Raw genomic sequence first — 72,089 nt, 5'->3', positions numbered from 1 at the left:
TTTTTTGGACTGGGGTGAATGTAAGACATTGTTCTGCATTCTGTCCATCAACTCTTTTTTGCAATTCGCGCCCTTCATCTGGGAGCATTTCTGTAATATGAAACACCATAGCAAAAATTATAGTCTACAAAACCACCATATAAGCTGTACAATATTATGAATCTTATTATCTGGTCATGCTAACAACTGTAATAAGTGATAAATGAGTGTACATGCTTCCCAGGTAAACTCTCTGTGTGAAAGTGACTCGTGAATGTATCATGCTGTGTGAAAGTGCAACGCTGAGTGAAAAATAAAACAATAAGGTACAGCTTACATCGAACTCTTTCCGACGATAGGCATGAAATCTGAAACAGAACGGGATAAACAAGGCAATGATACGTTATGGATGAATTCTAAGCATAGCAGTCGCCGCGCGAGTTCGGCATATGATAACGGGCATAAGTCTCACTTACTGGTATACCGGAGTAAAGTGGACCGGCAATCTTGTTTCATGATTCACCCGTCCGACGTGCATCGGCACTTCCTTATGGGCATGGTTGCTGATTGGATGGAACTGCGTCACGTGCTGAGGGCTTCTCGGATGTGAGCAATGAAGATGAAAAACAGACTATGGAAGCGACCTGGGAACCGGTTGCTAGGCAATCGGACTCAACCGGAGATGTCAATCCATGAACAATACATAAACAATATCTATCGAGTAACCGTAAGAGCTCACAACTCGATTAAATGAGTGGACTAGCGGTCACAAAGAATAAAGAATAAAATAAAACTAAAAAGTGAATAAAGACCGAATGTGAAGTGTGGGGAACAAAAAGGTGAAATCATGAATGCACTAAAATATGTCGAAATCACTTGATGTGTTATATACGTGTGTGGTGTAGATGCTCATACCAACAATCAAATACAAGATACAGAACAATGTGCCACAGTGGCAGAGCATGTTAATACAAGGATGATCAAAGGTAACATGCAATATCAATGCAATTATTTAACCCGTATGGTTTCGCTGCTTTTCAGCTGAGTTTCAGCTTGCTGTTCCAAATTTCTCGACGTAACAGGAATTTATTGTTGTCTCTTCGTTCCTTCTTTTCTACGACCTCTAAGATCATGAATTTAAGTTGGGAAATGTTGTGATTATGTTCCAAAAAGTGTGTGTCAACTGAGGACTTTATGTTGCGAGTCCTTATGTTAGATTTGTGTTCATTTAAACGCACTTTAATCTTGCGTTCAATCTTCCCCACGTAAACTTTGTTGCAGGGGCATTTAAGAAGGTAAATCACATTAGAATTGTCACATGTTGCTGACACTCTAAGTTTCATGTTGTAGCCCTTCATGGGGTGCTTTACACTTTTGCCCGGTATGATGTTATTGCAATTGTTGCAGTTGTTACATGGTCTAGTGCCTTTTGCTTCCACGTTCTGTGCTCTGGATGACTTGAGAATTTCTCCGATGTTTTTGCTTCTAGTAAAAGTGAATAGTGGTGCATGAGCAAATATTGCGTTAAAATCAGGTTCCATGCCCAAGATTGGCCAATGTTTGTTGATTATCTTCTTGTACTCTGCACTGAGGTTTGAAAATTTAAAAAACGACTACTCTTCTTTTATTTGATGGTTTGGTGGTCGTTTGCAGTAACGTTGTTCTGTGCAAGGAGTGTGTTCTTTTTTTCGCTTCTGCAATGATGTGGTTTGGGTAGTCTCTTTCCAAAAATCTGGATCCCGTCTCTTCAATTCTGGTTATGGCTTTGTTAGGGTCTGATGTTATTCTTTTTGCCCTGATCATCTGGGAGACTGGAAGATGATGCTTTAACGGCATCTGCTGAAAGCTGGTAAAGTGTAACGTGTTGTTCCGGTCTGTTGGTTTTCTGTAAACGTCTGTTAATAATTGCCTAGAGTCGAGTCTGATTTCCACGTCTAAGACAGTGTTTTTTTCAGTATTGATTTCCCGCGTGAACTGTATGCGTTGATCGATTTGATTTAGAGTTAGAAGCGCTTCTTGTAATTTTTCTCTGGTGTTCTTCTTGATAATTCTCCCGCCTCGGTGCCCACTCTGATCAGCGATCACACTCGGCAACTCTGGGCATTAGCTTGCCTCATCTTCACTAACGGCCCCACCAGACCGCTGGGGATGCCTGGTCTCACCCTGGAGATACCCATTAAGGGACCATCTCTCAGGGAAGCCAGGAAGGGTTTCGCAGCGGTCGAAGCGCCTTGGGACCCTACGGGTAAGTAGTGCGCTATATAAATGCCAATACATTTACATACATTTACATTTAATAGTGTTTCATAAATAGGTTTGCATATACAGGCGCAGCGCAATTTCCCATAGAGGTACCTACTAGTTGGAGATACCTATTGTTTTTGTATTTGAAGTAACTTTGGTAAAGGGTGAAATATACCAGTTCCATAAGGAATAGTTGCATTGGATGGTCAATGTCTAGGTTTAAAATGGCTTATTCCATGGCTTTGATTCCTTGTTGATGTGGAATATAGGTGTAAAGAGCTTTGACATCTGCTGTACACAGTAGTAGAGTCTCATCCTCCTTGATCTGCACTTGCTGAAGTTTAAGTAAAATATCAGTGGTATCTTTCATGTAAGTTCTCATTTTTTGAACTGCTGGTTGAAGATATTTGTCTGAAAATTGGCCTACGGGTTCATGGAGGCTTCCACATGTGAACACTATGGGTCTTGGTGGTGGATCCGTGGGATTTTATGGATCTTCGTAACAATGTAAATTGATGGACTTCTTGGGTTCTGTTTGATTAAGAAGTTCTTTGTTCTTTCTTTGATGGTTCCAGTTAGGTGAGCTTTCTCCACTATGTTTTTTAGAATGTTAGCAAATTGTTTGGTGGGGTTGCCATCCAATTTCATATAAGTGGTGCTGGCAGCGATGTGTTCATTCAATTTTTGATCATACATGACAGTGTTCATGATAACGATTGCTCCTTCTTTGTCCGCCTTTACAAATGTGATCGATTTTTTATTCGCTATAGTTTTTAGAGCATCATGATCTTTCGGTGTAATATTCTTTTGTATGGTTTTGTTGAAATTTTATTTTGATATGTCTTGTTTGATCACATTTTCAAATAGGTCTAAAGTCTTGCGACTAATAGGTGCCTGATAAGTGCCAGTGGTTTTGAGGCCAATAAGTTGGTCTGGTTCATGTATGTCCTATTCTGGTAGGACATTCTCAAAGAAATGCCTTAGTCTTAGTTTCCTCATTAATTTGAAGGTGCAAACCTCTAGTTCCAGTTGATCAGTTTTGGTGGTTGGTACGAAAGAGGTACCTTTTTGTAATAGTTTAATCTCATTGGGTTTGAGTGTATAATCTGAGATATTAAATACTAGCTGTCTTTTGGGGGTTGTCTTCTTTTTGTCCTTCTTTGATTGTGTCGTACTCCTGGTACTGGGATGATCTTTTTCTTTTGCCCCTCCGAGGTATTCTTTTTCGTGGCCTTGATCTAAAAAAGGAACCGCAGTGGTTTGTGCAGAAGTAGTTGGTTGAATCTCACTTGATGTTGTATCTTGTGTTCTTACTGGAATTTGGGGACCATGACTGTGTGATCTACTTGTGGTATCACTGCCAGACGAAGAAGTGTCAGTGTGTTGGTTGTATAGACGGTTCCTTCTTCTTTGGGCATATCCTTCGGCCCAGGTATATACCTCTCCTAATTTGTAGTCTAGTGTGTCCCTTCAGAACTTCCTGATTTTCCTCTCATTGATGTCCTGTGAATGTTTGGCCAGTTGTTCATTGATATCTTCCAATGTTTTGGACCAGTCTTCTGCTGACATCATGTTTGTTAACTCATTAGTGACTTCCACAATTTCTTTTGTTAGATAATTCAATATGCTGGATAACTCTTCGGTGATGAGCAAGATGAGGTCTAAGCTGCACTTATTGAGAATGGCATACCATCGTTCCTGGAATCGTTTTGAACTCTTGCATAATTATGGTTTTAGAGCTATGCATAGGCCTCTGGGTATGCGTTGTGATCTGTTGTATTGTACCAACGTATTGGCATTAAGTTTTTGGTTAATCTCTCGCTTTGACAAGTACAATAATTGTCTGATGTTCTGCTCCTTCGTAAGGAGTGTGCCTATCACTGAAGTAAGAGTGACAGTCTTGCTGTAACAAATGCTGAAAATGATAGGATAAGTGTGACTGTCACTGGGAAATTCTGAAGATGTGACAGGCATTAATAGCTCAGGATAATGGATTTTTATAGAGGATGCCTCCGCAAGAAATGCAACAGGAAGAGTTGGAAAGTCAGGGGTGGGCCTATCACCATTGTTTCAAAGAATTGCAGGAAAAGAAATGAAGGAGATTGACTGGGAAAATTACTTTAGTTAGGATAAAGTATATTTGAAAAAAAATGGAGAACGTTTTTCTTTCTTCTCAGTTTGTAAGCGTTGGTAAGAAAATGAACTGAAAGAGCTGATTCTCAGATGAGGAGTTGAAGAGAAGGATAAGTGTGTGAGCTGTGCGTACCTCCTCCTCACTATGAAGTTGTGTCTCCACTAACACAGCAAAGGCTGCTGAGCTGAAGACGAGTCAGAGGCGGGATGTCGCTACGACTGAAGGCGTGACAGCAGGCATGACTGTGGGAGAAACTCCGGACACGGAAACGCACTACAACCTCTGGTTCTCAATCATCGTGAATGAATCGAAGACTTGATACAAAAGTAAGCACCAAATTGTTTCCTCAAAAAAAATTCTCTTCATAAATGTCACCTGCGCACTTGACGAAAGTTAGCCACTGCAGGGCAGAGCAGGAAAAGTCTAGCTGCTTGAAGCTGCGCCACGAATGCTGCTGTCAGATGGTGTAACAGTAAGCTCCAGGAATGCCAATCTCTAAAAATACGTCACCAATCTGATGTTTAGTAAATCCGTGAAAAACTGAAGAATCCAACTAACTTGATGGGCCATGGAGGACTTGCAGACTCTGTCGCCAGTGTTACAAGGATGAAGACGCCAGGTACAGGTAAGTTACGTCTTTACTTCTACCTCCACAATTCCACATCCAGCAGCTGCTGGGCCATGAACAAGTCCTGTCACCAACATTCTAAGGTAGCCTCACACAGTAGGGTTGTACCAACCATGGAAAAAGAAGGAAAGGGGAGAGAGAGAGAGGGAAGGAAGGAAGGAAAAAGGGAGGTACCAATGCAGGAGATAAAGCAATATTGAAAGGGGAAAATAATAGAAGGATATAAAATACAGCACATACCCTCCTTACTTTCTCTGAAGCACAATCTCTTTATAAACTACCAACATCATTCTCTTCTAAATTTAAGATATTGACTCAAAGTCAATCTTTTTCCTTATCTTCAATACCTTCTGTACTACTTTCCTTATGATCTTACTGTAATATACTCCCCATTTTAAGTGGCCAATCTAGTGCCTCATCTATATATACATTTCTCAACACAATTGCCAAACACAGAACTAAAACTAACATAGAACTCCAATGGGAACTTGATTTGCACACATTATAGTCCACTGCTTTTTGGGATAAAGTATGGTCAAAACATCTTTAAGATTTCAAGATTGGCAAGTACAACTCAAACACTTTTCTTTATCTACAATTGACTTATGTTTACTCCACTTTCCTTACATAAATTAAATTCCACATTTTCCCCAAATTGCTGGCCATGTAACACCCCTCATGCAGGTTTAAACCACATGCTTTTTTTTGTCCCACTTCTTCAGGACCTAAATAATGACCTGAGGGGTATGCACACGCTAAGGTGTACGCGTCTGTGAGTCAAATGTGAAACATGCCTTATACTAACGATATGATTGCCTTTCAGCCTTTTGTGAAAGGTAAAGAGAACATGAGACTAAATTACCTCATGCCCCATGGAAACTGTGGGGGGATGTCAGGTATAGTCAAACAGTCATGAAACCGTACAGCGCGTCTTCCTATCTAGGGAATTGCCACACGGAGACCCGAGGACAGGTATCACACTTTGTTTTTAACCTCGTCTTATTGTTTGATATTAAAATTTGGAGAACAATAAAGACGATTTTAATTCACTATTCCACTCTCTAGTCACCTGCACTACTGTCATCTAAAAACCTGCTCCACTGTAATCAGGCGTTGAAGCACACCCGAGTGGCATTGGGCTGCTCGGGTGGGACCCCAATGATGAAGCATGTCACCAACTAGGTTGGCGAGTGAGGGGTCTTTTTAAGAAAGGATTGATTTCCCTCTTTTCTCCCTCTTTTAAGCGTCTCAGTACTTTCTTTGAGTTTGGTTTGGGGTAAACTTCCTCATTTGTTTACTGGGACAGGAACAGACTAATTTGCATACAGCCAGGTTCTGAAACTGGGATGGTGCAGTGAGCTAAAAAACGGTGTTGGATCTAGCCCTGATCTCTTGACTGGGTGAGAGCTTTCTGCTTAATTCAGAAACTCTGTCCCTCACCACCCCTTGTTGTAAATATAACAGGAAGTAAAGGCTTTCTGCGGTGTTCCACATGTAAGGCCTGCAAGAATGGTGTCAGTAAATCAGAATACCTGTCTCCTCTCTTTCCTACGCCATTTAAGATCAAAGAAAAATTGAACTGTCGGTCAGAGTACGCAGTATATGTATTGGAATGCCCGTGCGGTCTGCGGTACGTGGGCAGTACCAGACCGCCGGTACACAAAAGAATTCTACAGCATTTAAGGGCCATCACTAATGCTGATCCTGCGTACCCGGTCGCTAGACATTTCAATCAGGTACACACGAAAAATGCCTCTCTATTAACTTATTTTGTAATAGACTGTGTATCCCCCACAACGGAGAGGTGGCGATAGGGAGGCTCTATTGAGAAAATTGGAGACCAGACATATAATTTTACTAGACATAAAGATGCCAAATGGGCTAAATACAAGTGATGATTGTTATACGTATCTATAGGTTTCCATTCTCCAAGAACTGTGATCGTTACTGTATGAGATGGTTATATACCTAGTTGATATATATAAAAACTGTATACAAATGAGTTAATTAACTTTAGGTTGTTTGTGCCCCTCTGTATAAGTCCTCCACACACCTATTATTTCATGAATTTTAACATCGATTACATGGTTTTTAAAATTCACTGTTAGCACTTTTAAGATTTACATAATGAAGGCATACCACTTGTCAATTTATAATTGCTTATTTTGCACTAAAGGGTTTTGCCCACAGGGGCGGTATTGTCTGTTGTTGTGTATTTTACACCAATATGTACGATTGACCCTATACAGAATAAGTATGGCTTAGCCCACTTGGGCTTTATTTCTGTCCATTTTGAAAATCATTTCCTATGAGTTGTTTTTCGAAACAAGACATTGCATTATGGCTTATATATATTGTTGCAGCTAAATCCTGCATACAGTATAGCTAAATGCACTTCAAACAGTTTTTGGGTGATAAAAGTAAATATTTATTGTTTTAAAGATATAATATTTAAAATGATGGTTTTTATCTCTGTATCCCCATTACTGGCTATTTTGTGATTCTGGACTCATATTAATCCAAAGTACAATATTATCTGGTTATTGACTGTACATACAATAATTACTACTAATTGTTGTTTATACTGAAAAATTGCGCAAATCGTATTTAAACAGCATTATGTTGCTAATGTCAAAGTATGTCTTCACTTTTCATTATGCAAATGAGCACTGTGCACTTTAAATAAGGGTCATCAGCCACCTGTATGTGTCATGTGATCAAAGCTTGTAAAAGCCGAAACGCGTCATGTCGGACTGGTGTTGGGTCGCACAATAAATTGAAAAACCTGCACTATCTATGGGTCCTGCCTCGTCATTCAAGACATCGATTTGTTTTTGACGTTTGTGCTTACCGAATATATAAATATATATATATATATATATATATATAAGAAGATATTTACAACAGATATACACTTATTACAAACTTACATACAGACATTTTTTTTAAACGTTTAAAAACTTAATACATTACATTAATACACAGAAAGACAGACGAACAGTTATGGCTTTTCAAAGTGTTTGAGACTGTTACATTTTTTAATTTGATAGAATTTGGGCCCAGATTATGGTTTAACGAGTCCAGAGGGTCAATTATCCAAGGTATTATAAGATGGCAAAGTATAATAATGGTGGTATCCCACTAATGACTATTGTTATTCATTAATTCAGTTTTGTATCCATGTATATTCAACCTTGTTATTTCTTATAGCCAGTGACTCCAAAAGTTGTAACTACAGAAAAAAAAAGAAAAAGGAAGAAGAAGATAGGAAGAGAAGGGGCGGGAAATGACCAGTAAGAAGGAGATGAGCTAAGAGGCACATGCATCAATATTGCATTTTGTGATTCCTTAATTGGGAAAAATAAGGAATCGTAATTAAGGAATTGCAAACTGCAATGCATCAAGAAATCGCTATAAAAATAGCGATTTCCTAAAATTCCTTAATTGCGATTCTCTAATACCTCGCCCTCCATTCCTATGGGCCTAGAGGCCAAGAGGCCTAGAGGCCCATAGGAATGAATGGAAAGACATTCTTAATTTGCAATTCACCATTAGAAATTCGCAAATTAAGAATGCAATTTCAAGGGTGCCGGGTGTGTTCAAAGGACACCCTGTTGCACCCCTGAAATCTGCTTAGAAGTACATTTTGCACACTCATGTGTAAAATGGAACTTGAAATATACACTTTAGTGCATTTTTCAAAGTTTTCGCAAATTACCATGAAGGTCAACTTCATGGTAATTTGCTCCCCTTATTTGGGAATTTGCTAATTTTTAGAGTTTGATGCATTGCATTTAAGGAATCTCAATTTGAGATTCCTTAAATACAATCGCAATTTAAGAAATCGCAATTTTGCAATTTCTTAAATTGCGAAAATTACAAAAATGTTAATGCATCCCAAAAATGGGAATTGCATTCGCAAACGGCCGAATTTTGAGATTCGCACCATTTGCGAATGCAATTTCCTTTGATGCATGTGCCCCTAAATTTTTAAGAAAACCCAATCTTTCAGTCAGATTGAAGAGTCCAAAGCGGAAAAGAGGGCCAAAAAAGAAGAACCACACAATCCCATTCACGCCAAATTCTATTTCATATCTTTTGCCATATTCTACCAACCTCTGTTGATCCCTTTTTCAAAGTTGTACCTACCAATGATTACAGTATCTATAGAGTATCCACAGGAAAAGATGATCAATCAAAGTGCTATATCTCCTCCAACGTGAGCTAGGAGACAGATAACAACAGATGCATTCAATTATCCTCCCACGTTCATCAAAAATAAAGGGCGTATGGGGTGAGACATGCAAGACCTCATATCTCCCGCTTACTTATATATGAGTGGCGATTTAAAAATCTGTCCACATGTGAGGCACAACTGTTCAGAGACGGTTAGAAGCTCAAAGATAGTGGTCCGGAAACACCGTCGTCTAGGTATTGATTGTAGTTAGAAACTAATCTGTAAACACGATTGTAAACCATTATCTATGCCCCAACAAAGTATGTCAGACAGCCCACAATATTAACTATTCCAATATATCTTAAACTGCCACAACTCAGATCTCAGGCAATATAGTCACCCTTGTAGTAGAGCCCATCAGATTGCATCAAATTACCTGCCATACATCTAGTCAGTTATTGATATGGTACTACAGTAAAATACGGTATTCTGTAAACTAAATACAAATACATGGTATTCCATACCTTCAAAAGGATCATTGGCAAGTGTCAGCCTTGGAGTAGTCATCAATTTGATAAAGCGATCCTATTTGAACTGAATACAAATGCTGTATCTAAAGAGAGAGTAAGATTTAACACCTTAATCTATTCAAACACAGTGCCTCACTATGCATATTGAGCGAGTTTAAAAATACACATGACACTACTAATCTAGCGGTCTCCAAGCTCCCTCAACTTTCTATATGTGCTGTATTCTTACCTCCATCCTTATTAAGAGGAGGGTGCATTAGAACAGCAGGCAGCTTTGCCATAAGTAGCCCAATAGGGTATAGGGGACAGGGTCTAAAAGAGAAAAATATGTGTGTCTAAATCATGCTGCATCCCCAGTAAAATGCTATAAAGACCCTTTCTCTCCCATCAAAAGCTTCAACAATATAACCCCACGTCCCTCCCAGATGGTAAATGGGATAGAGATTGACACCTCAGGCCAGCCAAAAAAAAGGGGGGATAAGCAGAGAACATGCAGCCGGCGAAACTCCTTATACAAGATTAAATTAAAAGAAGAAAGTGGAAGATAGAAGGGGGCTATTATAAAACTTCTACATCGGTAGTTTGATTTAAAAAAAATATATAAACTATCCCCTTCTTGAGACATGGTAATTCAAGAATATACCACACGATAGACCTAATATATGCAAAACTGTACTGGGGGTCCTGTGCTAGTCTTCCCCCCCTTGATTGCTTAAAGAATACACCACACAGTAGGTCAAGTCCGTAGCTAGTATAAACACCGGGTAATAGACTAAGACAAATGGGCCACCTATGAAGCGCCCGACCCGAATCCATACTTTAAGAATGTGAACCTCATAACCCGCTTACCCCAATGTGACAAAAATATACCACACAATAGGTCTAATATGTGCAAAAGTGTGATGAGGGTCTTGTACTAGTCTCCCCCTCTCCCCATGGTTACTCAGAGTATACACCACACAACAGGTCAAGTCCGAAGAGTAGGAACATAGAGTAACAGACTAAGACAGGTGGGCCACCTGTAAAGCACCCCACCCGAGACCATACTTCAAGAGCTTGATCCTCATATCCCAATACCTCAATCTAATAAAAGCGATCCAATAAAGCCTCCCGAAGCGTCGCATCAACGGGCTCCCTCCAACAAAAGATGACCTCTGTTTCCATTCCCCGTTTTAAATTCCGCGGGGCGGCTGGGGGAATCAGAAACACCTGTGAACTGCAAGCACTAGGCATTCCAGCCGGTTCTGGTGGCCAGTGGACTAATGCATCCATTGCAGGGGGCCTGTGTTCGACCTCATGGTCACAGGTTCAAATCCCAGCTGGTCCACTCAGCCTTTCATCCATCTGAGGTCGATAAAATGAGTACCATTGAGTTGGGTAACAATAAACATATGTTATTCAGTGCCAAGACACCTATGGGTAATCGTGCGCTTTACAAATACACCAGTTATGTTATGTTTTGAAATCATGTGACTATCAACGAAAAACCGGCGGCCATCTTAAAGTGTGAAACATGCCATTTATATCTAACGAAAAGAAGGCATATAACCCCGCCAAAAAGCAGGGTCTTCCTGTATAAAAGTTATTGATAAGGGCTATGTTTTGATAGAAAAACATAGACAACATTTTCTATATTGGTAACTTGCAAGAAAATAAATACATAACAAGTCAAAAAAGGTCCAAATGAGAGCCCCATAAAATATACGAAGGCCCCCTTGCACTACTGGACCACTATAACCTCCTTTGAATGAACGATGATTATAAGCAATTCCTTTTGAGTTAACCCCACATACCGGCGATATTGCGACGACCATATTGACCTGGTCTGGATATGATACTGATATCCCAAGAGGTAACTAAAAAAAATATCGAAAAAAAGATATAGAATGGACAAAATATCGAATGCAAAAAATAGAATAGACATAATATCGAATGGACATAATATAGTGGTTAATAATATCGAAATTCAGGTAAGTAATATTGATTGTTAAAATATCGAAGTACATATTATAGACATTAAAATATATCGAATTTTTAATAATACAATTTTTTTAAGTGTTTTGTATGTTAGTATATGTGTTAGAAGTGTATGTAATTTTTGTTATCTATGTCTACTTTTTTTTAAGTAATTCATTTTATGTTGTTTAATTTTTGTGTAATTTAATTCAGTAGCGTGTTGTGGGTTTATAGGGAAATAGGCCGGGAAGTAATTTAATTATAGTAAATTAAATATACATTTTTAGGAATTATTAATTATTTTTAACTTAATTTTGCGTTTTAGTTCTGTAGCGTGTTGTTGGGAATAGGGTGGGAAGTAAGTTAGTTGTAATTAAGTAAATATTGAAACTATTTTTGCGTATTGATAATTAATTTATTGTTAATTAATTATTAATTGGTAATTAATTTTTATTAATTGGTAATTCATTTTTATTAATTGAGTAATTGATAATTATGTTAATTGTATTAATTTATTATTCAGAGCGTGTTGTGGGTTTATAGGGGAATAGGGTGGGAAGTAATTTAATTGCAATTAAGTAATTATTGAAACTAATTTTGTGTATTGATAATTAATTTATTGTTAATTATTCACTGGTAATTTTTGTATTACTTTTAACATTTTTGGTATTGAATATTAATTGGTTGTTAATTAATTATTAATAGGTAATTATTTTTAATACATAATACTTATTGGTATTTATAATTAATTATTTTTTACATATTTTGTAATTGGTAATTATTTTTAATGGACTTTTTTTATTGGTATTGATAATTAATTTATTTTTAATCTTATATTAAATCATTACTTTCCCTACTGTTTCACTCACTGGAGTGGGAATAGTATTTTTTACCCCTACGCTATCTAACGCTTTCCCTACTATTGCACTCTCTGGAGTAAGAATAGTACTTTTTACCTCTACGCTATCCAACGCTTTCCCTACTGTTGCACTCTCTGGAGTGTGAATAGTAAATGTATACCCTCCCGCTATCCTACGCTTTCCCTACTGTTGCACTCTCTGGAGTGGGAATAGTAACTTTTACCCCTATGATATCCAACTCTTTCCTTACTGTTGCACTCTCTGGAGTGGGAACAGTAATTTTTACCCTCCCGCTATACAATGTTTTCCCTACTGTTGCACTCACTGGAGTGGGAATAGTAATTTTTACCCCTACGCTATCCAACGCTTTCCCTAATGTTGCACTCTCTGGCGTGGGAATAGAAATTTTTACCCTTCCAGTATGCAACGCTTTCCCTACTGTTGCACTCTCTGGAGTGGGAATAAAAATGTTTACCCTTCCAGTATGCAACGCTTTCCCTACTGTTGCACTCTCTGGTGTGGGAATTGTCATTTTTACCCCTACGCTATCCAACCCTTTCCCTACTGTTGCACTCTCTGGAGTGGGAATAGTAATTTTTACCCCTACGCTATCTAACGCTTTCCCTACTGTTGCACTCTCTGGAGTGGGAAAAGTAATTTTTACCCCTACGCTATCCAATGCTTTCCCTACTTTTGCACTCACTGGAGTGGGAATAGTAATTTTTAGCCCTACACTATCCAACAATTTCCCTACTGTTGCACTCTCTGGAGTGGGAAAAGTAATTTTTACCCCTACGCTATCCAACGCTTTCCCTATTTTTGCACTCACTGGAGTGGGAATATTAATTTTTAGCCCTACGCTATCCAACAATTTCCCTACAGTTGCACTCTCTGGAGTGGGAAAAGTAATTTTTACCCCTACGCTATCCAACGCTTTCCCTACTTTTGCACTCACTGGAGTGGGAATAGTAATTTTTAGCCCTACGCTATCCAACAATTTCCCTACTGTTGCACTCTCTGGAGTGAGAATAGTAATTGTTACCCCTATGCTATCCAACACTTTCCCTACTGTTGCACTCACTCGAGTGGGAATATACATTTTTACCCCTACACTATCCAATAATTTCCCTACTGTTGCCCTCTCTGGAGTGGGAATAGTAATTGTTACCCTTATGCTATCCAACGCTTTCCCTACTGTTGCACTCACTGGAGTGGGAACAGTAATTTTTACCATCCCGCTATGAAACACTTTCTCTACTGATGCACTCACTGGAGTGGGAATAGTAAATTTGACCCTCCCGCTATCCTACACAAAAATATTCATTTTTTTAAACAAATATTAAGTTAATATATATGTATAAAAAAATGAAAATGCATGTTTTTTAACTTACATTAATTATTTATTAATTTCAAGATTTTCTGAAGTATTGTTAAGTATGTTTTAGTTAATTATATTTATTATTTTATTAATTTTACAGTACTTTTAAGACATTTAAACAAATCAAAATGTTAACAAACTATAATATTCACAACAATATTGTGGATTCAATATTTTTGTACTGACCTGTTTCTAGATATGAATTTGATATTTTGACATTCTATATTTTGTCCACAATATTTTGGCAGGTCGATATTTTGGCATTTTATATTCTGTCAGTGATCCGTCATTACTCAGAAATCTAAAGCATTTGGGCTTCTTAGTGCTAAACGGCCACTTCTGCCCAGATAAACCACCTAATTATACTTTTCATTCTGGGATAGGTGCCTCGCTGAGACATTATACCTTGGTGAGATTTCCTCTAATGCAACATGTACACTCATTCAAGGTAAGAGACAGATCAGACAGAGACCACTTGCCCCAGGAGGTAGAACTGTTGGTTTGGTCTAGTGATCATGATATCTCCATTGAACATGCAATCTCAATGTACACCATTGATAACAAATGGATAAAGTGCTCACTTGCTACTTGCAAGTCTTATCCGACAATGCCCAGAAAATAGCCAAGGAGAGTGAAAAAGAGGGTCAAAATCCCACAATTAAATAATTCAGTACATTTTTTAATGCAGGCCACCGCCAGCACCAGATTCCATCAGGCAAATGGGAATGAAAACAAATGAACTATGAAACATAAAAGTAAATAAATAAACTTCGGAGGGCACTGAGGAGAGCTTCAAGTGATTGAACTATATTTGCAGAACTCAGAAAAGCAAAGAATGCCTTACAAAAACAGAAGTGGAAACTGGCAAGAAATCGAAATGACACCTTCCAGGCAAAGTTGCAATGGGTCCTCAACAGAAAGAACTCAACTGTTTTTTGAAGGACAGTCAACAACATCAATTACACCATGCCCAGAGGAATACATTGAAACATCCTGGAAACCATATGGATACAATATCTATCGGGACACTTCAACTTGGGGATTATTCACAGCATCAGGAAAATTAACCCCTATTTTATACAGACAATCAGGGGAATGTAGAAGTGAAAAATCCATTCTGAGGATTGCCTAAGTAAACTTGTTAAAGAAATGGACCCCCTTACAGTAAACCAGCTTAAAGAGAGCAAATCAGACAGCTTCTGCTAAAAAACATCCCCCAGCCCGGAAGACTCCAGTAATAGGAAGATGACCTTTAACTCGGGGTTCATTCAAAGGCAAATATCCAAGGGAGGGGTGAGAAGGGGCGCTGGGAAGAAATGTGGTTCAATCTGAAATCTTCAAGGAAGATCCTGCTTTCTGGGTGGAAAAAATATCTCCCCTCTTTAATTACATCTTAGGTAGTATCAGAACACCAACTTCATGGAATGGGTCTAAAATCTCACCAATATCTGAAGGGAAAATAAAAGCAAACCTACAAATTACCAACTGATAGCTATAATAGACAATGACGGCAAATATTTCTCCAGACCCCGGAAGACAATACCATAATCCCACTAAACCAAATGGGCTTTACTAAGAACATGGGAATAATAACCTACATCACGGTCCTCTCCCTGCTGTCCAACTACACAGTGACACCCAAGCAAGTCGTTCATCTATGCTTCATAAATTATAAAACACACAAGGTGATGGACAGAATGTTTCACATTGGCAAAACATGCGCCCCCAGTCACAGATCTGGGTTTAATCCATCGTTATTTTGCTCACCATGCCACCCCAGTTCAGACATGGCCATATGCAAATCAGTCTTGACCCTGTGCCTCATGGGAACAGTCCACACCGAACTGCCAATCCATGTCTTCCCTGGAACGGAATCAAGCATCCAAGGACCAGTTTCTGGCTATCAGCCGTCTTCAGACAGGATAGCTTGACTCCAGTGGCGTAGTGAGCACAGGACCCACGTCTGGGCATACCCTTCCCACATAGGGTGAACAGCAAAACACACAAGGTGATGGCCCGAATGTTGCACATTGGCAAAACATTCACCCCCAGTCACAGATATGAGTTTAATCCATCGTTATTTTGCTCCCCACGCCACCCAAGTTCAGACAGGGCCATATGCAAATCAGTCTTGACCCTGTGCCTCCTGGGAACCCATGTCTGCCCTGAACGGAATCAAGCATCATAAATTATAAATTATAAAGCCACATTCAACAGGGTGGATCGTAGGAAATTATGTAATAAACTAGCAATATAGGATATCCCACCCGGCTTGCCAAAGGAAATACATATACTTTATTCCTACACGTGGATCCGGGTCAAGTTGGGGGATGGCTCACATATGTTGAGAGAAATAGAAACAATGCAAGGTCTGTAGCAGGGGTGTGTTGCTGCTCAAACCCTTTCTGATCTTCCAATTAGAAGATTAACAGTCATGCCCCAAAACTAGGAGAGATCCAACTCACAAATGTACTGTATGCGTACGACCTATCATTAGTCAGCAGGACGAAGGTGGTCTTATAATGTCTTCTGGACTCAACTTTAGCCTATTCTGAGTCAAATGGATTGACAATAAATGTGAAAAAGACCGGATCCCAAACCATTGCCATAAAAGGGCTGAAAGACCATACTTGGCACCAGGGGAGAGAAAAGCTAGAATCTGCCAATGTCGACAAGTACCTAGGATTGCTCTTCAACACCAATGGAAGGTTCAACAATCAATTGTAGGATGTCAAAAGCAGGAGCAATGTCCTTGTAGTAGATTTGGTTGCCCTGCATACAAAACCGGAAGACCCTACTCTAACTCGAATGCTTCAAGTCGTCGAAGCAAAGAATCTTCCCAGCCTAACCTACGGGAGTGAGACAATGAGAGGTCACGATAACATCACCCTGGAAAATCAGTAATGGAAATGTTTAGGTGCTTTTTCAGACTACTGACATATACGTCTCCTGCTCACATCAGATTGAACTTTGGTCTTGTGAAGCAATCCCTGGCCCAGCAGGCAGCTTATGTGAACTGCTGCTGTCATTCCAAAGCAGCAAGCAATGGTACCTTAAGTCATCACCTCTGGCTTGAAATAGAAGTCAGGGCTTGATCTCCACTTGAAGTATTTCGGGGTTCCCAAGGCCTACACGCTCCAGAGATTACCCCCTTACACAAGAACTGTTGGCACGGAAACTGTAAAATGCAAAGAACAAGTTTATTAAAACCCCATGGGGTGGTGGTACACTCAAACAGCACCCTTCGGTAATGCAAGAGGTATCACACCGAACACCGGTGTGACCCCGTTTATATACAGTTTTGGGGCAATAAAAGTTTAGGCGGCACAAGTTAAGACACAGTTTTAGAGACATATATGGTCATGTTTTGGAATACTGCCAGCTCATTGGAGAGTTTCAAACCCACTGGTCAGTTAGCGGCACATTCCTGAAGGTTTACGGGTCAGTGGGAACTGCGCATGTGTGGCTTGACCAGTACTAAAAATAGCCTGTTGCTGGGCAGATGAGAGTGGTCAGTGGAACGGACAAAGGACTAAAGGGCACGTCGGCCACGAGGCCGCTCATGGTCTAAGATGGCCGCTGCAACATTCAAAATGGCGTTTATCGTATATAGCCAAGTTAAGGAGGACAACGTGTAGGTTCAGCTAATCGCTAATCCGAACGGGCCAATTACGACAGACGACCCTTTTAGCGTTTAGCTGAATCTACCTCATAATGAACATAGTCTGGATGTTCGTCCTCGATGTCTATTAACATAATTTGTGTCACCTCTTTGTGTAGCATCATTTTGTCATGGGCAAGAGCTCGCCTCGATGGTAAGCAAGCTGATAGACACATTGAACATAAGGCAGGGCCACATTGGATACACAAGCATATAAAGAACATTGCTCCCACAAGTATACAGAGAATTGTCAACAGTTTCCAGCCCCAAGTTACAATCATGGACCAAAACCATCCAGAAAGTGTCCAAGTTCCATTGTCCGGGTGTATTTCGGCAGCTATTTTATGCAGCTTGGAAATCGCATCATACACAGATGGAGAATTATCAGGGACATAAACACAACAGCTGCTTCCGATGATTCTACATGCCCCCCCACGATCAGCCAAAACAACGTCCAGCACCATCCGGTTTTGGAGGGTGACAATTCTGGAAATCTGCAGTTCTTCGGTAATATTCCCCAGGGCAATAGCAGTGTCATTCGCAACAGCCTCGACAACGCGAGTCAGCCGTCTGATTTTCCGGCTGTTCAATGCAGCCCCCACAAAGGAGAATAGTCCCAGATTGAAATCCACATACTGTTGTAATGCAGTGTCCGTTTGATCAATGTCCTCTAGAGCAACAGTTCGCTTAACTCTGTTCAAAACAAAATCGTGGTACAGAGTGTAGTCGTTGTGGTACATCGGAGGGGCAATGAATACAGGAGGTAGCACAAACGATACATAACATGTGCCCAACCACCCCACTGGAAGCTGATGGTACCCCTTCGTTCCACAGATGAAGTAGGTGTTTCGAGATGCAACAAATGAAATGCCATTCGGGCTATCAAACGTGAGAGTAATATTACATTCGCTTTTCCCCACTGCAATCGTGCCCTTGTTTCGGATACATAAATCGGCTTTTGTGGCAATGACATTTATGACATGAGCACTGGATACATTCACATTTCGCTGATTGCTATATATTCGTGGAGCAGATACATTATCAGGCCTGTATTCTTCCCACTCAAAACGTATACCCTCAGCCCGGGGAAACCCATCCTTATCATGGGAACATACTTTATTCAAACGGAAAAGCACTCCCCCTTTGGTTGGCCATCTCAAAGTAAAGAGGAGGGTGTACCAGGCATTGCATGACCCATTGTGCGAAAACGGGAGTGGAATAAGTGGGGTGCCCCCTCTCTTCTGGTGCCCAGGCAACATTCCACACACCCAGCAGTTAGAGGTATTGGTCATATTATGCGTGTGGTGAAGAATCTGAATGAAGCTGTTATTTAAGTACGTTTGGCGATGGCGTTCTTCATGGAATGGCAATGTAAAATGGAAATGTTCAGACGGTGCCGGGGTAGTCGGCAACAAATGTTCTCGTACAGGCACCACAAGTTCGACTACCCAGGCTATAACAGCTATCACCACAATGGTTAGAACAAAGAGAAAGGCACCCAATATTTTCTTGTCACGAGATGCCGTTGATGCCATAGTTCAAGAAAGTTTGTACAGAGTCTCAAGTAGCACGAATTGTTCACAAACTGTTCACAAATTGTCCCAGATACACGTGCGTGTATACCTAAAAAAAAAGGAAAAAATGCGGTGCTGAACTCCGAGGTAGCCGTTGTTTTTTTCTCCGGGCCAAGACGGGTGTCGCTACTCTGGCAGAACTGATCCCCCCCCCTTGGAATTCCCGGTTTCCGTTTCACAAACCTGGAGCGGTAACCAACCAGTCATAAAAAAAAAGGAACAAAAATCTTCTTATCGCGGGCGTAGATTGTAGCGCTCTCTTCCGGTAGCAGATTGGTCCGGGAAGGCTCCCTCCACTTCGGCCGACGTCACAGCTGGGCTCTTTTCTTTCTCCAAGATCTCCTTATAGTCAGTCAGCACAGCAGGAGTCACCAGGTCCGGAGAGACATGGCGACAATGGGTCGAATGCACCCACCGCTTCCTGTTCGTCACTCGTACTGCGGTGCGGGTCGCCAAGAGGACCTGCTCGGGGCCTTTCCACCTGGGCTCCAAACTGCTTGCTCTCTCAAACGAGCGGATCATCACGTGGTCCCCAGGACGAAGATCGTGGCCTTCTCCAGTGGAGTTATCAGGAAGCGCTTCTCGAACCTGTTGTTGAATAGAGAGAAAATCATTTGTTAATCGTGCCAAATAATCATTCATCATAACACAAGGCACATCATGTATTAATCGCGGCTTGGGCACCCCCCAGATATTCATAGGGCGGCCAAACACCACCTCATAGGGCGTAAGGCCAGTTCGTGAGTGGGGTACTGATCTAAGAGAGAGCAGCGCTAGCGGCAAAGCGTCTGGCCACTTCAAAGATGTAGACGCCACAATTTTGGCCAGCTTAAGCTTCAACGTGGCATTGTACCGCTCGACCAAACCTGCTGACTGAGGGTGGAATACAGCGTGGAACTTTTGCTGAATCCCTAACCCCTTCAGTACATATTCCACAATCTTTCCAACAAAATGGGGCCCATTATCGCTCCACAAAAATCTGCAAACTCCAAAGCGAGGAAAGAATTCCTTAAGCAACACCTTAGCTGTTGTCAAAGCCGTATTGTCTTTCGTGGGGTAGGCCTCAACCCATTTGCTAAAAGCACACACCACCACTAGGACATACTTCAGGTTATTGCAGCGCTCGAGTTGGATGTAATCCATTTGAAGCACTTCAAACGGTGCAGAAGGTGGAACGAACCCTCCTTTCGGAGTATAGGTCCCCTTCCCAGGATTGTGTTGCAAACATACCAGGCAGGTCTGCACTACTCTCTTTGCAGTATTCGCAATCTCAGGGTGTTCCCAAACTCGTGTTAAAAGCCGAGTTATTGCAAGAGCCCCGACATGGGTCAGTCCATGTGTCATCTGGACCATCGCCTGTAAGTAAGCCGCAGGCAGTTTCCACTTCTCCATGTCTTTACTTCTCCAACAACCCTCATCATCTAGTACCCCATCTGCTGCCCAAGCCGCAAGCTCAGATTCTGTAGCTGATTTTTGAATATCCCGTATCTCTGCTCTAGCATCACTCCATCTCTCAGCCTGTGATTGTACCACGTACATAGGGGAGCTAGTTCGGGACATAGCCGTCTGCCTTGCTATGCTGTCTGCAAAGGCATTTCCTTGACCCACTTTATCCGTAATCTTCTTATGGGCACTACACTTCACTATCGCTACTTTTTTAGGACTAAGCAACGCATTCAGGAGATCACGCACTAGCTCTCCGTGCATAATGTGCTCCCCGTGTGACGTCAAGAACCCGCGTTCCCTCCAGAGAAGTCCGAAGTCATGGGCCACTCCAAAGGCATACCGGCTGTCTGTGTATATGTTCACACATAGGCCAGCACTCAATTCGCAGGCTCTTGTTAAAGCTATCAGCTCTGCTGCCTGAGCCGATTTTTGTGGTATCCTAGCTGTTTCAACCACCGTCTTAAGAGTCGTGATCGCATATGCTGCGGAAGTCGTACCATCTGGTAGCCTCAAACACGATCCATCAACCCACAGTTCCCCATCCACATCAGGAAGTGGCACATCCTGTAAGTCAACACGACCCTTTGTCTGTTCCTCAGTCAGGAAAACACAGTCATGATGTTTTTCTTCCTGACCCTCCTCGGCCGGATAGGGCAATAAAGTCGCGGGGTTCAAAGTAGCGCATCTTTTCAATGTTATGTGTGGCGCTAAAAGTGTCAGCTCATATCCTGTAAGTCGTGCACTCGTGAGGTATTGGGTCTTTGTTTGGTTTAACAGGGCATCTACTGCGTGAGGAACTAACACCAACAGTTTGTGTGATAACACTATGCCCTCACTCTGTCGTATGGCTACTGCTGTTGCCGCTACCGCTCGAAAACACCCAGGCAACCCTCGTGCTACAGGATCCAAAATGGCAGAGAAGTATGCACATGGTCTCTGCTTATCCCCGTGTAACTGCACTAACACTGACAACGCGCACCCATCATTCTCGTGCACGTACAATGTGAAAAGTTTCGTGTAATCTGGTGTTCCTAGCACGGGTGCAGAACAAAGGGCCTGTCTCAACTGCTCAAAGGCTTTCTGACATTCATCTGTCCACTCAAGAGGCATCGGTGTAGTTTTGGACAATAATGCTAGCAAAGGTTTTATGATATGTGAAAAACCCATGATCCATTGTCTACAAAAAGATGTCAACCCTATGAAGGCACGCACATCTCTCTGCGTGCGGGGGACTGGTGTGTCTAAAATTGCCTGAATTCGATCAGATGTTAATGCCCGCCCCTCCTTAGACAACAGATGACCGAGGTAGGTCACCTGGGGTCTACAGTATTGAAGCTTTTTCTTGGAAACCTTGTGATTGTTTTGTGCCAAAAAGGAAAGCAACGCAAGCGTACTCTGTTCACATTATGCATAGGAGTCGGCGGCGAGCAGAAGGTCATCCACGTACTGGATGAGCGCCACACCAGACTGCAATTTAAAGGAATCTAGTTGACGTTTCAAAGCCTGGCTGTAGATGCTAGGGCTCTCAGTATATCCTTGGGGAACACGACAAAATCTATACGATTTATTATTGAGCGTAAAACCAAACAGATATCTGCTATCTGGGTGAACAGGGATAGAAAAGAACGCATTCTTTAGGTCAATAACGCTAAAAGTGGTGGCTGTCGGTGGAACCAAAGTAAGCAAAGTCGTGATATCAGACACCACTGGGTATTGGGGAATGACAATTTTATTTATTTCACGCAAATCAATAATAAATCGATAGATCTTGCCATCTGAGTCTCTCTTAAGAATCGGTAGAATAGGGCTGTTACAAACATTATAAGGGACCTCCTCCACCACCCCTGCAGAAATCAAATCCTGAACAATATGCGTCAGTGCAATTTCACCTTCCTTCGAGATCTTATACTGTGGCACTCGTGGTAGAGGGGCCCCCTCCTTAACAGTAATGTGTATTGGTGGAATGCGCATCTCTCCCACATCCGTATCTGATGTCGCCCACAACGTGTGCGGCAGAGAGGCCAAAGCGGGAATATCTAAAATGACACAAAATCTGTCAGGGTCAGGGCAATCATCAGGGTCAGGGTAGTTGTCATTCAGAATAACCCGCACTCCCTCTGGAGCGCAGCGTATTGTTGCTCGAAAATATTTAAGCAAGTCAATGCCCAAGATATTATCTGGGGTATGGGGCGATAACAAAAATTGGCCAAAACTAAAGTATTTGTCAATGCATAGTGCAAGGGGCTTGGACAATGGGCTGGGGGAGGGTGTGCCATCAAACCCTACACACGTAATCATTTCGCCAGACAGGGGAGCCCTCGGAACCAAGTTTTTCGACAGAGCGCTACGAGTAGCTCCTGTGTCGACTAGAAACTGATCAGTAGAACCCAAAATACCCGCTGTTACATATGGACCTTGCTGATCTACTGGCACTTCAACTGATTCCTTACCCCATCCTACGCAATCCTATGCATGCACATAATCCTGATGTTCCACATTCTCTCCTTCCAAAATCTGATATTGATTCCGTCTATCAAACGTATTTCGTTCGTCCTGGCCACGGCCCCTCTCCTCAACCTGTCTACGATCTCCTCCGCCACCTCTTGTTCCCGTATAACCTCCTCTTGACCTTCCACTGCCTCGACCACGCTGACTACGCTGTTCACGAAGTACCGGACAATCTTCGGCCCAATGCCCAAACTCCTTACAATAAGCACACTGATCCTCCGCAATGTCCGTACGACCATACGATGCGTTACCTCCACCTCGTCTACCTCTCTCATTCCCTCTACCCTGTGTTCCCCGAACCTGCGCCAACATCACCTTCGTTTTCAATTCCTTCGTCTTTTTCTCTACACTTTCTTTAGCCTCCACTTCCTGCCGCTCATAATACTGAGCCATAGTTAACAAGGACGCAGGGGTCGCCGTGGCCCAGGAACTCTCACTCGACTTCAATCGCTTTGCAATCTCTGGTAGGAGATTAGCCACATACTTATCTACAAACAAATGCCGACCCGTATCGTCAGTTAAAGATTGACCACTGTAATCATGAAATGCCTCCTCGAAGCGTGTAAAGAAATCTGAGACCGTTTCATCGGGTTTCTTCTTGCACGACGTTAACATGGTCCAATCAATCTTTTTGGAGGGAACAAGCGTTTTTAATTTATGCAAGATAGCTGCCGGGAGATCTAGAATTAGCTGACAAGGCTTACATGCTGGTTCTCTATCTAAATCTGCAGCATTTATCTCTTTCCATGTCCCCCCCAAAATCGTTTCGTCATTAGTTTTATGAATTTGCCTCCACATATCAGGTGGTAAAATTAGCCCAAAAAACAAATCTATATCTACAAGAGTCATCACACAAGACGATATAGCCCCCTCCACCCCTTCATAAAATGCCGCCGGATTCTTCCGAAGATCAGGTAAAGAATTTTTCAAGGCCATCACATCTGCTCTATTCCATGGCGTATATACCCAATTATACACAAAATACCCTTTCGCATCCTTCGACAACTTATCATCATCCGTACCTTCCCCTTTTGGTGGAACATACAAAGGCGCAGCTTCACGCATAGGCATAACATGCAACGCAGAATTCTTATCTGAACCACGAAGAGAACACTCCTTAGCCTCCCCGCTATTTCCCGGCTCGGACTCCTTTTGCCTCCGTTTTCGTTCCTGTCGCAATTGGGTTGTCTCATCCCGCAGCTTGATCAATTGCTTGAACAGGTCGTCAACATCTGTAAGATCAAAATCACCTTTAGCTAAATTCTCACGATACACCGACAACACTTTAGGCTCAAGCGTATCAGAAAGTTCACGATATGCGTTTACAACTTCATCCGCCAAACTGGACAGAAAATACATTAATTCAAGATCCGACCACCCTTTCTTCTCTGTTAACAACTGCTCCTGAGTAACACAATGCTTATTCACTTTACGAGCCCAACTACGTAAATGAGCGGACCTATCCGCAGTAAACCTGAGAGCAGATACACCCTTTTGGTTCGACTTATCCTGTCCATCATCCTCGGAATCCGCAGCCGGAGCCGTCGGCAGAACGTACGGAGGTGGTGACCGATCTAACAAAGAAAAATCATCAATTTCATTATTAAGGACAGGATAGAGTGGTCGGCGAATAGGAAACTGACCAGTCGTTTGCAAATTACGCTCCCGTTCCTCCCTTTCTTTCTTCTCCTGAGCCTCCTTTTCCTCAAGCTGTAAAGCCTTATCCCGAGCAGCCTTACGCTGCTCCTTGTCCGCCAAGGCAACCTCACGCTTCATTCGCTCACGCGCCGCTTTCTCCCACATTCGCACGCAATCAAACATGTTTTGTCTAGACCTGCGTTGAAACATACATTGCTCTACAAATTGGATTTTACTCAAATCGTACGACCCGTGTAGGGGCCATTGCAATTCGGGATCGGCCTTAGTGTACTTATGCCATAATTTACTGTACATAATAGGTGGAAGGCCGAATTTGATATACATTTCCCTATTTGGTGTCCCCTCTGGGGGAGCCGGCTGTGATTCCGCTAACCTAATTGAGGTACCGTCTCCAAAACAACACATTCCCCGGAGTGTGCTAAAAACAGGCATGTTCAAAAAGTATCACGAAAGCGTGACACCAGGCAAAATGGCACTTACAGTTCTTCTCACGATTGTGCCGCTCAAAGGGAAAAAACAAAGTTAGAGAAACATCTCTACATGCCTGCCTATGTGAAGTGCACTACACATATAAGTTCAAAGATCACAAATTCACAATGTTAGCTAACTCAAATCAAAGTTCATAGAATTCGGCAAGCGTCCTCACCGATCACAAAGCACAGATTTTCAGTAAGCGTCCAAAGACTACCTTACCGAACACAAATCACTTCAGTAAGCGTCCGAAGACTACCTTACCGAACACAAAGCTTACCAAATTCCCAAAGATCCAGGTTCCAACTGCCAAGGTCTTGTAAGCCAAATCAGCCAAACGGCACTTTCTCAGCAATGCGGACACTTCGAAAACTCAGTCGGAGACCGGCGCCACCTGGAAGGTCAGATCGGAAGGAAAGGAAAAAAAACACCGTGGCAGCCAAGACTCGGGTCACTCGTGGCAGCGCGCGCCCATGGCGGATTTCCAAGCCTTCGTCACGACCTCTCCTTCGGGCATCCGAGTCGCCGATGAGTCCCTTCGTGGTCGCCAATTGAAGTATTTCGGGGTTCCCAAGGCCTACACGCTCCAGAGATTACCCCCTTACACAAGAACTGTTGGCACGGAAACTGTAAAATGCAAAGAACAAGTTTATTAAAACCCCATGGGGTGGTGGTACACTCAAACAGCACCCTTCGGTAATGCAAGAGGTATCACACCGAACACCGGTGTGACCCCGTTTATATACAGTTTTGGGGCAATAAAAGTTTAGGCGGCACAAGTTAAGACACAGTTTTAGAGACATATATGGTCATGTTTTGGAATACTGCCAGCTCATTGGAGAGTTTCAAACCCACTGGTCAGTTAGCGGCACATTCCTGAAGGTTTACGGGTCAGTGGGAACTGCGCATGTGTGGCTTGACCAGTACTAAAAATAGCCTGTTGCTGGGCAGATGAGAGTGGTCAGTGGAACGGACAAAGGACTAAAGGGCACGCCGGCCACGAGGCCGCTCATGGTCTAAGATGGCCGCTGCAACATTCAAAATGGCGTTTATCGTATATAGCCAAGTTAAGGAGGACAACGTGTAGGTTCAGCTAATCGCTAATCCGAACGGGCCAATTACGACACACTGGCACTACTTGAATGCAGCCCTTGCTAATCAGGGCCTCTCACTAGCATGGGATCAGTCATTGAGCAGAGCTGAATTAAAAAAAGTAACAATGCACTCAAACACTTTCCCCGTTGGAGGATAAAAGTGCTCTGGGCAGGTGCAGCTAGGGATAGCTTACTCTAGATAACTACACAACGCTCAAGCCTCAATGTCCTTTAGGTCTGCTCCATTAGAACTCGAGGACAGAACATTTCTTAAAACATAGACTGGGTGTCATGCTTGTACTGGACCTTGCTCCTCCATGGAGAAGAACAGAAGGGCAAGTTCATTGTAGGGTTTGTGCTCAGGGGACTGAAGACATTGTCCACGAGTTGTGTCTGTGTAAAGCTGCTCTGGAAGATGACTGGTAGTGCTGGAAATTCAAGGAACAGGGGATAAGGGCCCGCAGAGAGTCGGCGGTCGCTTCTCTTAACCTGGAAGATGCCGGGCTGAACTATGCAATGGTAACATATCTCCAGAAGGTAGAGGAAAAGTTGTCCACTCTACAATCATAGTGGCAAAGGCTGGAATAGAGTACTTGTTTACTAGTTTCCTACCCTTGAGGTAGGGAAGGTCGGATCTGGGGTACTAGCACGATGCACAAAGCACTTTCAGAATCTGTCTACTGACACTAATGGAGGAAACGACTAGATGCAATATATTTCTACACAGATATTACAAGGTTATCAACCCACAGCTGAGCAGACATCCGCATGTGCTGTGCCAGGTGGGTACGAGGACAGGAACACTGTATGCTATTTGAACAGTGCTTGCCAAATATCATGTCCTACATCACTTTATTTTCATCGAACTGAAAGTTGCCAGCGTTACTATTGCTAAGAACAAATATGAGATATTATTTTACTGTTTCAAACTAGGGTAAGCAATGGGTTTTTTATGATCAGAGGGGTATGATGGACTGCGCCCTAAGCTTTTTATTTTTTCATCTCACAGGGAAACGCCATAAATAAGGGAAATTAATTTGAAATCTATTATGGAAATAGGGCAGGCCAAAGTCAGAGGCTAGGTTGTTTCGACCTAGGGTAAACAGTGGTTATATTATGCTCGGATGGATATAATGGACTAAGCTTTTTATGTTTTCATCTCATAGGGAAACGCCATAAACAAGGGAAATTAACGTGAAATCTAAAGTGGAAACAAATTGGGAGGTTAGCAAAAGGCACACTGCACTTTTTTGTATCAGCCTTCTGATATAAACTCAGGTGCAATGGCACTTTAAATTTCAAATTGCATGATCATTCTTTCTGAAGGCATAGGACTTCTTGGAGATCATGAGTTCTGTAACTGGGAATGTACCAGAAATGGACATTATGGATTAACACATGTTATGCTCATTGAATAGTAGGTTGCCAGTGATATTGCTTCTGAAAAGAACCTAGATACAATTTTTGTTCCTTTATCCTAGACTAGCAGCCCGTCCCGACGTTGTCTGGGTATGAATTGTTGCCGGCCAGTAGTATATTGTTTTGTAGGATTTCGTTTTGATAGCATTTCTTATCTGTGACAGGCCTGTGAAACGCTCCGATTCGCAGTGCACTGCTGATGCACTTAAGAGTGCGCATTCAGTAGTGTGTGAACTCGAGTTTCCTTACTTTATTTTTCCTTGCAATATTATATAGCGCAAACTCGACAAAATGGCATGAGCACAATTTACATTACCGACGAACACATTCATTTGTGGTAGGCATGGGGAGACAAAGCGATTTGCCTGGAATCACAGGATGTTGAGCTGATGCCGAGATTCGAACATAGCTCCCCAGCTCTAAAGTTTGCAATTCTAGAACTTGTGGCGGGAGGTGTGTCTAAAAGTGTATGTCGGTGCTGGCCATCAATGAGAGAGACCTGTGCATTTTTCAAATGGGTGGTGAAAAAATATGAGTATGTTGCTGGAGATGTGGGCCGCCGTGCCACCAATGTACTTACCGGGGGAGGGTAAACACCCATTATTCCGCAACTTTCTTTCTACATACCATCACTCCGCATACTTTCATTACGAAAGTACCATGACTCCGCAATGCCATTATAACGCATGCCGTTACATTTTATATGCTTTTACCACGCATACATTTACAACGAAATTCGTTGTAAATGCATGAATGATAAAAGCATGTTTTTTTAAAATGTTTGGATAAGGTAAGTATGGGTGTAGGGGTATATGTTTTGGGGTGTTTGGGTATTTTAAGGGTTCAGATATAGTTTTGGGTTATGTGGTACAGGGGTAGTTTTCGGTTTTAGGGATAGGTATGGGTTTTGGGGCACAGGGGTATTTTTAGGGTTCAGGGCTAGGTTTGGGTTTTGGGGTATAGAAGTATTTTTAGGGTTCAGAGGTAGGTTTGGGTTTTGGGGTACAGGGGTATTTTAAGGGTTCAGGGCTAGGTTTGGGTTTTGGGGTACAGGGGTATTTTTAGGGTTCAGGGCTAGGTTTGGGTTTTGGGGTACAGGGGTATTTTAGGGTTCAGGGGTAGGTTTGGGTGTTGGGGTTCAGGGTTATTTTTTGGGTTCAGGACTAGGGTTGGGTTTTGGGGTAAAGGGGTATTTTTAGGGTTCAGGGGTAGATTTGGGTTTTGGGGTACAGGGGTATTTTAAGGGATCAGGGATAGGTTTGGGTTTTATGGGAACAGGGGTATTTTAGAGTTCAGGGGTAGGTTTGGGTTTTGGGATATGGTGGTATTTTAGAGTTCAGGGGTAGGTTTGGGTTTTGGGATATGGTGGTATTTTTAGGGTTCAGGGCAAGGTTTGGGTTTTGGGGTACAGAGGTATTTTCAGGGTTCCGGGGTAGGTTTGGGTTTTGAGGTACAGGGGTATTTATAGGGATCAGGGCTAGGTTTGGGTTTTGGGGTACAGGGGTATTTTTAGGGTTCAGGGGTAGGTTTGGGTTTTGGGATACAGGGGTATTTTAAGGGTTCAGGGCTAGGTTTGGGTTTTGGGGTACAGGGGTATTTTTAGGGTTCAGGGCTAGGTTTGGGTTTTGGGGTACAGGGGTATTTTAGGGTTCAGGGGTGGTTTGGGTTTTGGGGTACAGGGTTATTTTTAGGGTTCAGGACTAGGTTTGGGTTTTGGGGTAAAGGGGTATTTTTAGGGTTCAGGGGTAGGTTTGGGTTTTGGGGTATAGGGGTATTTTTAGGGTTCAGGGGTAGGTTTGGGTTTTAGGGTACAGGGGTATTTTAAGGGTTCAGGGCTAGGTTTGGGTTTTGGGGTACAGGGGTATTTTTTAGGGTTCAGCGCTAGGTTTGGGTTTTGGGGTACAGGGGTATTTTAGGGTTCAGGGGTAGGTTTGGGTGTTGGGGTACAGGGTTATTTTTTGGGTTCAGGACTAGGTTTGGGTTTTGGGGTAAAGGGGTATTTTTAGGGTTCAGGGGTAGGTTTGGGTTTTGGGGTACAGGGGTATTTTAAGGGATCAGGGATAGGTTTGGGTTTTATGGGAACAGGGGTATTTTAGGGTTCAGGGGTAGGTTTGGGTTTTGGGGTATGGTGGTATTTTTAGGGTTCATGGCAAGGTTTGGGTTTTGGGGTACAGAGGTATTTTCAGGGTTCCGGGGTAGGTTTGGGTTTTGAGGTACAGGGGTATTTATAGGGATCAGGGCTAGGTTTGGGTTTTGGGGTACAGGGGTATTTTTAGGGTTCAGGGGTAGGTTTGGGTTTTGGGGTACAGGGGTATTTTAGGGTTCAGGGGTAGGTTTGGGTTTTGGGGTACAGGGTTATTTTTAGGGTTCAGGACTAGGTTTGGGTTTTGGGGTAAAGGGGTATTTTTAGGGTTCAGGGGTAGGTTTGGGTTTTGGGGTACAGGGGTATTTTATGGGATCAGGGCTAGGTTTGGGTTTTGGGGCACAGGGGTATTTTAGGGTTCAGGGGTAGGTTTGGGTTTTGGGGTATGATGGTATATTTAGGGTTCAGGGCAAGGTTTGGGTTTGGGGGTACAGAGGCATTTTCAGGGTTCAGGGGTAGGTTTGGGTTTTGAGGTACAGGGGTATTTATAGGGTTCAGGGCTAGGTTTGGGTTTTGGGGTACAGGGGTATTTTTAGGGTTTAGGGATCGGTTTGGGTTTTGGGGTACAGGGTATATTTATAGGGTTAAAATGGGTTAGTGTTTAAGGGTGTTAGGGTATTTTAAGGAGTAAGGGTGGGTTATGATTATGGGGTGCAGGGGTATTTAAAGGTAGCAGGGTGGGATTAGCACATGATATGAGACATGGCATGAAGGGCGGAACATACCACACGCCCCCAGCGTTTGTCATGCCCCCAGCACACGCCCACGGCACAACGCAGACACGCCCACAAGGGAATATTTTGCTGGCACGGTTCTTTTACCTTTTAAATGTATATGGTGGGCGTCCGCATAGCCTATGTCCTTCTGCTGCAACTGCCCTTTCCAACGCTGTATTGGGTGTTGTGATTGGTGCTGTGGTTCCTGAGATTACCCGCCTCAAAGGTGTGCGTTCTCTCTTTATTATATTAACCAGCAGCCCGCCCCAGCGTTGCCTGGGGCAGAAAGGGGCTGGGGGCAGCATTTGAGGCTTGCGTGCATTTCTGCCCCCGGCCCCCTCCCGGCCTGACCCGTCCCGGGCCACTCACTTCCCGGCCCCCCTCCCGCCTGATCCTAACCTCAGCCGCCGGTCCCGCTCCAGGCGCCCCGCCCGCACAGGCCGCCACTCTCGAGGCGCCCCGCCCGCACAGGCCGCCACTCTCGAGGCGCCCCGCCCGCACATTTTGCCACTCTCCATGCGCCCCGCACGCACAGGCCGCCACTTCGCCCAGCAGCAAGCGATCTTCGGCGCCATTTCCGGAAGTGTTGCCAGGGATCGCAAACGCAAATGATAGTCATCACGCAACCGTCGCGGCCGGCGCTACTTGCAGGGGACTACTTTATTTTTATTTCAAAATTTTTTAAACGACGTATATTTTTTATTTTTAATAGCCTATGTCCTTCTGCTTGCCCTGAGGTTTGCAAAGATGTCTTAGGTGTTTTGATTGGTGGTGTACTTTTTGAGTTTACCTGGCTCAAAGGTTTGTGTTCTCTCTTTATAATAGTAGTATAGATATGGATGAAGGAGTGCTGCTATTGTGCATGGAGAGGTATATTAGCTGTTTTTTCTCCTTGTTTTTTATTATATACTTTAAATTGTATTGCTTTTGAAAATATTTTAATGTTGTAGTAGAGTGCTCTGTGCTTTTGTTTTATAAAAGATTTGCAATTGTTTTTATTAATCAAGCTTATAAACAAAATCTTTTTTAAAAAGTGCATTATTTCGGCAAAGTGTGACAGAGATCTACTTCAAACACTCGGATCTCAACCTCCAGAGTGATATTTCCCCACCACTTCAGCTGATAATAAATAGGAAGGAACACTTCCAAACTTAAAAAAAATCTTCTTCCTTTCCCTACAAGTTTTGCATACATCAACTCCTTTGAGTAAACATTATTAATTTTCTCCACTCATGCTTGCAGCTTAGGCGGTATGGATGATTTCCAAACTGCAGTAATTATTGATCTTGCCACTGACCTTGCGATGAACCACCATCAGGGTACCCGAGCAGGACCAAAGCCCAAATGCTCAGTACATCTAATAAAACTGCACTTAAGTCTAACACATATATGCAGCTCAAATCCCCTCTCAAAATGTTTTCACCCTGTTACTCTCCCAAATAATATGATTCCATCTGCCGGGTTCTGAACACTAGGCCATTGTCCTGGGATATTCAAGTTCCACTTGTTTAGCAATAACGGGGTAAACTACACTGTCCATTGAGCATACAACTGCAGTTTCCAAAGTTAAGAACAGACGTTTCCAGCCATTGTTCATGAGTTACATTCACCTTATTTTCTTGCGCCCATTTAGTTTGTATGACTCGAAAATGGTCCTCAAAATTAGACCCTCCTGAACTCAGCCACTTTACCCATTGTCTCTATTTTCTATAACCTCCCATAGATTGAAAAAGTACTCGAAGTATCCCCTTCATTGATTCAATTTGCAAAGGTTGGCATTTCCTCAAAATGGAGGTAATTTGAACATATACTAAACTGTTTTGTTCCCAGGGTATGGATAAACAGGAGAGCAGGACTTGACTGCTCCCCAAGACATCAAGGCTTTGTTATCTCTCCAGTCCCCGATTCACCCGAGGTTGAATTTCTCTAATCTAGCAGCCAATTCATCAGGACACAAACTTTTAAGAGGAGTTTCAACATTAATACTTGGGATTCACTGTCATTGTGTTTCATTTTAAAACATAGAACCATACGATATCTTATATTTTTTAGATTACTTTCTCAGGTAAGAATAGGGTATGGATGAAATAAAACTTAGTCGCACATGGCCAGAAGACAAGCGTTATCAAAAGTCCTATTTTTAGCCAAATCGAAGTACCTAGCACCATTTATGAAATGGACCGCAAAACACCACACTCTCCAATCTAGGGGGGGGGGTAACCCCCCTTGTTCAGCTGTCAGCATCAACTTCTTCATGCTGATTCTGGGTTGCTCTTTTTCAAAATAAAAGGGCTGATCTGTGCATTCAGTCGCTAAAAAACGTTATTGTATAATACACAGGGGATTGAAGTAAACATTTTTTTTTTATCAGAAGCAGAATATGCATTATAAGTAATGCCACTCTTCCGATTATGGAGATCTGTACCCACCCCCACCGATGCAGCATTTTCTGAATCTTAGCAACAAAGGAAAGATAGTTTAAATCATATATATCTTTGAATCTCTCAGAGACTCTTATACCCAAGTACCTAACAGGCTTTTGCAGATACATATTCGGCAAGTCTTGTGGTATAACTGTAGCATCCATGTTAAAAAGAAGAATCTAGGTTTTGGAGTTATTGACCTGATAGCCAGAAGACCTTGAGAATTTAGAAAAAATACCAATTTTTCTTTAAACACCCTCCTCTGAGGTGCCACATATCACAGTTAGTCATCCCCATATAGTTTAAATTTTGATATCCCAGGGCCTGCAGCTTTCACCCTCCTACTCTGGCATGGAACCCAGGCCAGGGGCTCAATAAACAGGGCAAAGATAATTGGTGACAAAGGGCAGCTCTGCCTTGTGCCCCTGGAAATCTGAAAACCATACCATTTAGAGATATTGTGGTAGCTGCCCTCTCGTATATGGCTGCTATTGACCTTGAGAACTGTGTTGGAAATCCCATTACCTTCATTACTTGAAACAAATAATCACAGTTCACAAGGTCAAAAGCTTTCACAGCATCTATGAAAAAGGTCGTTTTCAAGAGTCTTGCTAAGATTGAAGTCATCAATTACTTTGGTCAGATAATGTGTACTTTAGTACAGTGGCCACCGAAGAATAAACCCAGTCTTATCTTGCCCGATTAAAAAGGGTATAGCCTCTGCCACCCTAGCTGCCAATATTTCATTAAGATCCTATATTCTGCATTGAGCAGTGTTATTGGATCTTTGTCCCTGAGATGCCCATTGACTGCATTCTGGGAAAAGGGTTGCCACAGGTGTTAAAGTAGGTCAAAGGGTGGTCCACCCAGGGTGCCCTGAAAGCTCCGGTTTCTGGGGGTCCTACTCCCACAGGGAGGGTACAAAGGCCCAGATGGAGGTGGTGGGGAAGGCTCACCACCGACCCCTGTTCAGCCCCAGGGTACAGAAACTATGCTGGAGAACCAGTCTCAGGCTATCACGCCTGGACTGGTAGGGAACTGAGTGGATTTAGGGTGCCTAACAATTGGGGCTGTTGCCCAACACACCGAGAAATCTCAGAGATCAGAAACCTCTGGTTGGTCTGGTCCGGCTCTGCACACTATTTCAATTTCAATTTCAATTTCAAGCTTTATTCGGGTGCATAGTGAACAACCATAAAAGCACATTATAATACAAGTAAAAAGGTTGCAGTTAAAATAAAAGGATAATGACTAAAACAGATAAAACCAAGCTAAAAACAAATGACACGTTCACATTGTATATTAAATCTTTACACGTTGTACGATTCTACCCGTATACAAGATGCTAGACAAAAGAACTCAAAAAGGTAAAAGCAATATTAAGATAGCACAATCTAAAATCCAAGAGTCTAACACCCGGATCCATATTTGTGAAGGCTGGCATACCGCAGCGTGTGTTGGCATAAACAATTCAGTCCAAGTTCTGCATGTGTTTAATAACTAGTTTCAGAAATATTGCTACCAGTCTGGCAAAAAGTTCAACGTCTAAAAATTGTAATGCCAAATAAGCTGGGCGGCATCTACGTAAGCCCATGATTTTAAGGATAGGCAAAAGCCAATAATGTCTCAGTTCCTTGTAAAACTTACAGAACAGTATGATGTGAATTGTCGTTTGGGGTGAGCTGTCATCACAGGGACAAGGCTGAAGAGGTTTTTTCCAAATGTTGGTCTTAGGAAAAGTGACGAGATGGTGAAAGATGTCCAGTCTTAACCTCGTTAACAAGAATCTCTCATAGCCCGTAAAATAATAGGTTAGATAGGGCTGGACCTTAAAAGATGTTTGTATCTGAAGTGAGTGCTGGACTGTAACTTTTGAGACCTCACTAACAAGTCGAAGAGATTCTAAGTGGGCCAGGCAGATCTTTTTGAACTTCTTTCTCGGGATGAAAGCTATTGAGGTGGGTGAAAGATAGGACTGAATCATGTCAAGGTCGGTAAAGAATTTTTTAACATAAGCAATCTAGCCAATCTTTAAAGCCATATCTAGGGAAAGACAGTCCTCTATGAGCAAAGAGTGGTCTCAAGTGCCGTCCAAATGCGGTGCCACAAAAGAAGAGGCTGGATCCGAATCAGGTCTACCACATAGGATATGCCTACTTCCAAATGACAAGCATAAGTTGATGTGCCCTTAGGCACTGCCAGGAGGAAACGTAGAAAAGTGTTTTCCACTTTTTGCAGCTCCTCGACCTTGGCGTGTCCACAAAGCCCCGCCCCATAAAGTGCACTTGATGTGCTTTTGGCTCTGTATATTTCTAATAGTTCTACAGTGGGACGCCTGCCCAGTTTATTCGCAAACTTACATAATGCAGCAGTTGTTCTAATAAGGGACAGTTTTCTAGAATCTATGGCGGAATTCCAAGAGCATTTATGGTCAAATGTGATACCCAAGTAAGGATACGTAAGGGTCGTCTCTACTTTTTGTGAGTCGAGGTACATAGGCTTGATGTTAATAATTCTCGACCCTGCTAACATCACAAAGGTTTTCTTAATGTTCACCTTTAGATCGAGAGTAGCCATAAATGTGTGGTAACTTGTAAGAGCACGCTGTAACTCCATGGGGGTGCGGGCCAAAATTATGGCGGCGTCCGCATACATTAAAACTGGGATCAGGCGCTTGTTCATTTTGGGGAGGTCCTGGCTACCCGTCAGCATGGCTTTTTCCAAGCCATTAGTATACAAGTTAAATGGAAACGGGGCCAGGACGCAACCCTGCCTTACCCCTTGCTCTACTTTGAACAACTTTGTTAGTTCACCCCCCCATACCGTATCTGACTTTGGCTGTGGCATCTGAGTATAGTTCCCGCAAGAATGTTAAAAGAGGGGACTCTATACCCATGTCAGCTAAAATAGTCTACAGCCTATTGTGGTAGACACAGTCAAATGCTGCAGAGAGGTCAACATATGCCATGTAAAGGCCTCTCCCTTAGCGCTTACGTATTTCCCTATCAATAAGGACAAATTAAATGCTTGCTCAATGGTTCCCAATCCCTCCCGGAACCCGAATTGCAGGTCAGAAAGAACTTTGCTATCTGAAGCCCACGATTGGAGGCGCTCTAAGATAACACGACCGGCCACTTTCCGCAATGAGTCCAAGAGGGATATTGGACGATAGCAAGATGGGAGTTGGCAGTCCCCCTTCTTAAAAATAGGCACGAGAATTGACTGGGACCATGATTCAATAAGCCCAAGGTCACATGTTGCTTGAAGGAACCTGGTTAAGATTGGGGACCACAGATCCATGCTGTACTTAAAAAGATCAATTGGGACCCGATCAGGGCCTGGCGCTTTACTGTTCTTACTGGCTTTTAGGGCGAGTTCTACCTCCTCGTATGTGATATAAATAGGCAATGGGAAGTGCCTTTCTTCAGACCCAGTTGAAGCCGGTCGATTTGCAGTTAGAGGGAGGCTGAATATCCGCTCAAAATACTCAACCCACGCCTGCTCATCAACCACAGCTTCAATACTGGGGTTATCCAAATTAACTGTTAGGAAAGGGGACTTTACAACTCTCCAAAACGCGGTACTATCTCTTAAAGTACAGGAACTATGGAGTTGTGACCAGAGTTCTTGTTTGAGAGTATTCTTTCTGATTTTTAATGCCTGATTATAAGTCTTTCTAAGAACTGCGATTTCCTTTGACGTTCTGTCTTTACTACTTAGGGCTAGTTTCAGGTTCCGGTGTGCTTTTGTGCAGGAACTATCAAACCACCCCTTAGCACTAATTTTACCAGCTTTCGTTTTAATGAAAAGGTTGTCCCTAATAGCTGTCAGCAATTTGGAAAAATTACCCAGTATTCCCTCACTTGTGGTTGCTGGGTCTAAACAATTTGTGAACTCCTGCCTAAAACTTGTAACCAACGTTCTTGTGATAGCCAGCTGATCCACTTTCTCCCATCTTAATGAGTAGCCATTTACTCTGTCCATTATAAGGTTATTCTGGGTCAGGAGGGTTTCTATATTGGGCTTCTGATAATTCTTGGGAGACTTTAAGGTGATGATGTTCGGGTAGTGGTCGATGACAGCGATTTCATGTGTTTTGCAGTTTAGGAGGGCCGTTCCCACTGTCCCAGATATAAATATGAAGTCTATTATACTAAGCCTTCCTCTACCGTTGTAGGTAGGAACAACAGGTACAGGAGGGCTTACTACATTATTAGCGATGGCAAGATATAAGCCACACAGGGTTTCATTCAAGATGGTACCAGCTGCAGTATGAGGAAAGTGGTTATTGGATCGTTGTCTTCGTCCACTATACCATATAGTAGGTTGGCGCTATGCTTGCACAAGGTCTGGTTAAAGCCCCCACCCCAAACTATGGTCAGCTCCTTGCGGGCCTTAGTGGTTAGTTTGTGGAGACAGAGGCCTATTTCCTTTATTACACTTATTAGGTCAGCCGTGGGTAGATTATTATAAAAATTCACTATTACCAGGGCGTTAGCACTAGTTTGGTGCAAAATAAGTATTTGGTAGTTTGGTTCCAACTTTACTGAATCAATTCTTTGGAGTAATAGGGTGTTGGATACATATATGGCCAATCCCCCCTTTGCCCTTCCAGAGGGAGATGGTAAAGCTAGAGAAGAGAAAGTTCTATAGCCCTGGATATGAAGCTCCACCGTAGCCCAGGTTTCCTGTAAACACAAGACACTATAGTTGTTGATGATATCTAACCAAATATTGTTCCCAGCCTTTAAGCGGAGTCCCGCGACATTCCAAAACAGAATGCCCAGTGAGTGGTCACCCCGTGTTGTTCCCGGTTTATGGGCTACTTTCACATGTTCCACACGGGAACTGGCCTGTGCAGAATTCGATAGTGCTTCGTTAATTGTTTCACCACTTTGCTCTAAGTTATCTAAGGGTAAAAAATTAACAGAAGCACTAGGGCCTATTGGTTCAGTCAGAGCCCTTACAGCAAGTCAATCCACCTGCTCCAGATCCAAGAGCTCATCAAAAAGGTTGGAATATAATATCTTTTCCCCCAACCTCTGGGTATGGTCTGTTAGCGTGTCCCTTATTGTGGTTGATAGATTGGAATGAATGTAGTTGGGGGTAGAAAAAGCTCAAGTCCCTGGTGAATATCTTGCCATCGCTAAACTGGGAAGGCCAGTTGGAGATATATTCTATGACCAGTTTGTCCCTGAAGTTTACCACGACGCAATCCCCCGGGAAATCTTTTTTTCTGTGGCCCAACCAGCTGATTCTCCTTGCAAATAATATGGGCCCTGTCAAATCAGGAGGAAGGGGCCTGTTCTTGTTAAGCCAGTGGGCCACTTTGTTTCGAAGCTCGGGGAATGACTCGGGTTTTCCTTGGGGTAGTTCCGGGAAGCCTACTAGTACTACCGTATAGGGTAATGATTGCGGGGGAAGGTCAATGCGTGGGAAAGTCCTGCTTGGTTTTCTGATCGGGGAAGGGTCCTTTACTGCTCTTCGATTCTCTTTTAAATGTCCCTCCCGATTCGTGCCCTGGTCTAAGGTGCCCTCTACATTTTCCAGCTCCTTAGAATCTACTGCCCCTAATGTTTTATGTGGGGGTCTGCTCGTGATGTCCGCAGTGGTCGTTGTATATTTAGCTATGGTGCTGCGCTCGGATAAAGGCTGAGCCCTATTACTTGTAGGTGTGTTCTGTGTAGTGAGGCGAGATTGTTTAATAGTGGGCTTTGGATTCGCTACACCAGATGGTTGCCCTAGTGTGATCTGGCTGCTGAGCAAAACTTTCTCCAGATTGTCTACTTTATCTCCTATACGCTTTACTCTTTCCAAAAGTGGAGCCTTTAGAGATTTCATTAAATGCTCTATTTTATTAAATAGGCCCTCATTATGTGAAGGGAAGAGTAAGGAGATGGGTGGATTATCATTGTTTCTGTCCTTAGGACTGCTGTCTATGCTTGGAGCAGGTGTTACAACAGGGGCGCCTTTTTTAGTGTTTGGACCCCGTGTTTTGGCTACTGTTGCGGGTGCCTTCTTATGTTTCTGTATTAGCCCTCCCGCGTTTAGATTATCATTAGTAACTAGATGTTCGGGGTTAGAGTTCTTTGTATTAAGTTTGGCTGATTGCCCTCTGGTTGTAACTCTCAGAGTAACATTCCTTTTATTTAAAGGGGAGGTGGGGATAAGGATTGGGCTTGTAGAAACATCCCCTGACCCAATGGCTATAGGGTCCTCAACCCGGAATGGTGGATTAGTTAATGACTCATTAGTAAAGATGGTTGGAGTCAGAGATAGTCTGGACAGCGCAGGCAGAGACTCTGGCAATGCGTTGTCCATAGTGGGAGGACTGATATGAATGTTTGCAACATGATGGGTACCAGGGAGGGAGACAAAGGATGGGGCCAAAATTGAATCCAAGGAGTTAATTGTAGTCGACGGTGTGTTGGTAGGTGGGAAAAATGGGACAGATCCTGCAGGAAATAATAGGCGCCGTTCAGTGTGCTCAATGGCATTAGCCACTACCCCAATTGTTTTCTGGAGCATACGATCGATCGCTGTCAGGCTCGGCAATGGGGGTTTTGTGGCCATCTGTTTCTTTGTTTCTGGGGGAGGCATCAGAAAACGAAACTAAGTGTCCTACCGTGTCAAATACTAGTGTATAGCTGTGTAAGATTGCCACATCTAATAGTCCAAACTAAATGCGGATGAACTTAATATTGCATTATGTTCTAGTTCACCAGAGTTAGCAAATAGCAATAGCCAGATCGGGGTAAAGGCTTACTGAGTATATGAGATGTCCTTTCGTCCTTTTGCCCAACTTCAGTCCAGTCCGTAGGGCCAAGAGAGGTGGCCCGACCTGGCCTCTTCCGGCCACTAACGGCCAAAAACGGTCCCGCCCTTGTCCCGGGCTTCTCCCGGCACGTCCCGCGCGCGTCCTCGCGGGACGAAGGACCAGGCGAGTCTTTATGCGCCTCCTGGCGCGTGGGAAATGCACGTCCTGCTCCTGAGGATCCTGGGGCTTGTAGGCGATGATAACAGGAGCGGTGGACCGGCGGAGCCAAGCCCGGACGTTCGATGAAGGCGGGCGGCGGAGCAAAGCCCAGCCGCAAAAAGGGAAACAGCAAAGTCCAGCGCCCAACAAACACCAGCAAACACCAAGGGACTCTGCAGCAGGCGAGTCTTTATGCGCCTCCTGGTGCATGGGAAATGCGCGTCCTGCCCCTGAGGATCCTGGGGCTTGTAGGCGATGGTAACAGGAGTGGTGGACCGGCAGAGCCAAGCCCGGCCGGTCGATGAAGGCGGGGGGCGGAGCAAAGCCTGGCCGCGAAAAGGGAAACAGCAAAGTCCAGCGCCCAAAAAACACCAGCAAACACCCTCTGCACACTAACATCTGTCTGCATCCTTTGTTGGGTGCTGTCCTAATGGGCAGAGCATTCCATGGGCTGGATACAGAAGACTGATCCAAGGGGTGTGATGGGCCACATGACTTTGTTGGCCATGGTGGTATTGTCTGCCTACTGGTATGCATTGTGAGCAAATTAGGGTTAGATGCGGCACAGATGGGGTCCTCAGGTGAGATGAAGGATTCCCCATGGATCAGTCCAGTGGCCCAAGAGAGTGTAGACAGAGGGATACAACTGTGTTCAGAACGACATGGAACTGACAAGTGCCTCTGTAGTAGAAGGCCATTACTCACATTCTGTTGCCTGAGCCGGGAAGCCCATCAAAGGATTGATTAGTCTACCCTTGCTTTAGGCAGGAGGGTGGCCATGTTGGACTTTACCCTCTCTACAGTGCCACCCCCAAACCTTTTGCCTTTATTCTTATATTATTTTCTGAATTTATTTTTTTGGACTCTGTGAGCTTTACCACTCCTTATCAGTGCTAAAATGCTTATCCCTAAAACAGGATAAAAGTAGTTTAAATATAAGTAACATATTTAGTTTACTTATAAGCCCCTAATCAAGTGGCATACCATATAACCAGAGATGGCAAATTAAATGCCACAAGTTTGCCTGCTGCCCCAGTAAATATCACTGACTGAGATTATTTCAAGCATTTCATTCATCACTTTTTGTATACTGTGGTCTCAATAAATCAATCTGGAATTGTAGAGTGTACTAATCACCCAGAGGGTATCTAGGAGTTCAGTCCAAACTGCTCAGGGTCTCAGTCAAAGAGCCATGTCTTGCGTCCCTTTCTGAAGTCCATACGAGATTTAGATGTTCTCAGGTGGATGGCTTTTGTGGCAAGGTAGGATGAGGAACCACCACCGCCGTAGCTGCGGTGAGTGGGGGGTGTGGGCAAGGTATAGAGATGGCGCACAGGTGTCCAGAGGGTTGGTGGAAGTTTAGGTGGTGGTTGAGGTATGCTGGTCCTTGGTTGTGCAGTGCTTTGTAGACGTGCATCAGCATCTTGAATTGGCATCTCTTGTGTACAGGGAGCCAGTGGAGCTTCGTCAGGTGGGGGGTGATGTGGGTCCATTTATTTGGTGTGGTGGAAAATTAGTCTGGCCGCCAAGATCTGGATGGCCTGAAGTCTCCTCAAGAGTTGTGATCTTATTCCAGCATAGAGAGTGTTGTCATAGTCTAGGCAGCAGGTGATGAGGGATGGGTGATGGTACGTCTGGTGGGTACAGAGAGCCATTTGAAGATCTTTCCGATCATGCAGAGGGTGAGGTAGCAGGCACAGGAAATGGTGTTGATCTGATTCTTCATGGTGAGTGTACTGTACTTGATGAATCCTGGGGTCTGGACCTGGTCTGTGTGTGTTGGAGCAGATCCCAGGTCGGCAGACCACCAGGAGTCATCCCACAGAGAGGTGGTGCTTCAAAAGAGTAGCACTTCCGTCTTGTCTGAGTTGAGTTTGAGGCAGTTATCTTGAATTCAGTTGACAAAGCTGGTCATGTAGAGATGTACGTTTGTCTGCGTGAAGGAGGGGTCCTTGGAGAGTAATATGACAAGGTGGGTGTCATCCGCATAGGAGATGATATTAAGCCTTTGGTTTCTGACAATGTTGGCCAGGGGGGTCATTGTAGGTGTTGAAAATGGTGGGGTTGAGAGATGAGCCTTCAGGGATGCCACCAATGGTGTTCTTTGGTTCTGAAGTGAAAGGAGGGATGTGGACCCTTTGAGTCCTTCCAGAGAGGAAGGATGTAATCCATTTGAGTGTGACTTCTTGGATGCCAATTTGATGGAGCATTTTGATCACAGTGTGGTGCGAGATGGTGACGAAAGCCACCGAGAGGGCAAGGATGATTAGGCTGGCTGAGTATCCTGTGTCCAGAAGGGTTCTGGTGCCATCTTTGTCAGTGATCAGGGCAGTATCTCACCCTAAGCTACATTTGTCTGGTGCATGATCTCCTTGTTGACTCTCAATCCTGGACAGAGCACTGACGCACCGCATTCAAAGTCTGACAAAAGCAGCATGCATGTGTCTCGGCCTGTATATCCTGCCTTGTAATCAGTCAATGAAAAGCACACTATATCAGTGACTGAAAACACAAGTGTCAGCTCCAATCTCATTGGCTTATTGCAACTTGGGCAACTCAGCCTGAGCCCACATTGTAATCAGCCAATCACAACAGATCAGAGTGGGGTATCATGCCATCAATGTTACATTACTGAAATGATAGGTAAGATGAAAAATCCAAACATTACTCAAAGAGCAAGTATAGCTTACTATTACTGGAACTGATGTGGTAGAGCACTGTCATTTACGAACAGCACATTTTCCATTGAAATGGCCACAAACTTTCCCACTAACAAGCAGTTTTACTGAGTAAACTATATAGCATGCAAACAATATATGTGGGAATTGTGTTTAATCAAATGTTTATCATTTGCATATTAACAAGCAAAGTGTTATAATTTGATTTGATCCTATTAAAACCTCTGTTTCCATCACACTTCAAACTTACAAAAATATATGCTTTCCTGACTGCTGATATATTTAGAATGTATTTTGTAGTTCATTCACAAGGGGGCAGATCTATAAGGCAGTGCCACAGCGCGGCAACACAAGCCCTGTGGCTGCGCCACAATGCAGCACTTCCGAAGCACATATATACAATAATATGTTGCATTCCTGTGCTCTCTCCATGGGCTGGCACACATCCTGCAGCCATGCGCCAGCGCAGGCACCCTTGCACCATGGTGCAAGGATGCCTGCATCATGCGGATATTGCTTTTGTGCATCAAGGGGTACCTTCCTGCACAAAAACAACCACTATAGGCAATTTCCTATTTCAATGCATGCTGTAGAATGTAGTACGCTTCGAATGAGTAAAAAAGGAGGAGAAGTGAAACCATTTCTCCTTGTTGCATCTTGCTACGCCTCCCCTGGGGAGGCGTAGCATTGACACGCATTTCCAGATTTACCATTCCTCGTAAATCTGGAAATGTGTCTTGTTCCATGGGTGTTGTGTTTGAACACCCACAGCAACACCCATGACACGCCCCTTTCACGGAAAGTGCTGCGTGTAAAGGGGCCTTATTTACAAGGAGAGGAAAAGTCACACAGGGTGGCTTTTCCTCTCCTTGTAAATATGGAGAAGTGAATTGCGCCTCCAGTACGTCACAAAAAGTGACATGCTGGTGGTGCAGGGGCCTTGTAGATCTGCCGTAAGGTATCTAAATGTGTGTTAGAAAAATAACTGCCATTCTACAGCTTTCCTTTCTCACATAATCAAACCCAGCACAATTGTCAGACAGTTCACTTTACAATCTCTCTAACTTTGCACTAACTTTGGACTCATATAAAGAAAAGTAAACACTGAGGGCCTCATTTACGATGGTTTGGTGCAACGCAGCACTGCAAGGAATATAGCATCACTGCCCTGCGTCAAAAGAAAAGCGCAGGAATGTCCGCATCCATGAGATAAAGCACATTCATGTCCTTTTCCCTTGTGCTTGCGCACAATGGGCTGACATGCGCCAATGCAGGCACCCTTGCGCCATGGTGCAAGTGTATCTGCGCTGTAGGGGGAGATTGTTTTTGTGCACAAAAACAATCATGAGAGATGTTTTCCTCTTCTCATAAGTGCTGTAGAATGCAGCACACATAAAAAGATGGACAAAAGAAGGAAATAAGGATATTTGCCCTATTGTGCCTCCTTAACGCCACCTCTAAGATGTCGTTAGAGTCAGACGCATTCCCAGGTGTTATATGGGAAAACACACAGCAACACCCATGAAAAGCCTCTTTCATGCAGTATTGTGCGTAAAAGGGGCACACATTTACAAGGACATGAAAAGCCACGCAAAGTGGTTTTGCATGGCCTTGTAAATGTGCTGTGGCACATTGTTCCACCGGAGCTTCAAAATAGTGATGCCCCGGCATTGCAAATATGCTGCTTAGGGCCTTGTAAATGTAAATGTAAATGTAAATGTATAGGCATTTATATAGCGCACTACTTACCCGGAGGGTCCCAAGGCGCTTCGACCGCTGCGAAACCCTTCCTGGCTTCCCTGAGAGATGGTCCCTTAATGGGTATCTCCAGGGTGAGACCAGGCATCCCCGGCGGTCTGGTGGGGCCGTTAGTGAAGATGAGGCAAGTTAATGCCCAGAGTTGCCGAGTGTGATCGCTGATCAGAGTGGGCACCGAGGCAAGAGAATTATCGAGTCCGCTGACCCTGGTCCAAAACCTGCCGCGCCGGGAATCGAACCCTGGTCCCGGGTCGTCCTCTGCTCTCGGGTCTGCCGCCTTCAACCAGTGAGCCACACTACTTCACTACTTCAAATCAAGCCCCAAGCTCTGACATTCACTTTCTAAATGAACAGGACACCTGTTTTTTTCCCCAGCCTGAGCTCTCACCAGAACGGACCAGAGGCCCTAGAAATAGCTCACCCTGATAAAAATTATTGCACCTTAGCAAGTGAATAAGTAGATTTTTCGAGGCCTGACTAAGAGGCATGTCATGGTAATAATCACAAAAGGGAATGGACACATGTATCTACAATAACCAATGGTTATTTATTGACAACCCTCATAGACGCTGTGATTTTATTGTTGCGGTGTATCTTTTATCCGCCCCTTCTCTAGCGTCATGGCATAGTCATCGGGGTGTCAAGTGACGTGCTATATGCCTGCCTCACCCGAGGCAACCTCTGGTAAGTGTAGAAGTGTCCAGAAATAGTGGGGACTGGTCCAGAGGGATAATGTGCAGTGCCAAAAAATAGGTATAAAACAGTGTTACACCAAAACCAAAAATTTATTATAAGAAGGTGCACACTGTGAATTAAAAAGGGAAATAGTGGTATATTCGGTAATCGAGTTACAGGATTACCATATAACTCTATCAATAGGTCAACATGTTTCAGCTCTATTGGGCCCGCAAGGGTCTTTAGAGCTTTCGTCAGGACAAAGTAAAACTTAATACTCACACAATTAGTGTAGTGTTCAATGGGGGGTATGAGATTCTCATACTGAGATTCCTGTATTGTGGAAACAAAATACGATTAACATTTGAATTCAAGATGTCAAATTAATTAACAGCATATAGCGTACATACAGATCGTCTCTGTAGTTAAATCAAGAAATAAATGAGTTTATTCACATACAATCATTTCTATACTGTGTGCACCACACTGAGGGCACTGAAATGAGACCAGAGCTAAAAAGAGGAGAACTGGGGAGTAGGTCAGTTCACTGTGTATAAGGGTAAGCAGGGGCACCAAATGGTCGCTCAGATCTTATTACAAAGCAGCCTTATCGGAAGTGCAAGCGGAATAATCAGCCGGTAGTGACAGCATGAAATGCGGTATTTTACAGTTCACGTGCATTGGCTGATCTGCAAAGGGTTAATAAAACCGCATGGAAGCAGTTGCTGTTGGTGTAAACACGGACGATGATATTCTAAGAATAAGAATTGCAAACATGTTCAAATAGGGCAAGTTATGCAGCAAAATAACGGCAATGCAAGTTATCGTAAATGCATTATCCTACGTATTTCTGCTGGCAGGGACAAGTTACAAGGTACACCACATGGGTGGAGTTGCAATTCGTATGTTGCCTTTGTGTCCAGACCAAGTCTTCCGTGAGTTGGAAAGTTTTAGTTGTGTTAGTAAATCTGCAGACTCCACAGGTGCCACATGGGAAGTGACCAGTTACTGGGGCCATATTGATGTTTGTGATGGTGGTTGTAATGGGTCTTTTTTTCGGGCGAGTATGAACTAACACATCTTTTAAGTTCTTGGTGCTCCTGTTTGCGAATCTTGGCTTAGGCCAATTGAAAGTCCCTGAAGTGATTATTTGCCAATTTTTTCATATTAGTTTCTGTACTTGAGAGGTAGCAGGGCAATAAGTAGTGACACATGTAACAAGATCCTTTATCGGTTCCTTTTGGTGGATCTGTAGTAAGCACTCCCTAGGCTGATTCTTAGCTCTTTTTTTGCACTTGGAGATTGTCTGGGGAGTGTAATTCCTTGCTCGTAGTTTTTCACTCAAAATTGTAGCTTGTTGTCTATAGTCACTTTCTTTGCTACAATTGCGTTTGTGTCGGAGGAATTGGCTGTAAGGAAGATTGTCTCTGAGTGGTCGGGGGTGAAAACTGGAATATGATAAGAGACTGTTCTTGGCTGTTGGCTTGGTATAAGTCTTAGTCTCTAATTTCCCATTTTCAGAAAAAATTGTCAGATCCAAAAAGTCAATTTTCTCCTTGTTGGCAGTTAAAGTGAACTTGAACCAGCGGTCTCTACCATTTAGCCAGTCCATGAACGTTGTCAAATTTTTGTTTGTATCCCAGATTAACAAAATATCCTCGATGTAACGTTTCCAGTATAATATACTGGAAACGTAGGGATTATCATTGTTTAGAACGTATTTCTGTTCAAATTGACTTACATACAGTCCGGCTACTGAGGGTTGTCAATAAATAACCATTGGTTATTGTAGATACAACTGTCCATTCCCTTTTGTGATTATTACGGTACCTATTCAGGGGAACTGAATGGACGTGAATTCCTCTTCCCTCCCATGATAATAGTAAGAGGCATGTCATGCACACCCTAACCTTGGCCAAGATTCTTATTATAGCTGGAGCAACATTTTGGTGTATTAAATAAAACAGGAGGTGCTTCTAGACTGCACATCCTGAAGTAAAGTAGGTAATAGTGCACTCATATTTGATACAGAAAAAGGAGGATCTGTGAAATAAAATATTTACGTAGGATTCCACAATCTGGACAAGCACAGAAGCCAGTATTTATTCCAGGTTATCTGATGTCACATTTGGAAATTCAGTCACCAGAAGGGTATCATTGTCTCTCTTATTTGTATCAAAGGTCACTGTTTTGTCTTTCATTTTTGGCTTATTTGGGGTGTCACACCACAAGCCATCCCACCCCCAAACCTATGCCGCTCAATGTCTATTGTGAAACAATGACATTTTAACCTCTAAGATATTTTCACATCAAGATCTAAAAAAAGGGGAATCATTGTTCCATGATGCAGACAGTGAGCATTATCAGTGTTTCAATGTAGTGGCTGCAAATAATTTAGGGTTGGTTATGTCGAGCAAGGCAGAATTACTATCAAACTTTTCCTTTGTCCTGATCACTAGGAAAAACCAATAAATGGTATATAGCCCACACTGTATACCACAGAGACACAAAAACACATACTGATGCTGAAGACTCAAAAAATGAACGATTTATTATCAGTCATGTAATGTGTAGCCCACTACATATACAAATATGTAAAAGCACAAGAGAGTTCAATATCATATATCGGTACATACATAGATAAGTACTGTTAGACCTGTCATCTTTGGCATGGTTTCCCCTGTCTTTTTGCCTCTGCCTCCTGTATTTTTGACGCTGTGCTGGATTTCGTTTTTGTTGGTTTAGATGTTTTGGGCACTTTGTCACTGCTGATCAGTGTCAAAGTGCAAGTGCTCCCTGTGTAAATTATTATTGTAATTGGTTATCCATGATTGGCATATTTGTATCACCAAGAAGTCCCTAGTAAAGTACACTGAGTGTGCCAGGGCTGGTGATACAAATGTTACTAGTGGGCCTGTCGCACTGATTGTGCCACCCACATGAGTAGCCTTTAAATGGTGTCTCAGGCCTGCCACCGCAGTGCCTGTGTGCAGTCTGTAAACTGCCATGTCCTCCTGGTCAGTGTCCCCACTGACCAGGCCTAACCCTTCCCTTTCTGTGCACATTGGTCACCCCAATGGAAGGTCCAAGGTACCCCCTTGGGCAGGGTGCAGTGTATGTGAAAGGTAGAGCATGTACTAGTGCAGGTGATATGCCCTGGTAGTGAATGACAGCCCTTTTTGTTTTTCACTATTGTAAGGCTACCTTGCCCTTAAGCCATCATGTGGAATGCTGGCTACAGCGGCTATCAGCATATCTTCCCATAGGAGCAAGGTAAGACATAACAGTCTGGTATCCCTGAACTTAGTATTTAATAAAACATCTTTTAGGAAATGTGGTTTTTAAATCCTGTGTTTGAGAACAGCACTTTTAGAAAGTTGCTGTTCTCTTGTCTGACCTTCCTGTATACCTTGGTCTGTTTGTGAATTGACTGTCTGGTTTGTGAATGGCATGGGGTGGGTGGCTTCCAGAGGCTGAGTGAGCCATCCCTGGGCTGAATAGCTCCATCTGCATCTAGAGAGGTGGGAGGGGGTAGCACCTGGGCTTAATAGGGCTGTGCCTGTCTTCCACAATGCTGGCTCCACCTCCGGCTGGGTGGCTGACAACCCTTCTCCTCTCTCTGAAAGGAAAGGAGAGGCCAGGAAAACAAAGTGCTCAAGGAACACCCAGAACTGGTTCAGACCGGGTTCAGAGCCCTCCTGCACAAAGGGAACAAAGACCTTTAGGGGTATAAGTACAGGACAACTGACCACAGAAAGTTAGATCATCTTGGAATCAAGAAGGAACCTCAGCCAAGGAGAAAGCTGGAAGACTGAAGAAGGAAGACTGTCCTGCAGTTGCTTTGCTGCCAAGGAGAGGGGAAGGACTTTGCTTTGTGCTGTGTCCCCTTGCTTGAAGGAATCTCCAAGGGCCTGAAGAAGAGCTGGCTCCCTATTAAGAAGTCCCAAGATTAAAAGGAATTCACCCCCAGCTTCCCTGCACTCTGATGAGAGAGTTCTGTCCTTCCTAGAGTGCTCGGGCCAGTTGTGGTGCCTCTGGAAGTTGTACCTGTGTTGGGAAGCTGGAAACCAAGATTTTAAAGACTTTCTGCAAGTTTTAACACATCGCTTGCTTGCGGAGCGCATCCCCGTCAGTGAGAGGAAATTCCCGCCGCTACCATGGTCGAGATCATCGCAGCACCTGTTGCCGCTGCCAGAGTCGTTGCATCCTTTTTTTTCGGGACGCACCAGCGTGGTGCAGGAATATTACCATCGCTGCGAGTATCGTCGCAGAGCCTGTTGTCACTGGGTGAGATCGTTGGACCGCTTGCTTGTGGACTGCATCACATCGCTGCGAGAGTCGTTGAGGAGCCATCGCATCGAGGTGGCCGTTAGAGTAGAAGATCAACGCTGAGCCGCGCATCGTCGCCGCACCAGAGATCGTTGCCGCCCCGAAGATCGTTGCATCGTACCTTTTGCGAGCCGCTTCCACCAAAACCTGTGCACCACAATCCACGCCTGGTATCGCATCACTTGCCATACAGACCGGAGTCACCGCAACACGCCCGCTGCGTCCAGCGGGGTTGTCTCATTGTCTCCCCAGGGGCTCAGGAGTGACGCATCGCTTGCTTTTCACCACTACAGCTTTCACTTGAAACTTTTGTCTCATCTGAAGGTACTGTTGGCTAAAACGTGACACAACTGTGGATTATTTTAACGCAACGTTAAGAACTCTTTTTAACCCATATTCTTGAACTGTGTATGTTGGATTTTTGTTATTTTGGTCTTGTGTAGTTTCTAAACTGTTGTGGAGTCAGTTTGTGGTGTTTTCACTGTGTTACTGTGAGTGTTGGTACAAATACTTAGCACAATTCCTTTGATAAGCCTGACTGCTCATGCCAAGCTACCAAGGGGGTAAGCAGGGGTTATCTAAAGAGTGCATCCTTCTTACCCTGACTAGAAGCAAGGGTCCCTATTTGGACAGTGGTACATACCTCTGCCAACTAGAGACCCCCAGTTCTAACAAGTACCATGTAGTCAATATGAACTAGCATTTAATATTTACAACACACATTGAAAATGAAAGATTTTTTTTTCCATTAGGCATCTGTAATAACTTAGCATATAAATTAACACATGCAGCCTTATTATTGAGCACCAATATGTAAAGTGCTAGTACGGAATATCTTATCTGTGCGTCGACGTTTCGACCCCTATTCAAAGAGTGTACGTGAAAAATATCTCAAGGGGTCTTCTACAGGACTAAGAATATACTTCAAGGTTGCCTGTGTGGCCGCTTTGTGGTTCTAAAAGCTAGTTGATTGATCATAAACGATTTGGTAAATTCTCCTTTGATATCTGTGTGTCATTCCAAAATGGGTGAAACTTTCCTGTTGGGCCTCAACTGAGGGTAACTTCGGGGGCCAGCGATTCCTTGTCTAACTTGCAATGCTAGGAAAAATGCACCTACAGTGTTCCATGCAACCTCGTTTTACTTCAAAGACGGCAGGTCTGCATTTGCTTGATCCCGCTGCCTCAATCCAGTACACTGGGACCCATTATACTGGATTAAGGCACCGGGAGCCGACGGAAAGTAAAAGTTTAAAAGTATTTCTGCCTTGCTCGACAAAACCAACCATTAGTAAATAGTGTTCTAGTGCCCTAGGTTCTGTGAGAACTGGGTTACCCCATTCATTTTTAATGGTCAAATCATTTAGAGAAAATATATTTTTGATAGGTTCTCCTGTTCAAAGAGAAGGTAATGGCGCAAGCTTATTACTTGTTTAAAAATAAACATATTCCCACATCATATTCAGAGAGACATCTTCACACTCAGACTTAGACCAATCTTCTTCTGAAACTATACTCAAAGACATGTTGCACAGTCTCTCCTATACCTTGCTCCGAGTACAGGACACAGTGACTTTGGGGAGAATATGGCAGATCCATTCATAGAAAATCTTGCATTGAGAACAGTGTCAAACTGAGTCATAGGTACCAACTTTGGAAGTATGATTGTGTTCATGAAAGTAATTTACAAATAGTGTCTGATCACAGAGACATTTTAAGTACAGGCAAAGTAGGGAATTGCTGGGACCTCCACCTTCAAAGGGGGCCCTGGCAAAGTGAACTTTCTCTGGAACGCGCTACAGTGAATTTCTGTATCTTAATCTTTACTATATAATTCATTATTTTTATGCAACATAGGGTTTGAATTAGTAACAAATGGTTAATAACATTCAAAGATGTTTCAAATAGGGCCCCCCCGATATTTCCTGCTCAGGGACAGCAAACACCTTAAGATGGCACTTTCTGATCATAAGTGGGCCCCTGAGATGAGGTACTTGCTGCAGCTGCTAAATATTGATACTTTCAGTGTGTGTTAGTTACAGGTTGCATTTAATACCTCCTATTCCCTGGCATTGCCCTAAACATGAAGCATAACATATAGGCCCAGATTTAATTTGGGTAATGTAAGGGAGCACTGTCTGCAAAACTGCAGTGCTCTCTTGCACGGACAACAACAGATCACCAGGTTCAGTAAGAGTTGCCTGACAGTGATAGCACCAGAGGTATTCATGCTAAATCTGGCTACACTGAGCCACATTGAGGGACATATATATCAAGGGTTGCTTTGCTTTTGCACATGAAATGGGATACTAGAGTGAAGCAAACCCTTGAAATGTGATTTATCAAACCACGCAAGGCCCCCTTAAGGTGACCTGAGTTGCTTGATAAATCTAGGGTAATGCAACTTAGCACAACACGCTGTGTTGAGTTGCCCTGCCCCAGGGAAGTGTTCCATGGGTGGTGCATGAATGTTCCTATACAAAACCCATGGATTTTGATGCATTTCCCGATTTACCATAAGTGGGAGTCCTGGGAATGCCCGAAAACTGCTTTGCCTCCCCAGGTGAAGCGTAACAAGAAGATATATGTTTATTCCTCCTTGCTTTTCCTTTCTCTATGTGTGCTGCATTCTGCAGCACCCATAGAAAGAGAAAAATGCCTCAGAGGATTGTTTTTGTGCCTAAAGATTTATTTATTTATTATTTATTTATTTATTTATAAGGAGTTTTGTAAGTGTCATAGTGCAGTGATGTGCACGATTGTGAGTTTGGGTTTCGATCTATCCATTTGGGAAGGAACGATTGAGGTCGAGGTCTTTGAGCTGCCTTTTAAATTTTAGAAAGGAAGGGATCGTCCTGATATGGACTGGGATGGAGTTACATATTTTGGGGGCATTTCCAGAGAAGGATCTGGCTCCAGTTTTTTGTTTGTGGGTTTTTGGCGGGATTAGTAGTAGAGTATTGGAGCTCCTGAAGCTCCCTGTCTGACTGGCCCTGGTGAGTTTGGAGGCCAGGTAGATGGGTTTCCCTGTGTGGAGGGATTTGTGCGTGAGTCAGGCAGTTCTGAAACTGGCTCTTAATTTAACTGGCAGCCATTGCAACTCTCTAAGTGCGGGCGAGATATGGTCGTATTTTTTTACTCCGGTGACCATTCTTGCAGCTGCCTTAAGAGTTGATCGGAGTGGAGCAGGTGAGATTTAGCTGTGCCTGTGAGGGTAGCATTCCCGTAGTCTAATCTGGAAAGTACCAGGGATTGAGTTGCTTGTTTGAGGTCGTTGGTCGGGATGAAGGGTTTTACCTTATTGAGTAGTTTCAGGTTGAGGAAAGTGCTCTTAGCAGTGTTCTTGATGTGTTTGTCCATGCTTAGTTTAGAGTCCAGTGTGATTCCCACTGATTTGACTGAGTCGGCCAGGGAGAGATTATTGTTGAGATGATTAATTACTTTTAGCGATTTTGCGACTTGGGGTTCTCCATTTTGTTGGAAATGAGGAGGATTTCCTTTTTGTCAATTTCAGGTGATTTAGAGAGAGCCAGTGTTAAACTTCTCTAAGAGTGTCATTGAGTCTCTGGATGTCTTCGATGGAGAAGGTTCCAAGATAAATCTGCGTGTCCTCCTCATAAAGGTGGAAGGGGATATTGGATGTTTTGAGTATAGTGGTGAAGGGTTCCATGTATATGTTGAAAAGTTGCGGGGAGAGGAGTGATCCTTGGGTGACGCCTCTGTTGACAGGATGAAGTTCTGATGAGAAGTTTTAGATTTTGACTCTTTGAGAGTGATTCTGGAGAAAGGAGCCAAACCGACGTAACACCACCTCTTCAGCCCCTAGCCTTTCTTGGAGGACCTTAATGAGTTATCGACGGTCGACAGTATCGAAGGATGCTGAAAGGTCTAGGAGGATTAGTAAGGAGCATTTGCCTTTGTGCCCCTTCCTGTGCAAAAACAATCCTGCTTACAATGTTGGCACCCATGCATCCAGTGGCGGCTCGCATAGGGCGTGCTGTGGGGCGGATCGGGGGAGGGGGTAGTAAACTCAGACATACGATGGAACGGAGGAACATAATTATTACGTTCCCCCATTCCGTCGTATGTCCGAGTTTACCTTGCCCCGCTGCATGCCCTATGTGAGCCAGCACTGCTTGCATCATGGTGCAAGGGTGCCTGCATTGACGGTAGGCAGCACACTTTGCCCCACCACTGGGGAAAGACAGGAATGCGCTATAAAATGTATAGCACAGAGCATTTCTGCCCTTTCCCCATCATGCAGTGCAGCAAGGTGACTTGCTGCACTGCGTTATATATTTATAAATCTGATAAACCGGACAAAAGTCACCTGGAGCCTTGTGGGGAGAGAGCTGCTCCCACTTGAGGAGCATTTTGCCAGCCATCCGCCTACTTCCCGCCTCCCGCCGCCTTGCTCCTCCTCCATCTTGTAGCGCGGCCGCCGAGCGGAGAGCGGGCCAGGGGACTCCAACCCCCAGAAGCCCTAGCGTCCCCACCCAGCAAACGACCGTGCCAGGAGGCGCATAAGTTCAGCGTCAGCGCGGGGAACCGCCCAAAAGTCACCTGGAGTCTTGTGGGGAGAGAGCCATCCGCCTGCTTCCTGCCTGCCTGCCTCCCGCTGCCTCGCTCCTCCTCCATCTTGGAGCGTGGCCGCCGAGCGGAGAGCAGGCCAGGGGACTCCAACCCCCAGAAGCCCTAGCGTCCCCACCCAGCAAACGACCGCACCAGGAGGCGCATAAGTTCAGCGTCAGCGCGGCAGAGCGGGGGAACCGGCCAAAAGTCACCTGGAGCCTTGTGGGGAGAGAGCTGCTCCCACTTGAGGAGCATTTTGCCAGCCATCCGCCTGCTTCCCGCCTGCCTGCCTCCCGCTGCCTCGCTCCTCCTCCATCTTGGAGCGCGGCCGCTGAGCGGAGAGCGGGCCAGGGGACTCCAACCCCCAGAAGCCCTAGCATCCCCACCCAGCAAACGACCGCGCCAGGAGGCGCATAAGTTCAGCGTCAGCCCAGCCTCGCGGGACGCGAGCGGGACGCCGGGCGAAGCCCGGGCAAAGGGCGGGCCGTCTGTGGCCGTCGTGGGCGACTGGGGGCGGCACGGGCCACCCCCCTTGTCAGTAGCATATATTCCAGGAAGGACCCGACATTCACCCATAAGGTACTGTTCACCGCCTTTTCCTTCATTTGCGTCCTATTGTGTTAGTTGCCCCTCTTAAGAGTGCGAGCGATATTCCACTCCTGCGCTGGATTAACTGTGTCCTTCATACTTCCCCTCATATCTTACTGTTAATTAATGAGGCAACCCACAGTAAATATGAGTATCCAGGGCAAGAAAGCTAAACCATCTGCCTCATTTCCAAATACAAGGCCACAATGCCGCAGTCCCTTCCAACACTGACGGCAATTGATAAAATGCTTCAACAGACCATAGGGGTGGTTGCTAATGCAATAGAAAATACTGAAAGAAGATTATCCTTCCCACCCACAATAAGTTCTAGAGACCAAGGCGTAGATTGCTCGGCTATTCCCATGGACCCCACGATCCTGGACTCTTACTTAACATCCACCTTTGCCGAGCTCCCTTGTGCACAGATCCCGACTGAGACCACAGCAGCGGACGACTCATCTTTGGCTTTAGCTGAGTCTTCCATCAACAATGACGACCAACCTTGCATCCTGCCTTCTTCTCCCCCTGTGGCCAAATCAAAACCTGGCAGGGTGGGCTCTAAGACAAAAAAGGATAGTGTCCATAAAAATCCAGGTACAAAGAAACAGCCTAATCATAATTTGGTAACCCCATTTGACCACCCCCGGCACCTATCTACAGATATACCTTGCTGGGTCACCAACATGGTGACGGATCTCCAGAACAGTTTAGAGCAAATAATTGCCTCCCACATTAAACCCCTGGTCTCAAAACTTGATAGATTATCTTCCATGTTAAATAATAAGACTATGGGGACAACTAAACGACATAATTTCCAAGGTAACTCGTTATCCACTGCTCCAGTCGGTGACTCTTCAAAGGTACCCTGTCCCGAGGTAGCTAAATCCACTGTTTCAGCAGTTTCAAATAGAAAACCAGGACCAGCAACTACTGCTGCTAAATCTTCAAATCTCGTATCCCCTCCTACACCTGCAGCAAAACCACCAGGTCCTACCATTCCTCTCGCTGTGGATCAGACTGCTAAATCTAGTCAACATCCTAAGGAGGGCAAAAACATTGCACCAAAAAAAGTAACACCTACATCAAGAACCCCCCCCACCTAAAGCAACCTCTAAACAACTGCTGACAATAAATCTGCCTCCAGAAGCACAACCATATGTTGTGGCCCTAGTGGGAGTTCCACCCCTTGGTGAGGGGAAGAGAGAGCAGGAGGTTGACCTACATAATAAATGCATACAGTGGCTGAACCTAAATAGACCTTTACCTCCTAACATTTCAGGCCACATTTTGGCAGTGAGAAGAGTAGACTGGATTGGAAGGGGCCCTAAAACAGTGGCAGGGGATGTTGTTACAATTAATTTTAGGGACTCCTCAGCTGTTGCTCACATTTGTAGAACCCCTTCCTACAGAGAGTCGCAAATATTCCCTTTGCACTTGTCCTATTTCTATCCTATTCCAAGCCACAAACTGCCCCACAAAAGGAGACCAAAGCACATCAGAGATCCTGTCCCCCATCCGAACGGGATTCCCTTCTGGCAGCCATTTGCGGAGGGTTTCCTTCCACACACCCCTCTCTACCCGATACAACCCCATTGGAATAGGTTTAGCGTCCTCGAGGAGGTGGACTGACTCATGGAGTCAAGTACACCTCCAAGAGAACATAATGAGGGTAACCCAGAGGAAGGTGTTGCAACTCAGGAAAAGTCACTACCCCCTGCTAGTTCTGTGATCCTCTGTCCCTACGTCCCAAAGAGGGAGGAGTCAAGGGTTGAACAGAGCCTGAACAAGGTATTACTTAGTGAACAAGGGGGAGAAAAGGATAAAGTTAAGGCCAGGGAAGGTAGTATGAAAATACTCTCATGGAATGTCGCAGGCCTGAAGAGTAAGCTACTTACACCAGACTGGTCCTCCTTTATGTCCACTTATGACATATGCTTGATGCAAGAAACCTGGACCCTCGAGACAAGTGAAAGTCCCGGTTTTGCTACCTATGACATCCCTGCAGTCTCAGGCGGGAAAGGCCGCCCTTCAGGTGGCCTTGCCATATGGGTAGGCTTACACTTAGGCATGCAGGGTGTACAGGTGGATACTAACTCGCCTGATATCCAATGTGTTTTGCTAACATCTGTTGGCAGATCCACACTGGCTATCAATAATATCTACTCTAGGCCTACCATGAACGGAAAAGAATCGAGTGCTATTCAAGCGCTCGACCATTTCCTTCAGTCACTTGACCCCGCAACCTCGATCATTCTTGGCGGCGATCTGAATTGCCAGGTCGAACCATTGGGTGCATCCGAGTTGTGTGAGGAGGATGAGGTCGACTTGCTCTGGCAAATTCCAGCCCCAAGAATTGCCCCAGTTAAGGCCTGGACCCCGTTAGTACTACAAATTAAGGCCTTGACCCTTGCAATGTCTCTGCGGACATGCAATGGAAGGGGCAATAATGAAAGTTCCGGCCTGCCCACATATAATAGGACAAATCGAACTTCCACCATTGACTATCTTATGCTGGAGATTGGGGCAAGTTCAAAGACTTCGAGGTTGTCGTAAGGCACGATAGTGACCACAATGCGTTGGTCTTATTGCTTAAACCTGGTGCATTTGGATTGACTAACCCTGTCTCTAACTCCACCCTGTCAACACCACCATATATTATATCTAACAACAGGAGAAGAGTCAAATGGCCTTCTTGCCTAGACTCTCCTACCCGTCTCGCAAAAATCTACCAGATAGCTGTTCCATTAATAAGCGATATGGGAAATTCCATCTCCCATGGGCAGACTATAGAGACCCACAAAAAATTCGTTGAGAATCTAGGGGATGTATTCTATCCGGTTAATGGGTCTAAGTTGCGCCGGAATAAAACACATCCCTGGCACAACCATGCATCCAAAAACTTAAAGAAAGACCTAGGGCAAGCAAATCCAAGGATATTTCAAAAATTAGAACAACTAGACTGTTGTACAAGAATGTGCTCATTAGAGCAAAGAGTGAGTGGGAGGAATCTAGGTGGGAAGAGTTGAGACAGGCACTACTTCTAAAAGATTCTAAGACCTTTTGGCTAATTGTCACTTCCTCAGTGATAGGTGAGAGAGACACTGGGGTCTCGAATATCGCCCCTATAGTGTGGGAGGCACACTTTAAGTCACTCTATACAAGCCCTGAGCTGGAGGATTCTGGGTGCCAGCCCCAGGAGGAACTGCCAGAACTGGCTTTGGAACCACGGGATGGTGTGCCACGGGACCTCCGGCACGAGAGTCGACTGCCGGGGGCCCCGCAGCCTGGGAGTTTGGTTCTACGCGCCCGTACGGCCCGGGACCTCACGCATGAGCGTCGATTGCTGGGGGCCCCGGGCGCTGGGCCTTTCCCTTGTCAAAATCTTAGCTCTGATCAGGCCTCCGAGATTTCGTATGCCCCAGACCCCCTGCATGAGAGTCGACTGCCGGGGGCCTTGGGAGCCGGGATCTCGGCCTCCTGTACTAGCATAGCCCGGGACCCCCTGCACGAGTGTCGACTGCTGGAGGCCCCGGGATCAGGGATTTCCCCCTGTAGAAACCATTGCTCCAACCGAGCTTCTGAGTTTCCCATGGCCCCAGACCCCCCGCATGAGTGTAGACTGCCGGAGGCCTTGGGCCCTGGACTCGGACCCTGTCCCGTAATAGTGAGAAATGATGCCCCTACTGGAATTCCCATTTATAGCTCAGTTAATATCACACTTAGGGATGTTGAACTGGCAATTGAGAAACTACTCCCGAATAAGGCCCCGGGTCTGGATAAGCTCCCTGGAGATCTCTTCCGATCCCAGCCAAAGATCTGGACCCCATATCTGATGGTTCTGTTCAATGCTGTCCTACGGGGCTCCCCAGTACCTGAGACCTGGTTGGGGGCTGAGATTGTTCCAATTTTTAAAAAGGGTTGTCCGCTCGCTCCATCAAATTATAGACCAATCAGTCTACTCGATACCACCCAGAAGTTGATGGGCCGAATTCTGCTGGAGAGGTTATTAGGTTGGATGGAGGAAAACAAAATTTTGACCACTCTCCAAGCCGGTTTTAGATCAGGGGTCTCGACTCTGGACCAGATCTTCCGACTCCAGGTCCTATACTGGAAAACTGCAAGAGTAGAGGGTGGCAGCCTCTACCTTGTTTTTGTGGACCTGCAGGCCGCATTCGATTTGGTCCCGCGGGAGAGGCTCTGGTCGGTGTTGGAGGAACTTGGTCTCCGCCCTTACTTACTAGATGTCATAACCCGGCTTCACACTGGGAATTACGCCCAGGTGAGGTGTGGGAAAAACGGGGAATTATCCGATCGTTTCCCTGTTACTTGAGGAGTACGCCAGGGTTGCGTACTAGCCCCTACCCTCTTTAGCTTGTATGTCAATGGCCTGATAGATAGACTTAATTGTGTCAGGGATAATGATGCTCCACGCCTGGCCACTGGTAGGGTGCCCGCTCTGATGTTCGCGGATGACACTCTGCTGTTGTCGTGGACATCAACGGGCATCCAGAGGGTTCTGGACGGGTTTGTTTCCTTCTGCGCCTCGCGGGGTCTGGAGATCAACTTGGAGAAAACCAAGTTTATGATCTTCAACACCCCGAGGCACACCCGCCCGAACCCCACATTGAATGGAACCCCTCTTGAGCGAGTCAAGACCTTCATATATTTGGGAGTGACTTTAACTGAACACTTTACATGGGACCAGCAAGTCTCGAAAACTTCCCTGAGACTTGCACAGATAATGGGTGGCGTAGGCAGATTCCATAGCGCCTCAACCATTAAACCGGCTACCCCTGCCCTAGAGATATATAAAACACAGGTCAGGTCCGCAGCCTTATACGCTGCTGAACTCTGGGGACACACTAATACATGTAATCTAATGAAAGTTGAGCATTCTTTTATGCGTCATTTGTTTGGTCTTCCGCAAAGCACGCCCCTGCTCCCATTACGCTTGGACTTGGGCCTGGAACCTATTACTGACTTGGTGGCAGCTCGACCTCTGATCTATTGGAGAAGGCTCTGGTCTGTGCCGGAGCTGGAACCGTTTAGAGCAGAATTCAAAACTATCTGGGGGCAGCTTAAGAACAAGAACATACCATGGCTGGCACATGTTACGTCTCTCTTTTACCAAATTGGCCTTCCCCAACTTTGGGATACACCGGAGGATAGCTGTATGAGGATGCAAAGGACTGTTCTGGTGGCAGCTGTAAAATCGCATAACCTCAAACTGCTACACTGCTCTACTTCCCTGGGCAGATTGTCCAATGAGTTCTTCATAACAAAAACTGAATTCAGGATGGAGGCGTTTTTGGACCTGGTGCAGCCTCCACTGGCAAGAAAGCTATACATTCAATTGAGGCACGGCTCTTTACCGGTTGGGGCATTTACATCCAGATGGGCAAAATCGATGAAGGCTAACTGCCCCGCCTGTAATCACGCCAGGAAAGACATTATACATATCCTCTTTTTCTGCCCAACATATAATGAAATCCGGAAGTGCTGGATTATCCCATTATGCAAAAACGTGGGCTTTAGACACTGTGCTCATGCCTGTAGAGTCCTAACTTATGACACTGCCCCTCTTATTGTCTTTGCCGTCTCCCGGTTTCTATTTGGCATGTGGAGAAGAAGAAATGCAATAATCCATAAGGAATAAGGGACTACTGCTTTTATCTTTTACTACTCCTTTGATAACCATTGTTTAATAACTTTTTAATTCTGATGCATTTATGTTTTAATATTGTGCTTGTATATATTTTATTGCACTTTTATGGTCATTGACCAAAATAAAGTTATCAAAGTGATAAATCTGGCCCAGAGCCTCATTCTGTGGCGCAATAACGATTCTGAGCTGTCAGGCCTGAGGTGGGTCATTGTCATGAAGGAAACACTATTATTACTTGAAATTTATAAAATAGATGCCATTCAATTCAAAGTCCATATTTGCAAATTTGCTGATCATTCTAGAAATAGGACCATGGTCCGGTGAGAAGCCGGCCGTCTGCAAGTATAAGTGAAAGGCGCCGGCATAAAACACTGTTATGCACCCAAACATCTGTTTATCGTTGTATTTTAGAAAATCCTTTATTTGACAAACGTGACATCCTTTTGTCGTCGGTCAGACAGAATTGATCACAAAATATTGGTTACGACGCTGTCTCTTTAAGAAATGCCTTTAGTGATCATAACCTACCAATCCCGAGCTGATGTGTACACAAGCAGCACAATGGCCTCAGCGCCATCTTAGGTACCTAATCAAAGCCACCCTAGGCTGCTGCTGACACCAACCTCCTCAGGACCCCGGATGTTGAAGTGTCCTTCACTGTCAATGTCAGAACAACTTTCCCCGCAGTCTACGTATCACGTTGAAAAGCTATTGATTGAGCTTTTCTGTGACTTCATTTTTCATGTGAGGACCGCGGATACCAGGCAGCCAGTTTAAAGGATGGCTTCTCTACTGCAGGAAGGAAGGGCTGCAATTGATTGCATCATCATCTATTTCACCCAAATAAAAATGATTTTCAGTGCATCGATGCCAGTCCAACAACTGTTTATTATAACATGAAAGAAAGATCGAAAAAACACACTGCAATGCCACACTATTCCCACATCTTGATCTGTGTAGTCGCACAACACCTGCTGCAAAATTGAATAAGTCGAACATGCCTCAGGTCACCCTTGGAATATTCATTGAAACACTATGGGCCAGATGTAGGTGGCCATTTACCGGCCGGTAACGGCCGATTTCGGCCGTTACCGACCGGTAAATACAAATTGAGATGTAGGGCCCTGTATTTTACAGAATCGGTAAATTTACCGATCGGTAAATTTACCGATTCTGTAAAATACCGAATCGGTATTTTATCAGATTCGGTAAAATTGATATGTAGGTGGGACTCTTCTGAGTCCCACAAGCATTACAGAATCGGTATTTTACCATCAAATTCTATTTGATGGTAAAATACCGATTCCGGTGTGCATGCACATGTGTGCATGCACACCTGTGCCATATGACAGGCAGACCTGCCCTTAGGGCAGGTATGCCTGCCACATGGCACCCGAACCTTTTTTGGGGGTGCTAGAGGGTGTCAAAGTGACACCCCCTGCACCCTTGTCAAAATCGGTATTTACCGATTCGGTAAATACCGACCGGTAATGCCCCATTCATTCCTATGGGCTTCAAAGCCCATAGGAATGAATGGAGCTTTACCGGTCGGTATTTACCGAATCGGTAAATACCGAATTTTACCGATTCGGTAAAAGGGAACATCTGGATTCCCTACATACCAACCCCTCACATTTACCGAATCTTAATTACCGAATCGGTAAAATTCGGTAATTTTCGGTAATTAAGATTCGGTAAATGTTACTTACCTACATCTGGCCCTATAATCCGCAAAAAACGTCATTAGTTCTATTAGTGATAGTGTATTTCATATTAATGCTTTCGGCATTTAGACCAACTTAAAACATAACAGATGTTGCTGTTTATAAGAAACAAACAAGCAAGGAACATTTGAGAATAATAAACAAATGCAAATAAAAGACTAGAAAGAAAAAAGAAATGGAGAAGTGGTGATAGGAAGAAAAAGTGAGAAAAGAAATAAAAAGAAAGTTAAAAAAAAGAAAATATATGAAGAAAGACTGAGCGAATCATAAAAGGAAGAAACAAATAGCCAGCAGGGATAAGAATATAAAAGAAAATGAGACAATGAAACAAACAAACACACAAGCAAGGAACATTTGAGAATAATAAACAAATGCAAATAAACGACTAGAAAGAAAAAAGAAATGGAGAAGTAGTGATAGGAAGAAAAAGTGAGAAAAGAAATAAAAGAAAGTTAAGAAAAGGAAAATATATGAAGTAAGACTGAGCGAATCATAAAAGGAAGAAACAAATAGCAAGCAGGGATAAGAATATAAAAGAAAATGAGGTAGAAAATAAAATAAATTAAGGTTGATATAAATGCAGTCACAGAGGTGAAACGAATGTATTGAGACAACACTGAAGGAGTGGAGATATGTAGAGAAGGAGGAGCAACACAGTTGTAAAACAGACCAATGAGAAAAAAAATAAGATGGAAAGTGAATGATGAAAGAGCATGAATTTAGAGCAATGAGAATATTGCAAAGAGTGATTACGAGAAGCAGGGATCAAACAGCAGTTTGTCGGTGAAATTTAATAAAATTGAAACAATGAAAACATTTGAAGTGATAGGCGGTGGATGGCAGTGAAGGAAACAGAGAAACACAGGAGATTGAATGTGAGAGAGGATGATAGATGGGCGATTGTGGTGACATTGACAGTGATAGAGACTGAAGGTCAGTTATATTAAGGATTTGTATTATTCTTGTGTCACACAAGGTGATGCCTGGCAGAGCAATTCCTTAATTCAGATTATCAAAGCAATGCAAGGGTAGATTTGTGCCGCCTTGAAGACTTTTTAAAGAAATATTTTGCAGCACAGCTTCCTAAGCTGGATTATTTTACATTTCGTGCCGGGAGGAGTTCCAGGGCTGGATCATGGGCATTCCTGGGCACCCCCCCCCCCATGGATTTGACAAAATTCCAGAATTACTAAAAATTGTACATCTGGAATTGGGTCAAATCTGTAGCCTCCCAGAGAATAGCATACCAAGAAGAAAAATCTTTTGATTGCTGAAAAGAAAAATGTGGTATTGGGTTGCTGCTGGGACAGGAATGTCTCAGCACAGTATACAGTTGTGACCCTGCTTTGGGTGCCCAACTGCGAATCTCTGGTATCCTTGTTTTTCGATTTTTGGCCTGACATCATGCTAATCTAGCATGTGTGAAAAGTCTTAGACCTGTCCCAGAGCCTGTCTTGGTCCGGCTGGGTCGCACCAAGTGTGCTCTTTGTAGTGACAGAGAGGATTACTGGCCCTGTCAACGTTTCAGAATTGCAGCGTGGTAGTAGAGCATACCGTTTTTATAAATAATGATAATGTGACCAGACCCTTTTATCTCTGTCACAGGAGTGGTGGCTTATTCACCCACACATATAAAGTTTTGCTACTACAGATGAACCCAGATCCCTTCACTGATATCCCAATCACATGAGTGTGTTTATGTGTGTGTGTGGCCTGCATATTACAGACATTGTGCATGTCTGAGTGAACTAAAGTAATAGAAAACTGTAGTTTGCAGTTTGGAAGCTCCTGCCCAATTTAAGTGGACAGGATGGAGGTAAGGATACCCTTGCAGATAGTGGAAGTGTAATGCTAATATGCTTGAGACTGAAGGGAGACAACCTTGGACACTAAAGTAGGAAGTGTGGAGACAAGCTCCCTGTAGATCTCTGCGTGTTATTCAGGCTTGGACAAAGTGCTGAGGCTCGACATGAAGGCCAGGCAAAAGTAGTAGTGTGCATGGGTCGAGGGCTGTATATCCAGCCTTGTAATCAGGGCTGTATATCCAGCCTTGTAATCAGCCAATGAGAAGCACACTATTATCACTGACTGCAAAACTGTGATCTGTGATTTGATTGGCTGACTGCAACTCGGACTCTGCAGTCTGAGCCCGGATTGCAATCAGGTAACAGCACCAGTGGTGCTGGTCACAATTTCCCGAGTGGGGAGCCCTGCCATTAATGTTGCATCACTGAAGTCATAGGTGTTATCAAAAATCCAAGCGTCACCCTAAGAACAAGTATAGCAAATATGCTGCAACAGTGCAGCAGGAGAGTGGTAAGGGTGTGGTATGTAGCTGGTGACACAATGTGGAGCACACTGCCACAAGCATAATACTAGAGCATGATGTGGTAGCACACTGTCATTTACAGACAACACATTCTCCATTGGAATGGCCACACCATTTCTTTCTGACATGCATTTTTAGTAATACAACTACATAGCGTGCAAATGATAATTTGCAGAAATCGTGTTTCAGCAAACATGTGTCATTTGCACATCACCAAGTATTAAGATTTGTTTTAATTCTATTCAAATCTTTGTTTCAATCACACTATACAATTACAAACAATGTGCTTTCCTGACTGCTAATATATTTTGAAATATTTGTACAGTTCATTTACAAAGTATTTAAATGTTATGTCAGAAAACATTTAGCATCCTACAGCCTTTCCTTTCACACGCCATGAACCCCAGCACAATTGGCGCACAGTTCAGTTGACAAATTCATCTAACTTTGCAGTCAGAGAAAAAAAGTAAACACCAATTTCAATGGTAAAATAAGCAACAATTTTTTTTGAGGTTCATAATCTGAAATTTGATCTCTGTCTCTGAACACACAGCAAATCTGACAAGATAAAAGTTCTCATTCACATTTTCTGTGAACAAAACACCTGTTCTTTGTCAGCCCGAGCTAATGCCAGAACTGACCCGTAGTCCCTAAAAATAGTTTTCCCTGATTAAAATTATCTTGCCACAGCGAGTGGATGGGTAGATTTTTTGAGGACTGTTGAGCATGAGATATGTGTAACTTCAATTTTTAACCCTGTCCACTCCTTTTTAATTCCCAGGCATAATGCATGACTGAGACTCAATTCTGGAAAAGGGACAATGGGCAACTCAAAGGAGTGTAAGCATGTTAAAAACTATCTTCGCAATTGTTTGTGCTTGAAACTGGTTATTTATTACTGAAAGCATACGTTTACCATTTGTGCAAATGGCTACTGTTCTACAACTCCCTAGAAATGTCATGAATAGTAAGGGAACCTATGACAATGAAATGTTGCAATTCATACTTTGAATATGAAATAACTGCAATTCTGTCTGTATTTGTTAATGAAGAATAATTCTTCATATGCATTTTTTAACCTTTGTTTTTTTGTCCAAATTAATTTTTTTAGTGGATCACTCTTACCTACACTCCAAATTATTTTGTTTGTTGTTGCCTACCTATTCTCACTCTATATTCTACAGTGTTTAAGTAGATTAAATCTTCATTCATATCCGATTTTGTCACATACCATCCAAGGTTAATGAATGTTAGAATATCTACTTTGCCAGGCGTATTTGAACTGATATAACCATAGGAAAGATTTACTTAAATATGCTTTCATTTGTAATGGCATTCATTCAATTAAATACATAATGCAAAAAAAATAATCTGAATTAGGTCCTATGTAAGATTTTGTCAACTATAAAGTAGGGTTGTCGTAAATAAGACAAATCATTAGCCTGCAGATAATACAATGGTTCTGTAGGTTTGAGAAACCTCTTTCCTAGACCTGACACCTTAGGGTGGTCTATCCCCCCAACTTTTTGGCTACCTCCTTCACTTTTCTGACATTGCTTTTGCTTTCTTTAGGACTCTGTTCACTTTACGACTGCTAACCAATGCAAAGGTGCATGTGCTCTTTCCACTAAACACCGTAATATTGACTCATCCCCAAATGCAATTAATAATTTACTTGAAAGTCCCAGGTAAATTGCACTACTTTAGCCATTTGGTGCCTGCTGCCTGCTTCTGATACATGTCTGGGGAAGGGTGATAGCCGGGCTCTGTGTATTCCTCCTAGACAGTCACACACAATGGAAGCTTATGTGTGACTTGGTGGGCCATCCTGGGAGGATGAGAGGTAGGAGCTGGGCACAGCCTCAAATTTGCACTTTAATCAACTGTATTCTGTCCCCACACAAATGGCTGCAAACCCCCGTAATGAGTTTGGAGTCAGGGACGGTAGAGAGCACCTTGGTGCACTTCAAAGACCTGTCTTTGAGGTCTCCCCCACTTCAAAGGCACAACCACATCAGGACACTTCCGGACCTGTGAAGTATCTGGAAGGAAAAAGGACTGCTGTGTTGCTGAAAGACTGTCCCTCTGCTATACTGCTGCTTTGCTGGACTCCTGACTTGCTGTGGTACCCTGCTACCTTCTGTTCCACTGCCTGGGTGAGAAGGATTGGACCGCCTTCACAGGAACCCTGAGTAACTCATGGGTTAGCTGGCTTGCTTCCTGATCTGACATCTCAAGGACTTAACAGACTTTCACCTCTTCTGCAGTTGCATCTGGACTCTGCCACCTGCGAGTCCGACTTGCCAAGTGGTGCCACTTCAGTCCTAGACCCTTGAAAGTGAAGCCTAAGGGGCTTGTTCCAGTGAAACCTACACAACCTCTCTCGAACCAGTGCATCAGCACCATTGCATGAATCGGAACTGGTGATTCTCCCCCTGTTACAGGGCCAGAACCGGTGCATGGCCTCTGCTGCGTGAATCAACCAGAAGCATTGCCTTCTGAACCAGCAAAGCGTGATGCTTAATTCAAGGGCTATACATCTCCCTCGGCACCAGTCTCAACAACGATAAAAAGAACTATGCATCACATCCCCTGCACTCATCGGAGCTGATGGATTACCCTGGCCAGATCAGTAAGGCACTGAATGGCAGGTTGAGGGGCAACATGTTTAGTGATTTAAATGCACTCCCACAACGATGTCAAGGTTCCACCCAGAAGAAAGAGGAGAGAGAAACCCTTAAAAATAAGGAGTTCTCACAAGGCCCTCAAAATAATTTTCAAGGAGTAGTGGTAACCAGTTCTAGTCTGATCCTAAGAAGAAGGGGTTCTTTGATCACAAGACAGGGAGGTTTGCACTCCATTAAGTACTACAAGTATGGGCACTCCAAATGAGACTCCAAATGTCCCAAGAGAGCACAGCCCCCCACTGATGGGCAGTCACCAGGGCTGGCAAGGGTAGGGAGAAGGTGGTCCCAGTTAACTATGGGGGATAGACATAGGAGACCATAGTTTCCCTGGGGGAATAAAGAGAAGGTGCCAAAAGGTCATATGTCGGAAAATACTTTCAAAGTATAGGCAGTTAGTCGCCATTAATGGGCAATGGGTGGAGGCTCTCTGACACACAGGATCCAGCATGACTACTTTCAAGTGTCAACTGGTGTCTGCAGAGCAGGTCCGACCGAACAGTTCCCACTAAGTCGTAGTTGTCGGCAATCGAGAAAGCCATCTACTGATGGCTCTGGTTTCCTCTGAGTGGGGGGGAGGGTGGGGGGCTCATGTTCTCTGAAAATTGCAGTGAGCCCTGCCATGTCCGTTGATTGTTTGCTAGGCAACAACCTGGAACACACTGCCGGAAGGGAGGTAAGTCTCAGGTTACACTTGTAGATGGTGGGATTGCCTGAGTGGGTCTGTATAGCTATTTGGTCCATGGGTACCGGGTAAGGGAGTCATGGGCAACTGAGCCTAGAACAATGACCCAGGCAACTGTCAAGAAGAGAGGCAAGGGACATGGGAAATGAGCCCCTACATTTCCTCTGTTGGAGGTTGACGAGGAACCTGAGGAGGAAAACCCCGAGCCAACCAGGGAAGAAATTGACCTACCTCAGCTTGCTTGATGGCAAGTTCAGAGTGGGCCTGCAGAGTGCAGAAGGAGTGCCCCACTCTTGAGTGCATGAGACAACAGGCCTCAGTCCATGAAGCAGGTGAAGCCTCTGGGCAGCACCAGATCTCCTGGGAGAATGATCTCCTTTATAGTGAGACCAAGGCTTGTTGTGTCGGGGCAGGCCATGTACTGGTTGTCCCCCAGTGTTATAGGACCTTCCTACTGGCTCAATACATCCTCCGTGGACATTTAGGCCAAGCCAAGGCAGATTCAGATGCATTCTGCAAGCCCTGTCCCTTCTGCCAGGCCCAAGGGAAATCAGGGAAAAAGCAAAAAGCTTCACTTGTCCCATTACCAGTCACTGGCACCCCCTTTTAAAGGGCGGGCATCAGTATCATTGGACTCTTGAAACCCAAGACAGTCTTAGACAACAGTTTTGTACTGGTGTTGGTGGACCATGCCACCTGGACCCAGAGGCTTTCCTCTGAGGTCAGTGACTTTACCAGTAGTGGCTAGAGCATTGATGGGGATCTTTACCCATGTTGTGTTCTCAAATGAAGTAGGTTCTGACAGGGGCACTAACCTCATGTCTCCATACATAAAGTCCATGTGGGATTAGTGTGGTGCAATGTACAAGTTCATCACACCCTACCACCCCCAAAACAATGGTCTTGGGGAGAGATTTAACAAGAACTTGAAGGGAATGATTATGGGACTCACTGAGTCCATGTTGCTTTAGTGAGACATCCTCTTGCTGTGCCTTCTCTGTGCCTACAGGTATCTCCATTGAGGACAGCCTCAATGATGAGAACTCCGCATCACAGCCCCTTCGCTCATCAGAGCCGATGCACCACCACTGTTGTACATACTAGGACCAGCGCATCACTGTCATTGGGAGGATTGACACATCGCTTCAGCTGCATCTCACATGCTCTTCGATGCAGCCGGGATAAAGGTACTTTTGTTTAGCAGGCCTTACTGGGTCCCTGTATCCAGCCCACTATCCATCGCAGTCAGCCTAATCTTTTGACTTTGTCGCTGTCCGGTGAAACTAGATATTCCAAGTAAATTCTTATTGCTATTTTACAGTTTATTATTTAAAAACTCTCAAGTTCTACTTATTGGACTTTTGTGTTTTTGATCTTGTTCTATTTATTATATTAAGTTATATTTGTGTAACCTGGTGAAGAATATGTTTGGGTGGTGTGCTCACTCTTGTACTACTTAAAGTGTTCCATAAATACTTTACAATTACCTCTAAATTAAGACTGACTCCTCTGTGCCAGGCTACCAGATGGTGAGCACATGATTTATTAGGTTTGTCTCCTTCTTACCCTTACTGGGATTGTGATTGCTGACTGACCTGTGATCATACCCTTGTCAATCAACAACCCAATTTCTAAAACTGTCATAGAAAATTGAGCCTACATCTCAACATTTCTCAATGAGATGGATGCAGAACACATGAAAACAAAAACAGTATCTGCTCCATACTCAATCTGAAAAATCTACCAAATGCACCAGTTGTCATTTAAATGTCTTTATCTAACACACGGCAAGCCATTTAAGTCTCTGAGGCCTGTAATGGTGGATGAAACATTTTTCTGTGGGTTACGGGTGGCAAGAGCATTGATGGGGATATTTACCCATTTTGTGTTCCCCAAGGAAGTAGTGTCTGACAGGGGCACTTACTTTATGTATCCATAAATAAAGTCCATGTGGGATTAGTGTAGTGCAATTTACAAGTTCACCACACTCTACTACTCCCAACACAATGGTCTTATGGAGAGATTCAACAATAACTTGAAGGGCATGAATATGTGATTCAGTAAGTTCATGATGCTTAAGTAAGACATCCTCTTGCTCTGCCTTCTCTGTGCCTTCAGGCATCTCAGTTGATGACACCATCCGCAGTGTCTGTGTGCAGTCTGTGAACTGCCATGTCAACCTTGTCAGTGTCCCCACTGATCAGGCCTAACCCTTTCCTTACTGTACACATTGGTCACCCCTATGGAAAGCCCAATGTACCCCCTTGAATACATAAACTTCACTACATATATTGAAATGTGAGTGACGTCTCATGCCTCCTTTGGACAACTTTCTATCCTGGTTATTTTAGCAATGGGAGGGGAGATTTACCAGGCTACTGAGGAGAGATGCTAGGCTCCGGTTGGTTTCTTAGATATTCCTTTGTCTTGGTATAGATTAACACGGACAGTGCAACAAGCAGCAGCTATTCCAACACCTATTCGCCACGACACTACCGGCTGAATTGCCCACAAGGATCAATCACGGTAGGTCCCATTGTTATCCATGTAATTCTCTCGGTACGCGGTACTGCCTTGAAATGTTTTCTAGCTCTCACTATTCTTCTATTTAATGATAATGGTGTAGGCAGATGATATTTCTGATTGTGATTCATCTTTAATGAGTTTCATACAAATGCCTTTTTTCCTGGTATGATCTATCCTTTTTCATGTCCTTATTAGGAATGTAATGAGAGTTATTTAACTGTATGTATTGTTAATATGATATTGTACTGAATTTGGGCAGGCCGTGGTTCGATGGCCTGGTATCAGAGGCGCCAAATGCATATTCAGACATATTTGAATATTGTAACACCAGTAGCCCTGTTTTCAATTTGTGACTGTTATTGCTCGGCTGAGCATATCAATTGGTCATGATTTTAACTGTATGTTTATATGTTTTGTCGTATCATAATACAGCCCTGAAAAAGTGCCATCTGGGGCGAAACGCGTCGGCTGTTCTTGCTTACAAATGGAACAATAAAGTGGATTTTTCTAAAAAACTTTCACATTATTCGCATTGTCTTTGTAAGACGTTTGTGATATAGATTTCACAATTTCTATTGTGGTGCACCTGTGCTTATGAATGAAATTATGTTAGGTTCTATTTAGAACTATCACTGTGATGGTGGGTGGTTATTCCGTGTGCACACAAGCCCCAGTCTAGAACATAAGGGGAAATTACTCTTGGGGTTATCTTGGTTAGGTGCTTCTACAAAGAAGGTTCCACCGTCTGCCTTGTTTTAGCAAATCATTCTTGACCCTGTGCCCCGTGGGAACAGTCCAGCCCGAACTGCCAAGCCAGGTCCTCCCTGGACTGGAAACAAGCAACCTAGGACTGGTTTCGGGCTTTCAGCCCTCATCAGCCAGGATAGCTTGTTTCCAGGGGTATGGAGAGCACGGTACTCACGTCTGAGCATACCCGTCCCAATCTGGGTAAAAAATGCAAAAACAACAGTTGATGGACAGAATGCAGAACAATGTCATACATTCACCCCAATATGCCCAGCCGTCGGTCCCGTGCTCACTAAGCCACTGGAGTCAAGATATCCTGGCTGAAGACGGCTGATAGCCAGAAACCGGTCCTAGGATGCTTGATTCTGGTTCAGGGAAGACACGGCTTGGCAGTTCAGGTGGGACTGTTCCCATTAGGCACAGGGTCAAGACTGATTTGCATATAGCCATGTCTGAACTGGAGTGGCTTGGTGAGCAGAAGAACGATGGATTAAACCCAGATCTGTGACTAGGGGTGAATGTTTTGCCATTGTGCAACATTCCGTCCATCATCTTGTGTGTTTTGCTGTTCACCCTATGTGGGAAGGGTATGCCCAGACGTGGGTCCCGTGCTCACTAAGCCACTGGAGTCAAGCTATCCAGGCTGAAGACGGCTGATAGCCAGAAACTGGTCCTAGGATGCTAGATTCTGGTCCAGGGAAGACATGGCTTGGCAGTTCGGGCTGGACTGTTCCCATGAGGCACAGGGTCGAGACTGATTTGCATATAGCCATGTCTGAACTGGAGTGGCTTGGTGAGCAGAAGAACGATGGATTAAACCCAGATCTGTGACTAGGGGTGACTGTTTTGCCATTGTGCAACATTCCATCCATCATCTTGTGTGTTTTGGTGTTCATCCTATGTGGGAAGGGTATGCCCAGACGTGGGTCCCGTGCTAAGTAAGCCACTGGAGTCAAGCTATCTTGGCTGAAGACGGCTGATAGCCAGAAACTGGTCCTAGGATGCTAGATTCTGGTCCAGGGAAGACATGGCTTGGCAGTTCGGGCTGGACTGTTCCCATGAGGCACAGGGTCAAGACTGATTTGCATATAGCCATGTCTGAACTGGTGTGGCTTGGTGAGCAAAAGAACGATGGATTAAACCCAGAAATGTGA

Source organism: Lissotriton vulgaris, unplaced genomic scaffold, assembly GCF_964263255.1.
Source record: "Lissotriton vulgaris unplaced genomic scaffold, aLisVul1.2 SCAFFOLD_500, whole genome shotgun sequence".
Taxonomy (NCBI): Eukaryota; Metazoa; Chordata; class Amphibia; order Caudata; family Salamandridae; genus Lissotriton; species Lissotriton vulgaris.
The sequence above is the reverse complement of the archived record's forward strand: the minus strand, read 5'-3'. Positions refer to the sequence as shown.